The sequence below is a fragment of the Telopea speciosissima genome, chromosome 6 (genome assembly GCF_018873765.1).
Source record: "Telopea speciosissima isolate NSW1024214 ecotype Mountain lineage chromosome 6, Tspe_v1, whole genome shotgun sequence".
NCBI classification, from domain to species: domain Eukaryota; kingdom Viridiplantae; phylum Streptophyta; class Magnoliopsida; order Proteales; family Proteaceae; genus Telopea; species Telopea speciosissima.
Window position 1 is genome coordinate 67109086 of NC_057921.1, and position 70915 is coordinate 67180000.

The following is a 70915-nucleotide window of genomic DNA, read 5'->3' on the forward strand; positions in this document are numbered from 1 at the left end:
GCAAAGGCCATGTGGTACAACGGGGCCCACATGGCGCACATGGCCTCTGCAGCGCGGCACGATGCAATACAGCATCGTGCAATTACAACATAGAATAAAAATTTGAGGATAAGATGATCATTGCACCCTCCGTATTACAGGCACGGGGAAGTGGGCCGGACAAAGATCTACAGGAACTGTCCCTCCAAGTTTAATTACACATAATAAGGAGAGAGAGAGAGAGAGAGACATAATTTGATAAAGATCTTAATTTGATAAAGATAATTAAAATATTTGATATGCTTTCAAAGATACAGTAACCTGGCATCATATAGAGTGGCTGGCTATCAATCACAATTCATAACACCTTTAACTTTTCATACTTCACATTTAATGGCAGAATTGGAGTGGAACAGGAGCAGCAACAGAGAGAGAGAGAGTAAACCCTGATTGCAGAGGTCCATTTTTAATTCCATCCATGTAGCTTCGGTAGTACAAATCCAACTACATGGACTCGAATAACAGAAACTCTGGCGAATGCTCAGACGTCATCTCCGGCCAAAACTCGCCGCCTCCGCTCATCAACTCAGGCAACTCAATCTGACCCCAGAAATCATCTCCATCACTGTTGGGTTTATCGATCTTTTCCTTCTCCGACATTACCGATTTCGCCGCTGCAGCAGCTGCCCTTTGAATGTCCCTAGCGGCTGACGTGGAAGGCCGAGGAAGTAACTCAACCTCTTCAGGGAAATTAAGAAGAGCTTTACATCCTTTTAGGAAATAAGCAGCGACATCATAAGCCCTAGCGGCCATCTCAGGTGTGGGGAAAGAGCCAAGCCATATTCTGGACTTCTTCCTTGGTTCCCTGATTTCTGACACCCATTTTCCCCATCGTCTCTTCCTCACGCCTCTGTACACTAGATGCCTTGTACCTCCATCTCCGGCGTCGGAATTCCGTCTAGTCTCTGGCAATTTCTTCGTCGGAGGATAGGCAGGTGAGGTTTTCTCGTTCTCCATTGGAATGGAAGCGGAGAGGTAACAGTTGTGTTCTGTTCTGTAGTTTTCATTTTGGCGATTTGCGTAAAAAATTTATAGGGGTAAGGGGAATGAGTGAAATTACGATGATATCCTCTTATCGATTATCAAGGAGACAAGGATCTGTCCTTTCTGCTCTATAGCTAATAAATGATGTGGGCTTGGGCCGCTTGGCTGGAAAGTACACTGGACAATGAACTTACATCGACCCTATCCAAACATCCCCCAGTACTCGGAGAATTGAAGTAACTGGACCCCTAGGTATTAAAAAACGCTGAATCGGGATCTGGATCGGTCTCGGCCGATTCTGATTCTGATTTAGAATATGGTTTTAAAAAAGAGTATCGGATTGGATGTAAGGGCCAATTTGTATTTGTATCGACCATTCTCAATACCTACACCTATGCATTCTTGTGTCGACGGAACGAACCAATCTATATCGGCATACTAGTATCAATATTGGCCGAGACTGATACTTAAAACTATGATTAGGAATCGAGATCCTGCCCTAACCTTAGAAATGTAATAGGAATCAATTACTCTTATCAGCCAATCCTTAGGACTCCAAAAAACCTTGTGGTTTCCAGTGATGGGGTGTGGCGGTCAAACACGTAAGGGAAAACTATCTCCTCCAGTTCCTTGCCCAGCCCAGTTCCCCAGTGCTTGTAATAGGGGGGGACCCCACCTAAGCAGAGTGTTCGAACAAGGATAGGGTGGTCATTACGCCCCTTTATTATAGCACTGGGGAACTAGACCGGACAGAAATTGGAGGGGACAAAGATCCACGCATAAGTGGTAACAAGGTTTGTGAGTTGTGACCTTCGGTTATGTGAGGTTAGAAGGGTCACAAGTGGACGTGTTAGCACAGGATTTTGGTGAGATTTTTTAACCCATCTTTATAACTTTTTTGTTGGGATCTTTTCTTCATCAACGATCAATTATGTGGTTCAGCTTAGCCTGACTAGGGTTGGACTGGTTAAGAAATAAGATCCTCTCCTTGTGGCCACGTATACACATACGAATATACGATGGAGATCTCTTCTCTCTCTCTCATGGATTTAAATCATTGTATCGGTAATGATATCTTGATATCGGTCATCAGCCGTACTGTATCGGATCATCCATATTGGTTAGGTATTAGTATCGGTCATCGTTGTTATAATTACATATCGACCGATACGATCAGTCCGGTACCAATTCCTAAAACGATGCTCTCAGGGTTAAACTCCAGAATCGAGATCCAATCAATCTCGCTCAATTCGAATTTCCAACCCACTTAATCGGATCTTTTTTTTTTTTTTTGGGTGGAAAACACCTAATCAGATCTTACCCCATTAATAAAAAAGTTCAGAGAATAGTTTATTTGGGATGGGCTCATTTGATTGAGTTGACGTTTCATATAACCATATCCAACCCAAAAGAGTTTGGGCTTTAGTTGAAGCCTCATGTAACTGGATCCCATAGGCATATATAGACATATAGTACAAGTATTATGGTTATTTTTCTTCTATTTTTTTTTGGGGAAGCAGTTTTCTGTCTGAGAGTGTGGCCTACGTCAGCACTACCATGTGTCTATCTCTCTCCTCCTTAAAATAAGGAGGCAGAACTGTCTTTTCATACGGGGGAGGAGAGAGATAGACTCATGGGAGTACTGGTGTAGGACATATTCTCGAACAGAGTTCTTTCTTTTTCCCTTTTTTTTATGACAGTTAATTTTCTGAAACTAGATCCTCTCCAGCGTAAGGTAATGAGAGGTAATGGGGATCGCCCAGTGAGGCCTCTCTAGCTGACACCTGTGTTGGAGAGGATTCAAAGGCTGCAATAACTCCCTCCCACTTGTTGCCCAGTTATTTCTAACTTTCTATTTTCTATACTTGTTGTCTCCATTATTATTATTATTATTTTTTTGACATAAACGACGTGAGTTACAGATGCGCAAGTGTGCAATAAAATGAATTAAATCAAAGAGTGGGGATTCTTTCCAGTTACTTGGTACTCCAAGGACTATTAAAATTTAAAGATTGCAATGTCAAGAGGAAGAATAAGAAATCAAATTGCTTACTTGCAAAACCAATCTATTGAAGTTTTTGCAACTCGCTAACTCCGAACTGATGAGGCTTACAATTTGGTATTTAAATTACTCAAACACTATAACTACTCTACGATCAAATTGCTCACTTCCTAAAAATGAATTTGTTGAAGCCTTCACAACTCTGTTAGCCACGAACTGTTAAAACTTACAACTTAATGATAATGAATATCTATTAAAGCAAGCCAAAAAATATATTGCTGGATAAAAATCTACTTCACACTACTCCTAAGATAAAAAAAGAAAAAAAAATATTGATTTTTGGGTGCCCATTCTTCATCGTCAGCATTCCTTTTATAGTTGCCGTTGCGGCGTTGCCTGCTGGTAACCTCTTGTAGTTATCAGGAGGTTAAGTAAGTAACTTCCCATGATCTCCCATCTTCCTCATTGGTTGTAACCACCTCTAGGTTAGAGTATGAGCCTAACCAAAGCCGGTCTGTAGTGCCAGGAACTCAGAATTCCGATACCCACGTCCCCAGTTTTACACTATGGTTGCTTATAAGCCATGTCGCCCACCTCCCATCTCTGCGCTCTGCTGCCTTCCCTGTGTTTTTTGAAGAAGATGGTTGCAGGGAAAGTATTGGGAGGGCAAATTGAATAAGATGATGCTGGACAAATTGATAAGGATAAAATAGTCTTTTCCAAATTATAACTAACACAAGACTAACACCGTCAGTCAGAGGAGATCCAAGTGTAACTTCTGAAAATATAGGACGGAAAATTGTAATTAAGGTAAAGTACAGGGGAGGGGGATTAAATTTCCCCTAAATTTAAACTGAGAGCCTTATTAGTGATTCATGGTTGAATTACTTGGGCATTTGTGGGTTAATCTGTAGTGTCTTTTTTCATCAGAGTGGATAGCAGCTTGGGCCAAGTCTTTCCTCTTTCCGATGGTTGGGTAATGGGTTGATTGCCTGATTGATTGGGTTCATTTCATATAACTGCTTCTTTTTGTCTTGAGGGTTCTTAAGGATCCATCCTCAATTTGGGATTCTTCTTTGAAAATGTCTTCATCTTCAAATCTACAACCTGCCAAAGGTGGAAGAGGCAGTCATCAAAAAGCTATCTTGTCTCCGGCAATCTTATCTGAAGGTGGTAAGGGAAATTTGGAGCCTGATGAAAATGAGGACGAAGATGTAGATTTCAATCCTTTTTTGAAAGAAACCCTTTCATCTGAAGCATCTTCCAGTTTGAGTTCTGAAAACGAAGGTTTAGGTGGTGATGTGATTGATAATGTGACAAGCTCTTCTGCTCCCAATACTGCTAATTTCTCTTCAAAATTGACAAATCAGGTTCATGATTTTGCCAGTAGAGATTCCGAATATGATGAGGAAGTTGTCATGCAAACTAGGTTATCTCCTGAAAGATCCTGCGGGGATGAATCAGAAGTTGGCGTTCAAGAAAAACTAAAAAAGAGGAAATTGGCTGTGAGTTTTCAACAAGAAACAGAAGCTGTTACTGGAAAGGAGAATGCCTCAACTAGTGGAACTGATGCTATGAAAGAGGATTTGGCAGATCCAAGAAATCCCAGGACATCTGTTGTGGATTTAGATGAGGAAGATGCAATTTGTAGACGCACTAGGGCTCGCTATTCACTTGCCAATTTTACGCTTGATGAATTGGAAACTTTTCTTCAGGAATCAGATGACGATGCTGACCTTCGATATGCTGATGATGAGGAAGAATACAAGAAATTTCTTGCTGCTGTATTACAGGATGGGGATTGTGAAAGTCAGGCAATACAGGAGAATGAAAATTTTGTTGATGATGAAGAAAATGATGCAGATTTTGAGATAGAAATTGAAGAGGCATTAGAGAGTGACCTTGATGAAAACCAACCAGGTAAAGGCCAAAAGAATAAGCTTGAGGGAGTTGGTCGTCGACCTGAAACCAGGCAAAATAGACGCCAAAAAGCTTCAGTTCATGGGAAAAGGAATATATTGGGACTGGCCAAGAGGCCATTACGTCCTCTATTGCCATTCATGCCGAACTCACAACTGACCCCTTTTCCAGCTCTTGATTTACCAAGGGCAACGCCTGAGACTGGTCCACATTTATCTTCTTCCTCTGCCCAATCTGATTTAATAAATGGGTTTACACGGCATCAGATAGGCCAGTTGTATTGCTTAATACATGAACACATGCAACTTCTTATTCAGGTTTTTTCTCTCTGTGTGCTTGAACCTTCTCGTCAACACATTGCCAGTGAAGTCCAGAGAATGATTTCAGAGATGGTTCACAAACGTGATGAAGTATTAGCGTGGAGAAATGTGTCATATCCTGGTTTTTGTTTTCGTCCTCCATACATTCATTCATCAGTCTCAGATGAATTTCCCCAAATTTATCAGGGAGAGAACACTGTTGATTCATCTTTTGCATCCAATGCACAAAAAGAATGCCCTTCAACAAATAATATGATGCCAGTTCCTCATCGCGGTTCCCATTCCGATGGAAGGAGTTATGAGCAAGCTCAAGTTAACCAAGTGAATCCCCCTCAAACTGCCAAATCTTCTCTCTGGGTGCCTCTGATTATTGGCCCTGTACTTTCTGTTCTTGATGTTGCTCCACTGAAGTTAGTTGGCGGATATGTGGCTGAAGTTTCTACTGGTGAGTTTTGTAGATTAATATAAGCATCTATCCTTGTTTTTCCTAAGAAATGTGCTTGACCTCCATACATCTTAACTTTGGGTTGGAACTTTTTCTTTTTATTGAAACAGCTGTTCAGAAATATCAACAACGTCATGTTGAAGCTGTGTGTGCTAGTCCCTATGAAAAAGAACCTCTTTTCCCACTTCCTAGTTTTCCGCCAATGGCCGAATCTACTAGTGAAGTTCTTAGAGGAGCAACTTCCCAGGGTCCCAATACTTCTTCTTCTCCCGGTCCTCAGCAGCCTAAGAAGACATTGGCTGCCACACTTGTTGAAAGTACCAAGAAGCAATCTGTTGCTCTTGTCCAAAAGGACATTGTTAAGTTAGTGCAAAGATTTTTTCCATTGTTCAATTCAGCATTATTTCCACATAAGCCACCCCCAGTAGCTGTTGTAAATCGAGTGCTTTTTACTGATGCAGAGGATGAGTAAGTTGCATCCTTCTTGGTTTTTGGTTGCTTGGTGCCTTTTCAATTTCATTTGTTAATTTGGTACTTTATTGCTTGTTCCCATTGACACTGGAATATCTATTATTGATTTCGAAAATTTCCAATCTACCTTAGTTCATTCGGATAGGTTTTTGGAAAAGCACTTGTGGGCTGTAGCATTTATTTGATTGCAGTAATGCAGGTCCATATTGAATTCGGTATGTTGATTGATGGGGTTTAATTTTTTATCTAAATTTCGTTGTGACAAAGCACACTAACCTGTAGGACAGATTAATGGACAACAAGCCACAGGAACATAATCACAGTAAAGAAGAGTTATGTAAACAGACAGGCAAATGGAAGATGGAATAACTCATAAATCTACCATGGGATGGGGTTCAGAATATGGTCAAAGGCTGGTCCAAACCTTCTGTACTAGAGACTAGAATATCTTGAGAATCCAACGGTTAGGTGAAGAGTACTATGGGTGGACAGAAAATAGAAACTTTAGGAGACAGCAAAATAGTAAGTAAAAGGAACTTGAATAACTGCAGATCAACAACATAGTTTGGCTTCAAATTCTTATGTATCGAAGCTAATAAAGAAAGGAGTAAACTCGCCAATTTTGAACTCAATCACAGGGTTGAAACCAAAGTTTCAGAGGTGGCAATTTGTAGACAAAACTAAGGAGAAAATAAGAATCGCATGATGCTGCACCTTTGAGACTTCAACAGAAATTATTGATGAAATAGGGGAAGATCCTTTAGTAGCAATGACAGGACTGAGATTTATTTTCTACCTTCAAACAACAGTCTTACAGTCCACACAAGCTATGAGTATGACTGAAAAAATAGGAAGAACAAAAAGAAGAAGGAAAAGAAGGATATGGCTTGGTTTCCACCAAAACCTAGGTAAGGCTTCACCACCCACCACTCCAAGGTTTCTCCATCTTGGTTGCGCTTGATCCACCACAAGGTCATTCTGCATTGAAGAGACAAAATAAGTTGACTGTCCAAAAACGTGGGAGGGGTCTCCCTTCTCTTCTAATTATTAATTTGAGTAGATATTGTCCAAAAAAAAGAAAGTCTTGGCTACCTAGTAGCCTACAATAAAAAATAGAAACTTCCTAGGAGATCTAGTTACTATAACACAAAAGTATAATAATAACACCAAAATAGAAACTACGATGTTGCTAGTGACTTAGCAACTAAACCTGCTACGAAAAATAGGAACTAAATAGTAGCAAATCTAACATAATACTCAAGCAAGCATCTTTTAGAAGAACTCCTCTCCACTCAAGTCACATGGGCCCACACTCTTAATCCAATCTACTATATGCGCAGGCCATATTATGTACAGAATATTGACCTTAAAGTGAACCAGATTATGGGATTAATATGGACTGGTTTTAGCTAAACCGCGGGGGCTAGTTGGGCTGGTTCTTTCTCCTCCTATGATGGTCTGGTACTGCATCACCTTTTTTTTTTTTAATGGCTGTAAGAAATAGATCTTTCTTGCTACAAAACTGTGACTGAAAAATGGAAATCATTTGTAAACAGTGGCAAATGTGCATTTGCTTTTGCAGTAAACAGAAATGACTTTATTTACAAAGTTCTACAATAATTTCTTGGTACATAATCGATGTAATGCTATTGGACTCTAGAAATCATACCAGTTGAAACAATTCTTTTCTCATGAAAATATGTTTTAACCTAGAAAATACAATGAAGGGAGACAGGACAGCCCAAGGATGGGCAAAACCCATGAATATGGTTTTAGCCTAGAAAACACACTGCAGGGGGACAGGATAAGAATGGGAAAAAAACTCAATAGGAAACAAAAAAGGATTCACTCTGTAGCAGTAATCTGGCATAGCCTATTCGTCCATCCCAATATAGATGACCCCTTGTTATACTAAGCTGGCAAGGTGATCTTCAATTGCATGGAAATCTAGGGACCATTAGAATGAGATGCCTATATGAACCTAAACATCACCTACTTTAAAATGTGTGGCAAGCTTCAGCAGTGAGAAGCTTTGCTGCATCTACCCAGTACCCAATGGCTCTGTGGAATCAGCTGCCATGATCTGTCTCTTGAGAGTTGAGACCTAGTGATTGAATAACCTTAATCCTTGGATCAGGCAAACTTCTAACTTCTTATCTCATTTCTTCATTCCTCTTACTTTCCTTTCCCTTTGTGTGGATCTCAGTTTTCCTACTTTGTTTTGAAAGGATCCATGTAGCCGTCACCATTTAGTTGGGATAAGGCTGAGTTGTTGTTGTTGCAACCCCTTCCCACCACCTCATCCTAGTACTAGAACTTAGATGTTCAACACTGTATGTTGTTGGACTTTAGGAGGTTACAGTGATACTGAGTTTTGAACCATTGCCAATTTTGGTTTTTTAATGATGTGCAAGATGATCACTCCTCTTTGACTATGTCATTGTCAATGCTTTAATCTTTGCAACTTTCATTCTAATTTTATTGTTGTCAAGTGTCCTTAATTTTTCCTGATGCTATTTTGTGGTAAAAATAGAACTCTTTGTATTAAATTTATACTTCCTCTTCACTTTTTCTAAGTTCCATGTTGTGGCAGATTCCTGCCATAGATACTTTTAGTCTAGTACTTGGTGGTGAATTATTTGTTAAATGATATGGAGTTATGGACTTGTGTACAGATTACTTGCTTTGGGATTGATGGAATATAACACTGACTGGAAGGCAATTCAGCAACGGTTTCTTCCTTGCAAATCTAAGCATCAGGTTTTTAATGTTCTTGACTCTTTCCTGTTTCTAATTTTGGCATATTTGCTTCTTTTGTTGCATGCTCTAGTTTTGTTTGAGCTAATTGAGTTGTATACTTTTTTTGCTTTTATTCACTGTTTTTTCATGCTAAGTCTAATTCTTTTTTTTTTTCCACAAGTATATACATATATATATATTTTTCACCCAACAACAACAACAACTCAGCCTTATCCCAACTAAATGGGGTTGGCTACATGGACCCTAAAGAAGACAAGATAATAAAGATAAAGGAAAAGACAAGGAACAAAACAACAACCACAACAAATCAGTCTTATACACAGTAACTGGGGTCAGTAATGCGGATGTTATTTTTCACCCATTTATTTTATTAATTCCTTGGTGGTTTCTTAGTTGCTCCATTAGTTATGTTGGTATCTTTATGCCCTTCTGAAGAAAATACCTACTATGTAAATTGACTAAAAAATCAAACATATCCTCTTTTATTTCTGAAAACAGCAACAAGATGATTCTTGTTATCCTTGATTAGAAATCATCCTTTTCTTGTTATCTTGTGCTAATTTGCTGGCCAGTGTGCTTATTGTGTTGTTAATTCTGAGATATCTTGGCAAATGATATAACTTTCTTGCACCATAATGTGACAAGAGAACGAACTTTATTCACAACCCCTGCGTGCTGACCATCTATTGTTTGGTCAAGTAATAGAATGCTGACTTGATAATTAGGTGAGGTACAGTTGTCTCCATTGAGATTATGCCTATTACATATCTGCAATTAGGAAAAGTATATTCATTGATGCAATTCTTTTGGCCATATTCTTATCTCATGGAACTATTAGTGTTAAACATGGTTGTCCATATTCCTGCTTGTTATCTCATAACGATTCTAATGTTGGATTCAGGATTGATAAATTTGACAGGTTCTGATCTTCTTAAGAATTAGCATAATTGATCCATTGTTTTTCATTTGACATGATTGATGTGTTTGACTTTGACAACGAATTACATTTGCAACTAAGTTTAGGGGAAGTTATTTTTGCCCTGTTTTTTCTGGGAGCAGCAGTTATGGGAAGCAATTATGTCCTGGGACTAAAAATATTGTGTTTTGTCTATTGGTGATTGACAGAAAGATTCTAATTTTTCTGTGGTACTTTTTTTAAAGATTTTTGTTAGGCAGAAGAATCGCTGTTCTTCTAAAGCGCCTGAAAACCCAATAAAGGTACATTCAGTCTCTCACGCTTTTGGTTTTACCATTTGGTTCTCATTTCCAGAAGTATTTCCTTGTTTATTGTGTGTGTTGTACATCAAAATAATGTTTTATTTATTATTCCTTATTTTTTTCCCAAAATTGCTCAGAATAGATAGTAATTTGTCAAATTCCATATATATGGACTATCCGGTTGATGGTCCATCTTGTGGAATGTGGTTACTGATTGGATGTACCTAAGCACTCAATCAGATTTTGTACTTCTAAGCAGGCAGTTAGAAAATGGTAAATGTTCCAAAATTTTGATGTTAATTGGTTTCTTACTGGTTTGAGTTGGGAAACATTCAGTCTTTGATTACATCGTCTTTATTGATGAACAGTTACACAAGGTAGTGAATCTGGGTGCTGTTAATTATATCATACAGGCATTGGGTTTATAACATCATTTCTCTTTCTTATAAACCTAGTAAATCTGCTTGGTTCCTTCATGCAGGCAGTTCGGCGTATGAAGACTTCTCCTTTGACTGCTGAAGAGAAGGCACGCATTCATGAGGTGACTTGATTGGTGTATCTTTCTGGTTTCCACCTCCACTCAAATGTAATTCATATGATAGCCACTTAAATGTTCCATTTCGCTGAATAATTCCAGGGACTTAGGGTCTTCAAGCTTGATTGGAAGTCCATATGGAAATTTATTGTTCCATATAGGGATCCATCTTTACTACCCCGGCAATGGCGTGTTGCTCTTGGAACACAGAAGTCATATAAAAGTGATGCAGCTAAAAAAGAGAAGAGGAGATTATATGAATCCATGAGAAGAAATTCTAAAGCTGCAGGAATTGCCTGTTGCCAAATTGCGTCAGAGGAGGTAAGTTCATTTCTTGGTGATGGCTTCAGAGCCTGTAGTGCCCCCTCCAATTCCTCCCAGTTTACTTATATCAACTTGACAGGGTGACAGATATTCTCTTGGTTATGGATTAAATGTGTCAGCCTGTCGGATAGGGTTAAGCTGTATCTGGAGAAATTTGTATGAAGAACCCTTAGAAGGTGTAAATTGTATTAAAAAGATTAAACATTCTTAGAAAGCCCAGGCTTAGATGTATACCCATAGCAACGACACCCACACTTGTATCCTTGCTCAAGGTTTGCTTGTCATTTTAATTACCTTAGTGCTTATCTTAAGTGCAGGATTATCCAGTTGATAATGCTTATGGAGGGAATAACAGTGGAGATGATAATGTGGATGATGATGAAGCTTATGTACACGAGGCTTTCTTAGCTGATTGCAGACCTGGAAACTCTAGTCTCATATATTCTGAACTTCCACAATCAAGCTTTAGCAAAGGAAACAAATCTGGTGTTGGTGATGGGTATGGAGAAACTCAATCCAGCCATGGTCACATGCATGAAGTTTTGCCTTCTTCAATTTACTCTCAACATCTACAGAATACATCTTATTTTAGTAGTTACAGATATAATTCCTCGAACATTATGCTCTCCAATCAGCTGGCGTCCGATCTGGTCTCCAAATCAGCAAAAAAGCAAGTCCATTTGCGACCATACCGAGTTCGTAGAAGTAATTCTCTCCAGTTGGTCAAGTTGGCACCTGACTTACCTACTGTTAATCTTCCTCCATCTGTTCGTGTGATCTCTCAATCAGCTTTCAGAAGTTACTGCTCTGGATCATCTTCTTTTACCAAGACTTATACTGCTGGAGGTGGTGGTGGGAGTGGACATGCTGCTGGAACAGAAGATCAAGTTGCAAGACTTAATATAGCAAGATCGGGTACCACTCATTCAATAAATGCTGGAAAGAACAAATCTTTTCCCATTAATCACAATACTGCGAATCCTTGTTCAAAAGTCTCTGGCCTACCTGTAGATCAACATGTTGCAGGGGAAAAACGTGGTGAGCTGGATCTTCAGATGCATCCATTACTGTTTCAGGCCCCTGAAGATGGCTGTTTTCCATATTACCCTTTGAACTGTGGTGCCACCTCTGGCACTTTGAGTTTGTTACCTGGGAATCAGCTTCAAGCAAATTTTGCTCTCTTCTGTAAGCCTCAATCTGTGGGTCAAATCCCCTCCACCCCTGGTACTATTGAATTCCACCCACTCTTGCAAAAAGCAGATGATGTTAGCACTGATTCTGTTCCTGCATTACCAGCTTGTCACCAATCTGTTGATCTGGAATCACTTCATGGCCACTGTGCTCAACCTCAGCATCCAGACACTTCTGTTCTGACTGAGCCACAGGTCAGTAGTGGTCTATCTGCTTGTTGTACCAGACATGTTTGGCCTGCTAGCCCTTCTGATAAGAATAGTGAATTGGATTTGGAAATTCACCTGAGTTCTACATCAAGGAAGGAGAAAGTTATAGGAAACAGAGCTATCACAGAACATAATTCTAATGATCTAGAAATCAGTGGAGCAGAATGTGGAACTACAATGGGAAATCAAAGGTCTAATGGACCATCTTACCGAGATAGTAGCCCACATTACCATGCTGTTTCTGTTGCTTCCAAATACAGCAATAAAGAAAGCCCTCAAGGTGCTTGTCCCATGGTTCTGGCAAGCAGTAGCCTAAGTGGATGTGCTGAAGATATCACAGGGCAGCGGTCTCCTCAGGAGATTGTGATGGAACAGGAAGAATTAAGTGACTCTGATGAAGAAGTTGGAGAAAATGTAGAGTTTGAATGTGAAGAGATGGCTGACTCTGATGGGGAAGGATCGGACTTTGAACAGTTCGTCAACTTACATAATAAGGTACATCTTTTCCTTCTAATTTTCAAAAAACAAAAATATTTTTCATTAATGTGAATGGACTATTTGCAAAAAATTGACATCCAAATCCACGAAAAGAACTGTAAGCCATACAAAAGTAACCAAAGCGACCCTATGATAACCATATAGTTAGAATCCAAAAGCCAACCAAAAAGGTTCTTAGGAGACAAGCTGTTGGGTCTTAGGATTCAATCAATCTCCAATGCATGTTCCCAAAAGCGGTTCTTTCCACATCAGCAAATTTCAGTAGATGTAAATAGCCAAAGTCCCAACCCCCCCCCCCCCCAAAAAAAAATAATAATAATAATAATAATAATAAAAAATAAATAAATCTGGTGCATGTATGTAGCTTTTTATACTTGATCTGTTTTTGTTTTGTGATTTGTTGGGGTTTGATGCCCGTTCCTGTCAAATGTTATTTAACTGAACTTCCATAATGTGCCCAAGCATCTTCTTGATTTAATATTGTGGTTGACTGGTTTCTTCCTTCATCTTTGGTTATGTGTGACAAAACCTATTTTAGATCAGAACAATCTAATATTTTTCATTAATGTGAATGGACTATTTGCAAAAAATTGACATCCAAATCCACAAAAAGAACTGTAAGCCATACAAAAGTAACCAAAGCAACCCTATGATAACCATATAGTTAGAATCCAAAAGCCAACCAAAAAGGTTCTTAGGAGACAAGCTGTTGGGTCTTAGGATTCAATCAATCTCCAATGCATGTTCCCAAAAGCGGTTCTTTGCACATCAGCAAATTTCAGTAGATGTAAATAGCCAAAGTACCAGCCCCCACCCCCCCCCCCCCCCAAAAAAAAAAATCTCTGATGCATGTACGTAGCTTTTTATACTTGATCTGTTTTTGTTTTGTGATTTGTTGGGGTCTGATGCCCGTTCCTGTCAAATGTTATTTAACTGGACTTCCATAATGTGCCCAAGCATCTTCTTGATTTGATATTGTGGTTGACTGGTTTCTTCCTTCATCTTTGGTTGTGTGTGACAAAACCTATTTGAGGTCAGAACAATCTAATACAACATCAAGGGAACACTACCTGACTTTGAACTGGGTGGTTACTGGGTTCCTTTGAATAAGTATTGGGTTTGAGTTGATTTTGGGTTGGGCCTGGTGGAGTTAGAAAATGCTTAAGCCTGTACAATCTGAGCTCAAAATATTGGATATATTACGAGTGTCCAACCATAAGGTGGTATAGAACCAGGATGGGTTTGGTCAAGTTAGGAAGTCAGATCTGGAAATAACAGATTTTGCAGCTATTTTCAAGTTTGATGACATTCTTATTTTCTTTCAGTGTGTACCTTTTCAGCTATTTGAACTTTCTGTTAAAAAATTTGTATTTTGTTAATTATGTTTTCCACTTTTCAATAGGAGGCCCCTTCTGCTGTGGTGGAGGAAGATGTTTCCAATGCTGATCATGACAGCGAGCAAGGTCTGCAGACAGATGATGCCCATGACACTGAGGGTGATACTCGTTCCTGTAAATCAGGATTATCAAACAAAGAGGGAGATGCCTCCTCGAAGAGTGCATTGCTTTTAAGTCTAGATTCACAGACCCTAGGACAATCCACTTGTTCAAAGCCTAAATCCAGAGGTAGTGGAAAAGGGGATGATCAAATTGGTAGAAGTTATTCTCAGAATGGGCTTCCGCCTCGTCCCAGCAGATCTTGCAAGAGAGTGACACCAAACTCAAGTACAGAACTGCACCATCTGGACATGCCAAAACAGCAAAGTGTAGGCAGTGTTGAAGGTACTGTTGGTTTTACCCCAGGGACGAAACCTAGAAAGCGTGCGTCCAGAAGTAATTATACAAAGGGTAACTCTAATTGCGTTAGTAGTGATAACACAGTTTATCGCCGACCTGATGATGGTTTTCCAAAGGTAGAAGATGATGTGAGGATTTCCACTCCTATGAGTTCCAATGCTTTGCACACTGGAGGCAGTACTGGGGCTCAAGGCCTCAGGGAGGTATTGGAATCCAAGCCTCAATTGTAATTTCTTCTTAGTCCCTACCCACCCCCCTCTTACTTTTCTTCTTCTTTAGATGTAAATATGGGATCTCATCAAAATGGGGGAGATAAGTTCAAATGATCTAAAAATCCTAACTTTGATTTCGCATGTTTCAAAGCGACTCAACAGGGTTAGCTCAGTCTTAAATGCTCCGCTGTACTTTTGGACATTTTAGTGGTTCCATTCTAAGGGTCTGAAAGGAACTGGGCCTGTTCTGTGCTTCTACCCATTACCCATTTATAAAGAAAACCGGCTTTTTGTGTGTCTTTTTTCTTTTCTTTTTTGTGGTTTGGGGTGGTTGGGATGGGGGGAACGTTTTAAGTTTACTCTGATATACTTATGAGTTGGTTTTTTTGTTGGGTGGACTGAGTTTCTCTTCACCCATACCCATTAACCAAGGGGTGGGAGAGGGTGGGAATCCAGCGCCTAGGGAGTGCCCAGGGGATATCCAAGGGTTGGTCTGGGCTGTGCTGCACACATCCCGGTGTGTGCCCAGTCAGCCATCAGGATGTGTGTGTCACTGCCCCACGGTTGGATGCCCCCTGGGCACTCCTTTGGCGCTGGGCTCCCTGGAGGAGCTCAATCTGTATTTTGGAACATACAAAACCCCTAGGAGGGGTTTGTGAACCCTAGGATGGCGGGTGACCCATCCTCTATGGGTAGAGGAAAACTTTGTCCAATATACTTATGAGATATGATGTGGGAATTGGGAAGTGTAGTAGTGAGATCCGGGTGATGTGTATTGGTTTTGTTGTACCTTGCCAATCTTGATACCATGTCAATACCGTATCGGTGATTATGGTACGAACAAGGGGTAAAATGGTCAAAAAACTTATCTTTATAGGAGGATCAGGGGCAAATTTGCCCGATACGGTTGATCCATGTCGATACCAATCCGATATCATATCGGTTTTTGAGTTGACCAATGCCCATTCTGATACCGAGCACTAAAACCATGATTGGGGGGCATTGATTTGAGCCTTTTTAGGTTGCAGTAGGGATGTAGCATGCAGACGGTAAAGCCTAGGATGGTATTGTGAAACTTCACCGCAAACTGAAGGAAAACTCTCTTAAGGAAGGACCAAGTTTTCTTAAGCCACGATGAAGGGTTTCAGAAGCGGATTCAGATCCTCTACTGCCGAGCTGCCCGGAAGGACGGTGCTGTCGAGACATAGCAAGGCAAGGAATGACCGACTTACCCCTGCCCGAGCGCCTTGCCCGAGCAGGGGTAAGGCGGTCATTCACCGCCTCGTTGTGTCTCGGCAGTAGGGTCTTGCCGGGCAGCTCAGCAGTAGAGGATCCAAATTCTTCAGATGCACGCTTAAAGGGGTATGAGGAGGATATTTTAAAGGTAAAAGTGGATTTAGAGGTGATTTGGATTCAGACCCATCCTTCAAGTTGGAGAGAGCGGGGTGTCGTCAATTTTGTTTCCTTGACATATTGCTTTTTTTTTTTTTTTGGTAGAAAGATACTTTATTGAAGAGGACGGACAAAGCTCCTGTCGTCTACCATAGAAGAGGTAGCTAGGCAGGGATCGGAATTTGGCCAAACAGTCCGCTCCGTAACCACTGAGGGTTTTGCAGGGATCATGGTTAACCGGTGTCGGATAGGCTAATTTATATCAGTATTGATGGAGACCGATATCGATTCTTGTCCGCTCCTGTATCAGTTGGTCGTTATAGACAAGGGTAAAAATGTTTTAAAAAAAATCTTTTTTTTTGTTGAAACAAATAGGGGTAAACTTGACTAATCCTTATCGATCCCAATAAGGATATTGATTACTAAAACCTTGGTAGGACTTAGGAGGCGGGGCCAAGGGGTTATGGGAGATCCAATGTGGCAAAAGGGTTAAGGGAATCTAAAAGTTGGAATGGAATCGAACATGTTATCATCTCCTGTTACAGCATGGTGCTGTACTGCATTGTGCAACGTTGTAGAGGCCATGTGGTACAGCGGGCCCCACATGGCGCACATGGCCTCTGCGGCGTTGCACGATGCAGTACAGCACCGTGCTGTTACAACATAGGGTAAAAATTCGAGGTAACTTATAGACCTAGTTTTTGTAAAGATTGTGTACCTCAAGTATAAAAAAAAAACCGAGTTTTCCTTCCTTGAGATGGATGGCCATCATTGCACTTGAATGCTTTTTATATGTGAAAAAATAGATAAAGGGCCGTACACAGTGCACAAGGCTCCCGCATTTCGCAGGGTCTGGGAGAGGTAGATGGTAGGCAACCATTTTAAAGGACCATTATAAAAATAGACAAGACCTGATAAACATCTTGAAATCGATAACAGACCAAACACCTTATCCATGTGGTCTGATATAGGGGTGTCAATTCCAGGCCCGGCCCGGCAGCCCCGACTGAGCCCGCCCGGTTAAAGCCCGACCCGATCCAGGCCGATTACTAAATGTGCCGGGCCTAGGCCCGACATGTTTAGTAATATGGTGGTCTCGATGTGAGGTCCTAGCCCGTTGGGCGCCCGACCAAACCGATCGATTTCAGGCCCGACCTAGACCGACTGGTTACAACCCAACCCAGCCCGACCCTTTAACTTATAAACTTCCCCTCCCCTTCCCTCCAAATTTCCTATTTGTGTTTGTTTCTTTGTTGGTTTTTGACATTTATTGGTTAGATACACTAACGTAGGTGAAATGAGGCTTACTTTTTAGTTTTTAGACCTTACTTTGTTAGATATGCTTCTATTTGGTGTTGTGCTGCAATTTTTTTTCCCCTCTACTTACTTTGTTAGATGTGCCTTCTATTCAGTGTTGTGCTGCTATTTTTTTTCCTTCTACTTACTTTGTTAGATGTGCTTCTATTCAGTTTTGTGCTACTATTTTAGTAGAGATAAGCTTTATTTGACTTTAAGTTGAGGTGTACCGTGACTGCCCAACGGTGTGATGGCTTGAAATTAAAATTCTGGTTGCATATCAATTAGTAAACCCACACCGATTAAAAACCGTTTAGAGTTAAACGGCTCACTAGCCCGTTTTGAGCCCGATTTAGGCCCGTTTAACCCGAATAAGGTTGCCCCGATTAAAGACCGAACACCGACCGACCGAAATAAAATCGTACCATGTCCGCTCAAGACAAGCCCGAATGCCTAAAAGGTCAGACACGGTACAGCCTATAAAATTGGTGAGGCCCGGCTAGGCCCGACCAAGACCGACCGAGCCTGACCGGTTGACACCCCTAGTCTGATATATAAATAGAAATCCATTCACCATGGGGCTTTAAATGCGCATGAAAGGATAAAAAGTGTTTTGGAGAACATAATAAAACTCTACAAGATTTTGTGAATCCTAAGATTATGTGGTGAAGAGAAACTTTCTCCTATAAATAAAACCAAAAAATTATCAAACCTGCCGTTAGAGACTATATTGTTCTCACTTCATTGATAAAAGAAGGAATTTTATTGAAAACCTCTTGACATTCGGGAATAGACAACCAAAAACATTTGGAAGAAAAAAAAAAAAAGGTAACAAAAAAGGAAGGAAAGAAGGGAGATTTAGATGCACATTAATCCGCTGCTGTACTCATCATGCGACACTGTAGATGCCATGTGTGCACAACAGGCTCCACATAACACACATGGCATCTGCAACACCGCATGATGAGTACAACAATGCCACAATTACACTAGCGGACAAAAATCCAGGATTCAGGTAGGCTAGGGCAAGGCATAATTGTGAAGGCCATAGCTCTTCGGGTTGGTGCGCCACCCACTGCCCACCAACATGTATTATTGATCTGCTTCACCTATTTTTGCTGACTTTTAATGTTCGGAGTAGTTCTAATGTCTGACCTCATAAATAGCTTCATTTGGAACATTTCGAACGAGAGACCATTTCGCCCGAGAGACCTAATCACACGTTTAAGAGATAGTGAAATGACACGTGTGTGAATAATCCCACGAAATCGACATGAACTGTTTGAAATTAACTTTTGGATTTTGGACCATTTCACAATGACGACTTTTTCACACGTATTAGAGTTAGTGGGACACGTGTGCGAATAACCCCACTCAAATCCACATGAACTGCCTAACATTTGGACCCCTTCCTTCCTTCCACGTAAGGGTTTCAAAACAAAAATCATTTATTAAACATTAATAAAGGTATCAAAAACAAACAAACTGAAATCGTTTATTAAAACCGACTGTTTAAATTTGTAACCATAAATCATTTATTAAATGGTACGATTTTGATTTAAAAAAATCAAGCTATTTTAAAAATGAAAAATGGTTTAATAATAAGTTTCCACACACCTCATACTACCTCACTCGATTTTACCTTTTTAATCCACGATAAATCGTTTAAACTGATTAAATAAATCAGTGTGTATAAAATAAATATTAAAATATAAAAAATTTGATGAGAGAGAGTTTATACATGTTATAATTTATAAATATAAATTATAAATAAACACAATAAATGTTGAAGTGATATGAATAAAACAATTTAAAATAACTTAAAGCCGTTTAAACTGAAACACTCTAAAATTGGATAACAATTACTGTGTATTATTATACTCTGTATTAAAACCAAACCAGAAACGTCACACGAGTGGAATCTTCCTCATTCCCATATTTGATATCTTCCATTCTTCCCTTCCCTTAGCAGTTAAGTTAAAGAAGAGAGTGGACGGACCCCTTCTTCTAGAAAGAAAGACTCGAAATTTCTTTTTCCCATTCAAATGATTTTTTAGAATTTATTCATATTTAATAGAGGTGTTAAACGGTTGGTTCAGCCCAATCTTCATTTCAATTTTTTTCATATATTATTTAAGGAAGAAAGAACACTATCTGGTTGTGTGCAGAATGCGACCCCTACACCTAGATATTGGATCATACGAAATGACCACCGCATGAATAATTCACAATTGATTCTAATTCAAATCCATTGATTTGACCAATCCGATTCTAATTTTTGAAACATGATTCAGTTGATTCATCCATCCATCCATCGATTATAGTTTCTTTTTTCTTTTTTTTTTTTGGTAAAAATCGATTATAGTTCGTTTCAATTGATCATTATCATCATCAATTCATCATCGTGATCATCATCAACAACTGGTCCTCCACAATCTCGACATGTGTAGAGTCATTTAGCTTTTTGGCCCTTGGGAGATGGATAGATTAGATACAGATTTTCAATAATTCGGCCCATGGGCCCTTGGGCCCATAAACCCAAAGTAAAGAAGGAAGACGAAACAAATACATCGTCGGTTCGTCCTTATCTGTCACACGTCTTCTAGAGAGACGCGGTTATGCCGTCACCGACGTGGGGCCCCTTTACTTACTCCACTTCTTGACTTCTAAAAATTATGAGAAATTAAAATCTAATTTTTCCTTTTCTTTCTCCTCCAACCCCTTTTTTTTAATGGATCTACACGCTATATTACCTCCTTCTTCCTCGAAATTTCCATCTCTCTTCTTCCTCTCCTATAACTGTTGAAGAAAGAATTACTTACTTTAAATCCATTTCTATACTCTCCTCTTTACCTCATCTTTCGATCCATTCCTTCATCTCTGATCAACTACCATAGTTATAGGCTTATAGCTATTTCAGAAATATAGATTAGAGATTACTTACAAGACTCACAAGATGGAGAACAATCAACAGTCGTTTTGGCAGTTCAGTGATCAGCTCCGGCTGCAATCGAATAACTTAGCTAATCTCTCAATCAACGACAGCATATGGGGAAACTCTTTCACGACGAAGAGGCCCGAAGAAAGGAGGAATTTTGATATCAGGGTCGGTGGTGATCGATCAGAGTCTACCAACACCAACGATTTAAAGCCGAGTAATGGGTCGGATTTTAATGGTTATGGCTGGAAGATGGGAAGAGGGTCGGACTTTAATGGGGTCAATGATGGCTGGAAGGTCGGTGGTGGATTTGATGGAGTTTTGAAGAACGTCGGTGTAAATGGCTACTTCGATAAGGGGATTTATCCAAAGCCTGTCATAGACAACAACAACAACAACAACAATAATGGCAGATTCAACATCAATCCTAACAGTAGCAGCGGCAGCAAAGGTAAGGGAATCAATAACAGCATCATCAAGAAAGAAGATGATCACGAGACCAAAAGTGGAAAGAAAAGTAACAACAACAATAATACCAATAGCAGCAGCAAGAACAGTGCAGACAAGAGATTTAAAACGCTTCCACCATCGGAGTCTCTGCCTCGTAACGAGACCATTGGTGGTTATATCTTTGTCTGCAACAACGATACTATGCAGGAAAATCTCAGAAGACTGCTTTTTGGTATGCCCTTTCTCTTTTCCCCTTTACTCTATGAGATTAGATCTAACCAGTTAAACAGAGTTTTATTTCCTTCTAACTGATATTGTTTTTGAATCTAGGTCTTCCTCCTCGATACCGAGATTCAGTGCGAGCTATAACCCCTGGATTGCCCCTCTTCCTGTACAACTACTCCACTCACCAAATGCATGGAATCTTTGAGGTTTGTATTCTTTTTCCCTAAAAAAATTGTTCAGGTTAACGTCTATAGGTTCTTTCTCTAACATCTACCCTTCCTTAATAATTGTTGGTTAGGCTGCGAGCTTTGGAGGAACTAATATCGATCCAACTGCTTGGGAGGACAAGAAGTGTCCTGGAGAATCGCGTTTCCCTGCTCAGGTATGAATTCGTAAACTCACCATGAACTCATGAAGTGTAATAAAAAGGAACTCATTTCTCATAATGTGATTTGACATCAACAGGTACGGGTGTTTACAAGAAAGAACTGTAATCCACTTGAGGAAGATGCATTCAGGCCGATCCTCCATCACTACGACGGCCCCAAGTTCCGCTTAGAACTCAGTGTGCCTGAGGTATACATAACTAATACGTTTTGAATAAAAATTTCCCATTTCCTTTCTCCCCTTCTTTAGATGGAGTATTTGAAATGTTGTTCTTGTTTGTATCAGGCAATTGGGCTCTTGGATATTTTTGCAGAGAACAATCCTTGAATGAGAAGCCGATAGACAGTACAGAGTACAGATACCTATGAAGATACAAGTATATGAAGAAAAGAAGAAACAAAAGAAAGAGATACAGTGTAAGGGGAAGCTTTGAATAATAAAATAATAACTTTGGCTTGCAGAGCACAGATTCTATAGAGAGATGAAAGCAACGAAAGGAAAGGAGAGGAGTCGCCAATCCCTTACATATATATATATAGAGAGAGAGAGGGGGGGGGGGGGAGGAAACATGATATTAGTGTATACTTGTTTGATAGGGAGGCTTTGTAAAGTTTGCCTCTTTGTAATCCTCTGTTTTGTCGTAATTAAGTAAAATATAGTATATGAGACTCATATGAATGGTTTTACTGGGTTTATCAGCTTTATCATAACTTGTTGGATGCATTAAAGTTGGGAAAGAATGGAGTATTAAACGAGGAAAAGATGTTACTATAGACATGAAGGGTAGAGTAGAAAGATCGAGTTCTTGCAGAGTTGCAGAAGTCATTCCATAGAGCATGTAGAGAGGAAGGGAGCACACCCGCATCCTGAATAGATAAGATAGATAATCTCTTCTTTCTCCGACTGACCTGCCGTAATGAGTAAATCGATAAAGAGGGAGCGGAGCTGACTGCTTGCGTGCGATCGTCTTATTCTTATCAACCTAATTCAAAAGGGAATCCAGTAACTAAAGGAGCTGAGCGAATCTGCCCTAAGTTCTAGACTTCCAAGGAAGGAACCAAGAAAGGGCAGACTATTGAATGTACGAGCTTGAGTTATCCTGGTAAGTTCCTTGCTGAAAGCAGGAACTGGGAAAAGGCAGACTACTCTATGAACGGATAACATGCCCCCTATACATAGTGTGCTTTGCTTCAAGTTCAGTTTGTTGTGCCCCAAGTTGGGAGGAAGAGAGAGTGCTAATTGAATTGAGTTGCGGATCTATGGTACTGATCACTGTTTTGGGAATCATTACTCCTGAATAGGCCGATTCTTTTCTTTTTTTTTTTGGTAGAATGAATAGGCCGATTCATAGTATCAATTGTGACTGATATAGATTGACCCGATACATACGAAACTATTATACATAAGAATGTGGTATTCTTTTTATGAAAATTTCTTCTGAAATAGGTACCAACAGCCTGATATGTATCGATATTGCCGTGAAATAAATCGATGTTTTACTGATTGTTTCTCCCTCCCAATCAATCAAGGATTGAGAGCTACTATTATAAAGATAAGGTCACAAATTAATGTGTTTGGTTGTATCAATTTATTTATGTATTTTATAATGTGCGTTTGGTCGGTAGCACAGTATGAGCATAAGAGCATTGCTTCTAGAGGTGAGCATAGCCATAACAGCAAAAAAAAAACAGACCCAACAACTCTCTATTTCTCACACCAAGACCAAAGGAGGAAAAGAAACAATCACTGGTAGGATTTTTGCCACGCACAGATGTGTTGGTTACCCATAGAGAACTAACTACACATCTGTTGCAGTGTCGTTTTCATGGCAGCTGTGAAGGTTGAAGGTGGACATTGAGTAACCAAATCACCTCTCTCATATTCGTTGACTGCATAGATCACTTTTCCATCTACTACAAAAATTTATAAGAGCACGGCCTTACCTCACGAGCCTGTTAGAATTGAGATTTATGTCAAGAAGCTGGCTGGCATATGAGACTACAGTCCATGCTTCTGCCCTTGAATCGGAGGAAGCTCTAAGCTCAGTTGCCAAGTTCCACAATTCCGTACTGTAGAGACCTTGAAGTGACGATGGTTTCATGCAGTTCCCTGAGGTCTAAGAATTTAGAATCATTGGTATCATCCACAGCCACACTCCAACAAGAAAAACATATTTCACGACATAAAATTGGTGATCATTTTAAGTTAAAGAAACTCCAGTACCCTCCAGAGAATGGAAAGTCAGGAAAATATTTTTAATATACATTAGAACTAAAATACCCAACAATCAATTGCCATGGAAATAAATTAATACCATTCTTTCCAGAAGAACAAAAATTAATAACAATGTGAAATTATTAACTCAGCAGCAGATGAAGATAAATTGAGTGTTGACTGTCCAACAAAAATTACTATTAACAAAATCATACAAAACTGAGGCAGGCAATGAAAAATATCCTAGACTTTTCTAACCTCTCATTGAACATACGGTGGATCACTGAAGGCCCATTCAATGACTTGCTCATACTGAGTGGCGGCTTTGTCCCAGGTGTAGTCCTTCTTCATGCCTCTCTTCATCAATCCCTCCCAAGGAGACTTGTGTTCTCTGTATGTCCCAACGGCAAGCTTCAGGGCCTGTCAATCACCATGTGCATATGTCAGTAAGTCTTGTTTTAAACCTCAGTAAGAAACGTTTACATGGGATAGTCAGAAAAGTTAACAGCATGCAATGAGTAATGTAATTATGGAGTTTCTTCTAAGAGGGAACTTCTTACTGAATGGACCCAATAATTACACTACCACCTCTCACTCTAAAACCATTTCAATGGGGTTAAATGTTAAAGATCTTTTAGTTGACCCATCAGAATAAGGGACAATTAAAATGCAAAACTAGTCCTTGTTTCTACAATAACAAACTAATCAACAATTCTTCAGATGTATATTGTCGACATGACACAGAAATCACTAGTTGAAACGCTAAGATGGAAGTGATGTATCATACAGTAAAAAAGAGAGTGATATTTCATTCCCTTCTACCTCACTTGTTCCCTCCCCCCCAACCCCACGAAAAAAAAAAAATACTGGGGCATCCTTCGTTCTAGCCATAAAGACTAGGAGTCCCCAATTTTCATCATGCTTCCAATCCATGCTGTAGTATGATTGTATCCAGCTTAGGATTAATATCATGTATTGAATCTATATTTCTGAGGCATGCCTAGACAGAGATGTTTTATTGTAAACATCAACTCAGCCTTACCCCAACTTAATGGAGTCGGCTACATGGATCCTAGTAGAAACAAATTATAAAAAAGTAAAGGAAGGAGAACTCAACAATGACACAAACTCTAGGGCATCGACCCAACTTAGCAACGATCCGCATCTTAACTCTTAAACATTCTGCTCTTGACCTCGAGAAAGGCATGTATTACAACACAGCGTCCCAACATCATAGCCCAACTAAATGGGATCGGTCACGTGGATCTTCGCTCTCCAATAAGCTCTATTTGAAGTCATAGAGGGAACAAGGCCTAAGCTAAGCATGTCTTTCTTCACCACTTCTCCTATGGTTATCTTAGGCCTGCCTCTAGCTCTTTTGATTCCCTCAATCTGGATCAGGTCGCTACTTAGAACTGGGGCATCCTTCGCCTTTGAACATGGCCATGCCACATCAAACGACTCTCTCTAAGTTTATCATGATTCGGAGCTACTCCCAGCCCAGCTCTAATATGGTCATTCCTTACGCTGTTTTATTTTAAAATAATTTTTTTTTTCAGGATTACTTTTTCAATGGATTTAAAACTTATTGAAAGTTCCCCCCTCCTCTTTCTTTGTAAAACAGCTCTTCATCCGGTCATTGTCGAAGACCTGTTACAAGGAGTCAAAGTAGTTCATTGGAAGAAGTGCAGTGAAATAGAATGTCAACCCCTTTCAAAATTTTGCGATCCTTACAGGATCCTGTTGTTATTCAATGGTCATTCCAATTCTATTTGTACTTGGTTTGTTGCTTTCATAGTAAGAAGTTAAAACACTTGAAGCATCTTTAAAGGGATCTTTTAGTAGTTGAGTAAGATTAAACCCCTGTTTTGGAAAGAAAAATAAGACTTGAACTTACCGCCAACATACTCTCCTTTGACAATGGAGAAAAGGCCCACCTGTCAAAGCATTCAAGACAATCGTTATGAATAGGGCGATATCTCGAGTGCTCCAACTAAGAATTTTCACAGAAGAGAAAATTTTACCAAATATATAAAACCTACTTAAACATATAGGTCTAGCATCAGGGAAAATACCCATGAAAAATTCTGACACAGACTACATAATAAAATAAAGAAAAAGTGGAAAAAACAAGCAAGGAGAAAATTAAGGGGGGGGGGAATAAAGTTTCCAGTCATTGGATATTACTTTTGGACAGCAATAAAACTTGATATGTAATTTTCTTTTATCAAATGTAAGATGGTTTGGACATTCCATCCAGTGCAAGTTCTGCTGTCTGTTGCCAGGGGCTGAGCAATCCAGATCAACAAACAAGTGGAGCATGATTTAAGTCACAATTTTGATGGCCTATGCATCCAATTGAGAATTACTTTCCCCAAAAGACACTGTCTACAATTTTAACGCTTCTATGGTGTCTAACTATTAACTTCAGATGTTTTTTGAGGGTATTCCAAACTTTTTCCAAAGAGAAAGTTGTGTTTCCTTCTCGATTATAACCCCATGGTTGCTTGTCTATATGTAATAAGGAAAGAAGAAACTGCCAGCCATTTCCAGAGCCTTGAGACAATGCATAGGAAACAAACTTCAAAAAATGGAAGCAAGAGGTAACTACCTAGTCTGATTTCCTTTATCGGAATCTCACCCTTAGGATCCTTCGAAGTAATTGAAGAAGTTACATCTTAAGTTTTTATGCCATTCTAAGTTTAACATAGTCAAAAAGTTGTATAAGTATCTAAAGATATCATAATTCTGAATTGGTAACTAGCAGTTTATGGTAGAGAATATGTCAAAACCAAGTGTTTTAGAACAGACTACATACCCGGTACCCTGACCACTGCCTTCTTCAGCATATGGGTTAAAATTCTCCACCGTATCCTGTAATAAGAAAGAGAAAAAGCAAAGAGATTTCTCATATGTATGACCTGTACAAATGATTCGGGCATTATGGTTCCTTGAAAGTTGACTCACTTTAAGCCCTCCAGTGCAATGCACGACAGGAACAGTTCCATATCTCATAGCATATAGCTGATTCAGTCCACACGGCTCAAATCTGGATGGCATCAATAATATGTCGCAGCTGTGCATTTTCAAGAGTCGAGACATTGTTGTTATCAGTAAGTTAAGAAGTCACTTATCATAAAAGTTACAAAAAACATTTCAGATATTAAATTCCATACCCTGCAGTTATTCTATGCGATACGGGGATACTAAATCCAACCCAGCCCCGGAACTTGTCTTTATAAGAAGATTCCAGTGCTCTCATCCAATTCTCAAACAGTAGGTCCCCTGACCCAAGCATAATCTGAAATGGATAAGATAGCTCACATTAGTTATCTCCTAGTTAAGGGTTAAAAAAAAACACTGGTTGAGTATTCTGGAGATAGCTAGAAAGTAGAAACCCAAATCTTTCTGGCAGATGGCTATTTAATTTATATAATAAATTCTTTAGGCGTAGGGATTTACATGTTTGTTAACCATTAAAGCAGAAGATTATAGTTCATAAGGGCATATTCTCAAAATAAGTTGGATTTGTGGTGACATGACCAGAGTATCTTAAGAACATTAAACAAGACAACAAGAGGATAAAAGAAGACTGACTTACAAATTGGATGTCATCTTGCATAAGCTCTGGAATTGCTGAGAGAATAAGGTCAATGCCTTTTTGGAAGTCCAGTCTCCCAATGAACCCAATCTAAGAAATCCACCCCAAGTTCAATTATAAAATAAGAAGAGGGGGGGAGGAGGGTATCCAAATTTTACCAATGCACAATTAAGGATTCACATCTCACCACTGGACAATCAGGTCGTACAGCAAGGCCTAACTCCTCCTGCAAAGCAGTCTTACATTGAACCTGCATTTTGAATCCACTTAGTTCACAACCAACACGTTTAGACTGATGCTAACATGACTAAAAGACAAATGGCTAGTAGAGTTTGAGCCACCTTTCCAGAGAGGTCATCAATAGAGTAATGGAAAGGAATATGTTCATCTGAAGCTGGGTTCCACTCAGCAACATCAATACCATTAACAATTCCTGGTTGTAATGAAAATTCAATTAAAAAAATAAAATAAAGACTGAAGATCCCAAGCTTTTTCACTTTTTTGGTGTCAAAATTCTGAAACAAAAGCATTACAGGATCTAAAGCACATGTAAGATAGTCATGGGCACCTCATAAACTTTCATGCATGGATCAACCACAGAAAACCCAAGATTCACATTACTCTAAAAGATGCTTAAATTATTAGCTAGCCCATATAGTACTGATATTATTTATCTATCCGAGTACTCATGTATGCATGGCCAAATCTATACAATTTATAGAATAAGGGTCCATTTTAGATTCTTATAAAATTTAAGTGGTTATTCGTAATTAACACAGGGTATATGCTTTTAATTTAGTTACACTGAGATGTCGTCATCATATGTGCACTATACAAGACAAGGGGGTAATAATGAGTTGACATCATCATACGGTAGAGTATACCATCTACACCCCCTACAGGACAGACAAAGCGGACCGTCCCCCATTGGACGAAGGAGTGCAAAAGCGTCATGGTCACAGTCTCAGAGTAACCAATAATGGTTACAGCAAGACCCTTTTATGAATTAATAACAGTAAGTCAAAAGAGTGGCACAACAGATCTTATGCCTCTCTTAAAGATGATGCTACTGTTTCAGTTGTTACTAGGTTAGCTAAGCATGCTAGGGATAGTAAAATTACTTACTCTACTGTACAGGGTGTAACTGCGTTTAACTTTGGTTAATCTTACTTTTTCTCTTTCTATTAAAAAAAAAAAACAGATCTTATGCCAGTACTGGCACAATGTCCCCGTGCTCCAGCTGTCAATTCAGCATTGTCTAAATCCCACTGCTTAATCTATTTATACAAGGTAACCTGAAAAATGGCTCGAAGGAAACAGCCAGTTATTTGGTATTAGAGTAAGATCTAGTATTATCCAACAGATAGTCCCCATGTGGATCAGCAGCCTAGAACAGAAGCTCATTTGTGAATCTCACTACCCAAAAGACTTCTCGTCTACAAACACTTGAATGTATTTCCTTCCGAAACTCCATTTCCCATTCTCCAGATTCTTGGGACCAACTTTATCAAAGTAGCCAGATTCTTGCAGATACCACAACTGTCAGAAATATAGAATGATTTTCAATGGCAATTTGACTCAAATTAGTAGAGGATAAGTACTCCATACTCCAAAGAATTTCTAGCTATGGTGAAACCTGAATGAAGAAAGAATTCAGAACCCCAAATGATTGGTGAAGATGGCTTATGGAAAAATCAGGTTGAACCACATTATCCCAATCTGAAACCCAATTTTACCATGGCCAGGTCCAAATTGCATTACAAGTTCTTACTTGTCAGATTTTCTCAAAAAACTTTCCAGTACCCATGGGTTAAAAGATGGATTACTGGGCCACTCCAAAGATCTACCCTTCTGTCAACAGTCAAATAATTCAAGGATGTAATGCAGAGGGTTTTCTATTTCACTGATGGCAGGAGCTTCAGATAACTAAAAATAATGAGTTTGAAGGCCAACTTCCATGAGGAGTGCTTCTACAATCATGATGCAGGAAAAGTGTAGGTGCCAGAACTTTATGAAGGAATCGGGGGCTCTGTATAAGGAGTTGTAGACGAAGGGTACCATTCAAGTATTGCACAAGTTTTTTTCTTGGTAAAGACATCAAAAGACGAGTGTTTCCTTGTAATTTGTTGATCCACAAACAAGCTGTCAATGGCTGTTGGACTCAAACTTTTTTTTTTTTGGGGTAAAAGACAAACAGCTTAACTTCTTTCCTTTAATTTTAGGAGTTGGTTTCAGGCTACATTGTTTAAAAAAATGAGTGATTGATATTTGAAGGGCCCCAAAACACATTTTAAAGGCAATGGAGTGGTGCTATCACCTTTTCTAATAACAATTATGGATATTATAATTTTTTTCTAAGATCAAGAGCACTAGGTTGGTAGATCTCAAGGTTTTGCATCAACACTTTAATTTACTAAAACAGGACCATTCTGCATACAGTTCAAAACTATACCATTCAAGATGCTCTTTCGACTGCTTAGGAGTTCATTTAGACCATGTCCACCTTCAGCAGTAGTAATTTCCCAAGAGTAACCCTGCATAGAAAGCAGAAGTTAACAAACTGACAGAAATAAGAAATGGTCCTTGTCGCAGATATATGGCCGGTCCACTGAAAACATAGAATCATGTGGCACAATTGCCTCTATCTGTAAACCATTTCCAGTTTAACTGTTCCTCCCCGGAAGACTACTGCCCCAAAACTTTTTATTCTGGATGATAATGATGTCTATCTTTGTAATTTGAGTATCAACTAAGCTCAAAGAAGACTTATCTCAGCTATTGGGCTTGGCTTATTATGAGTTTCCAGGATTCACGTTCAAATGGTTTGGCTAAAGGTCTTATTCCGCAAGTCAACCTAATACCTCCCAACCTCCTTCCTCACCCAACACACCCACCCTAAAACAAATGATAGACCTAGTGAGAAGAATCAAAAACTCCTTTTTCTCTGGAGATCTCCCATGCTTAGCCATCAAATTGTGGGCAGAACCTTGCATGTCCCACAAGTGCTGATACTTCAGTAGTAGATTATCCTTACAGTTGATCATATATCTGATATTGGATCCAAGGGAAGAATGAAGTTTGAAGATGTATAATAAAGGGCTTATAACCTGGCTAACTGTCAGTATTCGATCAGCTGTAACAACTGCCCCCTTCAAAACATTCACCGCTTCCCCTGTGTCAAGAGCATGTGTCCTTGCCCATGTGGGAAATACCCACTCCAGTGCTCCGTACCATTCAGTTGGCAACCCGAAATTCTTGTAAGTTGCTGCAGGCTCCACCCCCTTGTATAAATAGGAACAATTATAAGTAAATTTTCAAATGAATCTGACATGAGAGTAATCTCTGATACAAAAACATGAAAGTTCCATGTCTGAATATAATGAGACAGAAGTATGATAATGTCAGGTATAGCAAACATATGAGGATGGAGCTTTCAATAAGCTCAACCAGGAATATACATGACAATCCAGTCATTGTTATCATGTGGTTCGTCGCACTCTGCTGGAAAAATGGAATGAAGAAAAAGGCAATAGCAGGAATGCATGGGTCAAACAGATCCAATCAGTGATCTAGATAGTAACAAAATAGGGATCTCTTAAGCAGGTTTCATGGAATGATGGATCCCTCCAAAATACAATAGAAATCTAGTTCAATGATTGCGTTAATTAATGTAAAATTGTAAATTATTTTCCTCTTAGGTAATAAAAACACTTTTTGGTGTGGAACTCAGGCAGCAAAGATATTTTAGCTGTGGGGTCATCATCTTGACTGTTTTAACATGCCAGATGATACTTACAATTTTCTTTGAAGTGAGTCTAATCTTTTCATCTAGTGTGATGGGTAGGTGAAAACATAGATTAGTTAATAAATTGATTTTGAGTTGTGTTCCGGGAGGAAGTGATCAGGTGTGACACCCTAGGGGATCCTAGATGATCTTCTTTAATCACTTATAATTCGTCTTATTGTTCTTACTCATTGCTGATTTTGTTTTCTTCTACCTTATAAAATCTGATTCCTTTTTCTTCTCTAAGCACTCAATCCAACGTTAGTTGAAACCACGGCATACTAGATGAAATGATTATACCACTTGAGCCACCAATATTTCCAAAGCTATATTAAGAACTAACCCTCAAAATCACTAACTTGCTCAAAATTATTGACTAGGTCAAACATTGTCAAAACTGCGATTGCGCCATCATACTAGATGATTGGACTAACTATGAAATCATATCTCTCATATTGTGGAATAAAGGTTAAGATCTTAAAACCAATTAATCAAGGAAGTTTAACAGATTTCAAACTCACAAGCTGACATATGGACAAGGTACCTATGTACCCTCACAGCCTACTTTGCAGTCAGACTACTTGAACCAAATGGTTAAGCAATCAAACCATTCAGGACAGTCTGACCAACATTTCAATTTTACATACACTGCTCAGAACCTAGTCATCGATCCATCTTAGACTTACAGTCAATTATCACAGTGCAGCACTCAAAACAGGGGCAACAATGCCAAAACTATATACCTGATGTGCTAGGTTATGTAAGACAAGTATACTGCGGGCATCCTTGTAAACTCCATGTGGGCGATACTTGGCTGCCAAAAGGCTGAACTACAAACAGTATTCAAGAAGATCAGTACTTCTTCAATGTTACGAACATTCAAGAATATTCTGATTAAAAATGAAGAGCTTCTACACATAAAAACCCCTTCATTTGAATGAACTTAAAAATGCTTTCTGACTTGTGATAACCTAGAGGAAATAAGAGTAAAATAGCAGACTATGCTTACACCCTCTAAGAAAGAAAGAGAGAAAACATCTTGAAGACCAGATAAAATGCCCTATAACTAAAACAACCTTCACATTATATAGCACTGACATCCTTGAGTTTTGACAGAGCACCAGCCTCTTTAAGGAGCATACTTTATGCATTTACAGAGGAAGAGAAACATGAAAAGAAAGAGGAATGAAGATATCCCCAAGGCCAAATGAAAGCAGATCACATACACTGGAACAAGGCTTGCATGCCAATCATTAGCAAGGAACAAACACTTCTCACCATAGGTGGACCCTCTCAATGGAATTACTAAAGGAGCTTCACATGCTGCATGGCAAAGCAATGTGAACCGAAACTGTAAAAATGAAAATGCCAAGTCTTGTTAATAACAAAAGAGAGGAGAGCTAAATAGGGCATCAACCTAAAATCACCACCAGAAAACTATAACATTACCTGATTATCACCAAAAGCACCATGACTATCACCATATGGATTTCCAGGTCTGTGATAAGAAGGATGGTCTACAAATACCTGAAGAGGAAAAGAGTTCAGTCCCTATTTTTGGGCCACAGTGACAACAAAAAATATAAAAGAGGTCTCCATCCAGTGTGATGTGCTGATTAATGAAACATAAACAACAACTCAGCCTTATCCCAACTAAATGGGGTCAGCTACATGGATCCTTGCAAAGACAGAATAAAAAAAAAATAGTAAAAAGAAAAGGGCACAACAACATCGACAGCAACTTAGCAATATCCTACCTAAATGGGGTCGGCTACATGGGTCCTTGTCCTCCAATCAGCTCTATTCGATGTCATATTTTAGACAAAGCCTAAACTATGCCTTTCGTTCATTAATTAAAAGTAAAAAAGAAACAAATAGAACAGGCCCCTTCACAACAAATAATCATGGCAGAGAAGTTCTCATTTCTTGTAAAACAGTATTTGTTAAATTTGTAATAAAATATTGGGAAATTTTCTATAAACCCCTTCATTATTTGAGATCTGTCAGACCCATACTACATATATTAAAAAAGGAACCAATGTCTTGCTCTCACAAAAATTTTGGGCTTTTCATTTAAAAAAATATATATAACAGATTTTTGTATGGAAAATTCCCCTTGGTTACTTTTTTGTTTTTTTAGTATTTATATTTGAAAAGTCCTTTCGCCTTTTTCAGGAAATTTTTTGATAAGTATCTTGCCCTTGTTCCATGGTAACTTATTATTTAAATTTTGTTCGAGTAAAAATAAATAAAAGATGGAGAAAAGTTCTCTGTGGGTGACACGGGGGCAAAATGAGTACTCCGCCCCCGTGATGCCAGCACATGCATGGCCCCAGCGCTCCCCCATAAATGATTTGTGAGAGCACTTGAAACCATAATTGGACTCTGCTTTTCTTGAACACCAGCCTTGGTTGGTTATCCATAGGCGTCTAACACATCAGGATGACATAAATTAAAACCTAAACCCTAATTTCTATGCAAATAAAAATAAATTTTTTGGTTCTCACAGTTCCTTGTTCCCAACCAGAATATTCCCCTTCATTAAAATTCAAATAAGCGAAACTGATTTTCTGAAGTTAATTTTCATCTATATTTTTTTAGGCTTTAAAAAGGAGAAAAAATGTACAAGGCCCAACAAATTATTAGGGGGAAAAAAACAGATGGTGAACATGAGGAGGTATCATTTGCTTACCCAATCAACGCCTGCTCTGTACTCGTGGAAGAATGCAACTTCATGCAATCCATCAAAACATGGGATCTTAATGCGGCAATCAACATCAAATGCACCTCCAAAAACCTTATCCTTGGGATCACCCCGCAGATATCTTGGTGAAACTACCATGACAGATTGCCCACGGGCAGCAAGCGCAACAGGTAGAGAACCACAAACATCTCCTAAGCCTCCCGTCTTCGAATACGGCGCCGCTTCAGAAGTGACAAAAACAATGTTATGGGTAACTCCGGTTGGAGGTTTCTCCTCGTCATCGATACTCTTGGTTTCTTCTGCTTTACCTCTAACTATATCGAAATCGGAGTCAACAACTTCCTTTTCACCTACATTCAAGTTGTCATACAAAAGATCAAGGTCCAAGGATAATAAATCTTCTGAAGATTTTGTTCCCATTAGTAGCTTCCTTCGTTAATTATAGCTTCAACAAACATTGAAATTATAAACCATAAAATCAATAGATTAAGCAGCAAGTATGAAAGAAAACCCTAGGGGAGTGGGAGTGGGAGTGGGGAAGGGAAGAAAGGTTGCAAAATTGGGGGAAGTGAGCTCACCATACTCAGGAAATAGCTGAAGTCCAATTAGAGAACCATCCCCGTCCTTCCTCCTAGTGACCTCCACATTCGATACTTCTTCAAGAGGGAGCTTTTCTCGTAAACTACCATACTCACCCTTATTTTTATCTGCGATCGATCTTCTAAGCAACAGAGAAGCACCAACTCTCCGACTCCTCCAGGGAGCAAAACATTGTTGCCCAACCACACCCGAATTTAGTGGTTTCTCCGACAAGTTTAAAGGCAATTTGCAGATGACAATACGACTGATCCGCAGAGCCTCCATGTGAGACCCAAAATGTGACAAAAGGGATCAAAAGCTTCACTATTTTTTTTATTTTTTTTTGGTAGACAAAAAGCTTCACTATTGAAGAGAAGAGAGCATCAGAGCAAGAATCAGAGTATTTTCTCCCAGCAAAGGGGAAGTAGATTCTCAAATTGATAAGGACACTTGGCGCTGAAGCCGCAGCAATACACATGGCACTTGGATATGATGACACGTGTAGTTGAGGAAAGCAGTTTTAATGGAGGCTTCACTTTCAGACATCACACTTGGACACGTCACATTGAATGTGCACCATTCACGCCTTCACGGGCTATATAGGTAGCGGTGCAGGGCCTGGGAGATGTCAACTCTAAGCCTAGCCTAGCCCAGCCCAGCCCAGCCCATCCAGGTTCGGGCTTATCACAGCCCAATCTGGGCTATATATTTTTTGTTATGTCGATATTATTTATCGGTTAGAAACTGGTTTCACACTTTCAGTCCAGCTTTCACTGAGTTCGGTTCCTCTGGACGTACCAACAGGTGAACGCACATGTGAGAGCCAACCATCTATTTTTGTCATTTACAAGGGAGGAGGGGTATTTATGGAAACAAAAATTAAAATGTGATTGACTCTCACGTGTACGTTCACCTGTTGGTATGTGTAGATGATCCATTCTCGCTTTCACCTGGGCATGCAGCCCGAGTTCCTCCAGCCATCGGATGCGCGTTGAAGGGGCTGACACACTGGATAGGATCTTTTAGCGGAATCCTTATGCCATATTTGTCTATCATAATAAATAGGAGGCCCCAAACTGGGCTTGGATTGGCCTGGTCCAAGCTGCCCCCTTGGCTTTGGGCTTGGGATCATGAAAGTAACGATTGGTCATGAGTAATCCCCAAGGGGCAGCGTAGTTGGCAAGGGACGAGAGGAAACTCCCTGGTTAGTGTGTGTTGTGAGGTTGTACACGAGTCCTTGGGGATTAGTCGGCCAAAGACCGGATACCTCTTGTTCCAAAAAAGGAAAAAAAACGATTGGTCATGACTCGGATAACAACTTGTCAAATTGACATGTGTGGATCGGAAAGATTGAATATCCAAATCACAAGCTAGCTAGTTCACGGATTGGTAAAAGAATCAGATAACCACACGTTTGAAAGACCACCACTCACAATCACAATCACATCCAACTGCAAAATTAGTAAACCGTGGGCGTGGGGTATGGCAGACTTTGTGGCAACAATCGATAATAAGGTTATCTAAATGCAATGGATAAGTAGACTTAAGGTTATGTTAATATATTCTATGTCAACAATGTATTTTGAGATGATAAAAACAATTAATAGCAAGTTTGAGACAACCATCATTAACAGGGAGCAAGTGATCATTCTTTTCTATTGATGAGACTGTCATGACAAGTTTGGTGAGAGTGTGGGATACAACAAGAGAAATCATTTGGGTTGGAGATTTATATAATCAACAAAAGATTGGTTGCTCAAGTGTTGAGATGTTGGGATCGAATTATAGAAGTATAGTGGCACATCATTATCTGAGACTTTGGATATGTCTTATAAATATAGTGTCTTAAGGTTTTGGGTTAAACCCGTCCAACATGATATCAAAGATCATGATTCCTTAAATCTGTCTCCGTTATTCTTTTCATGTCTATGGCCAACATCTCATTCCACCTACAGTTGAGGAAGGGTGTATCCATCGCCCTTAAAGATGAAATTAATGCTAGAGAAAAAACGAAGAATATTCACAATCCAAGAATCTTCCCACACACAAACGAGAGAATATCTTCTCCTTATACGTGGACAATAGTTGTCTTGCTGCCATGTGTGCTACCAGTGACATAGGACTTACATAAGTCGTCACTTCTTAACCACTAGAATATATTCCACCCCCATCTTATTCGTAAGATTTGTATCCAAACAAATACTAGAATTATCCTATTTTATGGCTAGAGATCGGTGTTTGGTCGGGTAGCCCTTGCATTAGCATGTGGGCAAATGAAAGTGTGCAGGGTATCAATATGGATGGATTTTCTGATTTCACATAAGACAGGATGTTAAATTGGTGTGCTCCTATGTCTTGACGCAAGAACCACACAATTCTTTTCCCCATTATTTAATATAATTTTTGCCTTAATCGATTCGAGCAATAGCCATCTATTTACTTATTATCCTTGAACTTGTTTGGATCGAGTTTTCCTTAAGCAACAAGGAAGGAGGAGGCATCACTAATAGGTGTATAGGTGCTGAAGGTGATAAGAATGTCCAAAATTGAAGGCCTACTAAAGCAGCACATGGCATATATTTAAGGTTACGTATATAAAAACAAATCCATAAAATATAATTATGAAAAAAGAGACAATAAAATATGAACACCCACAAACGCATATAGTACATTTTATAATGTGAAATCTAGAGGGCATATAATGTCTCAAAATAAAGAGAAAATAAAACGTAATAAATATGAATATTTACTGATTATAGTCCAATCACAATTTAAAACAATTTAGACAGAAATCCAGTTCTAAGACTTTATGATTAAGAAATTCAAAGATTAAGGGCCCATCCATAGAGAGCCCAGTCCACGGCCAACATATTTCACTAAGCCCACCTGCAAACTCAAGATTTCAAGAGTGGTGGAAGAAGAAGATAAAGAGTATCACACATAGATGCAAATGGTTATTTATAAACTAAAAGACTCAAAATGATCCCAAGTCATACCCACGGCCAAAAGGCAGTGCACGGTCATCGCCGGCACTTGAATTAGGGCCATAAACACCACGTCTTCGCGTTAGACTAGGAAGCCCATTAGCTTTCGGGCTTGGGCTTCTTGGAGCCTGATAGGTTACTACCGTCCCACCACCCGAACTTGACGAATCACAACCCGATGTTGCCGTAGAACCACCCTTAGTTGATGGGTTCCACTGGGGTCCAGAAGGAACCCGCTGCTTGACTGGGCCCTGGCTGCGTAACTTGGCTTCTGCAGATTTGGTGGTGGCCATATAGCTAGGGATAGTGTCTGACCCTGTCTGGCGCTGCTGCCGGGACCGATACTGGGCCGAATCAAATGGGCTTCCATATCGGCCCATGTTGGATGGATCTAAACGAGAAGGGGTGACCATATCCATGTCAACCGTCTTTTCGGACATGTCATCTGTATTGGCGTGGGGTATGGGGACGTAGGACCCATCCTGTGCTGACAAATGGCGAGCATGCCATGGTTGTGATACCATCCAACGTTCTAGCCAGTTCCATCCCCATTGTGGCTTCTCAGGTTCCTCGGAGTAAGACTTGGTGTTGCCAACATTCTGATGCTGTTGCTGTCAAGGATGTATACAAACAATGCCTGTAAGCTTATATATGATTCCTGAATATGATTCATGGTTTAAAAAAATGGTATCGGATCCGTTGTATCAGTATATGCCCCGATCCTGTATCTGCGGAACAGTTCTAAGCAAATGTTTCAATTGGTTCGGCTTGGTTTTTCAGTTGAGTTCAAAATATAATTTGTAAAAACTAAAACCGAATAGTTCTCATAACCTCAAAGCCAAAAATCAAACTGATTTGGTTTAGTTCTATTCCGTTTCATCTGGCTCGTACATGAAACAAATAAAGTTGGGAAGGAAATTAAAACCTCATGAAAATCCCATAATGACAAATCCAGTACTTTTCAACCTATTTTACACAGCTCAACAAAGAAACCCATAAGAGATAATTTCACACAACTCGACAATGACAAGTGATTGTATAGTGTTTAATATGATTTAGGTTCGGTTCGATTTTATTTGATTTATGCGGGTTACACTTTATTCGATTCTGTTTGATTAAAAAACTACGATTTTGTCCAATATCAAAACCAAACCGGACCAAATGAAATGCCACTTTCCCTAATCAAAACCAAATCGAATAATTTTCTGTTTGCTTTTAAATGGCCGGTTTTGATTTTTTTTTTTTGGTTCCGGTTCTAAAGTGACACCCTTAGTTCTAAGTGGGGTTAAATCTATCCAAAAAATGACTTTTAAAAAAAAATTAAAATAGATAGCAAAACCATCTGATACGGCCAATCCATATCGATACAGATCTTAATACCATTTTTGAAAACCATGATGCGATTTGATCATATGTGATATCAAATCATCAAACGGTAACTTGAAACTGGGCCGAGTTTCATTTTTTAGTTTAGAGACTATCATGGACCAAATCTAACCAAGCCCAAGTCAGTACCCATGGGGTTTGGACCACTTGGTAGACCCATAAACTCTAAAAGTAAAGGAAGAGATGGATGACCTGATAAGAGAAGGCATAAGCAAGGGCTCTTTCTCTCCTAAACGAGGCATCACTTTTACGCTGAGAGTTCTCCTTGACGGTCTCCAAGCTCTGGTTCCTACCATCCCAGCTGCTGCTTTCCATCCCAGACTTCGTTGCATATAGATATGGGCTCTGGTTCTTCAATCTTCGTCGTCGGTCCTGCTCGTCGCCTTCTTCATCGTTGTAGTCGTAATTGCCATAAGCTCCTCTCCTTTGTCGTTGTCTTTCTTCTTCTTCATCATTTTGATCCTCCCTTCTCTGAAATTTCTCATGGGTCAATTGAAGTCTCCTAGCTCTTACTCTTGCTTGCACACGTACCAGGGCTTGCATGCACCTCATGGTCATCTGGGCTTGTTTCCTCACGTTATGACCCCGCACTAGGGCCTGTAACCTCACCAGTCCCTTTAATGCCCTCAAAGCACGTCGGGCCTACAATTCATACAACACCAGCCACACTCAAACTTAATTTGCAATTTGCATTTTAACAAAAAAAAACAGTTTTACTACTTACTAGGTAGCCTCGGTAAAAGGATTGGATGAGAATGGCAGCCCTTTCTTCTTTGGAGAGACGACCATAACCTGCCAACCGGACAACTTTAGCTGCAGCTTGGGCAGCTACAACTGCAGCTTCCGCAGCTGCAGCAGTGGCAACAGCTACAGCTATTGCATGATTTCTATCTTCGGTGGTCAATATAGATTGTTCTGATGGGCTTTCATAATTTGTAGCATCAGGTGAAGTTTCAACTGGAAAATTCTCAAATGATACTGTATCCGGTGTCTCTGTAGGCTCCCATTTCTCCACTACATTCGGTTTCTGCAAATCAAAATTATAACCCACAATTAATTAGATTTGAGCAAAATTAAACACCCATTTCATAATCTCCAATTCATATATAAGCGATGATAGAGAAGTATCATAAAGAGGCACATGATGATGGCGACGAAGAAGCAAGATGCATGGGTTGTGTGTGTAATGGACGCACCCGTCGACTGTATTGTCCCTATCGCTACAGGTGTACAAAAGGGACCAATCCGTGAAATAATTGATGCAAATATTTGGAACAGATCAATCCAGAATGGCTTTGGGATAGCCTTGTAAGTACATGGTTTTAGGTATCGGTATTGATATCGAATATTGGTCATATCAGTCGATTCGTATCAATATATCTGATCAATACAGATTGGTCGATATAGTATTCAAGTATTGATACCATGAACTAAATCCTTGCTACTCTTGCGTCCAAATTAATCCAATCAATTGAGTGTATGACTATCAAAATTTAAGAAATTTATCTTCTCAAGTGTGATCGCACCACACTTATGAATTCAACCATCCACCTAGCACTTAAGAAGAAAAAAAGACGCCATTTACCATGTTTTTAGGATTGAATTCTTAAATGTGGTGCACTGGACCGTATTTGAGAGAATAAAATCAAAATATGATGGTTGAGAACCTAACAACCGGTTGTTCATAAAGCAAATTCTTAATTTTGAAATTAATTATGACAATAAAGTCTTCCGTTCCTTATTTGGTATTCTTGCTCTTTAATTTCCAAGTTTTAATTAGCTGATAATGTCATCTTAAAGTCTTACGGAATTCTTAACTCATGGATTCAAATTGATTAATTGGCATTTACCTTTTCCTTTAATTACATTTAAAAGAACAGTTGGAGTATTTGGACTTTGGACTATGATCAAATTTATAATAAACCATTAAATGAGTTCTTCAATGGACTCTTAAAATATTAAATCATGTCTATTCTCAATCACAATTACCATTGCGCATCAAAAGGTTACCCTTCTCTCTTTCTCTCATCCATCATTAATAATTTTCATTTGATTTTGTAGCTAATAAGCTTAAAGGAGAATGGTTCCTGTCCAGCGTTACCAAAAAAAGAATGGTAGCCCCCTCTGTCTCTTTCTCTCTCCTTCCCCTATGAAATGATTTCTCTACCCACTATTGATTGAACTGATAAGGAGCCCTCATTGGCTCTCGAGTCTTGCAGTCTTGCCTGCCCATGTAGCCTCAATATCGGGCAGGAAACACCTTCCCTATCACTAATCATTAATTGTCAAATGTTATAAAGAAATTAATTCCTAATCCATTACTCAAATGTAATTCCTAATTCACTAAAATTTGTCATTTTGCCTATGCGGATGCCTTAATTTATAGGAAAATTTTCTTCTAACAAAAAAAAAATATTATAGGAAAAATTTACTCACAACGTAAAATTATTATTTTTATCTCATGAAAATTTTTATTATTTTTTTATCTCATACAATGACCATGTGAACTCTGGTAGATGATTTCATTATCCACACTGCCATTGGTGTGACATGCAGATTCCTCCACACAATGGGGTTGTGGGGAACATTCCCCCCATTTTCTTAATTAAACACAATTACATGTTTGTGTTTTGGATTTAATAAGCTCATAGACATACACAATTAATGTAATAGTACAACTGTACAAGTAGGAGTCATCCCATTGTAATCCCTTGTAGAGTTTCATCTCCAAGAAATTATAGTGTTTCTTGAAGCTAACAATTCTTGACCCAATTTTTTAGGTTAATTTTTTTTACAAAATCCTGGCCGGCAGGGTTAAGGGCGGGTCTTTTGGCTAACTTGGTTCAACCTTCCTCAAATAAAGTTGTAAATAAGGCATTAATAGTTGGTGGGAACTTGCTTTGCTTTTAAAATTAGGCCAAAAAAGGTAGCAGCAGCTGCTCTATCATGATTCATGAACAAATTGAACAAACGAATTGTTTAATTTGTAAGTAAAGGAGTGTCCATATCCATTAATGAATCAATGAAAGATAACCCCTTTGAAAATCATTCTATCTTTATGCATTCAAACGATCCCTCTCTAAGTGGGATCCGATATGCATCAGCCTAAAAACTGCAAGATCTCATCTTTTGATTGTATTGTGTAAAATACACAGAAACTGTTCTCAGCTTTTTCCTTATCAATTCAAATGATGATGAAGATGAAACTTATATTAATGTGAAGAGAATCAAGAGATGCAACTAGAAATTTAGAAAACAGATAAAAACAAAGGAAGAAGAAGAAGAAGATTTGAGGAGATTTAAAGTGCAGAGTACTGAGATGAATACCTTCTTATCTAAATCTTTAGAAGACGGCTTGAATACTTTCTTCACCGTTGTGAACCAGCTTCCCTTCTTTCCCATTCCGCTGGAACAAATAGACACACCGGATCGGTCACGATTCTTAAGATTTATAAAATTGAATTTGAACAAACAAATTGAACAGATAATCCTAAAGCGTGTTACAGATTTCAAAATAATCTAAAGCACAGAAAAGGAAAGAAGCATAGCTAGGAATCCAAAAAAACGAACCAGCTTGGAAGAGGGAAATCAGTGCGTTCTGCTACTTCTCTACATCTTCATTCCTGAGCTCTCCATTACATTTTTCTTCTGACATGTAAAAGCTTAAAACCACAAACCATATGACAGAGAGAATTATATTTGGTAGGTCGGAGATTTAGGGTAATGGCGGAAGTCGCGGGAGTTGTCAAAGTCGAGTGGTGAGGGGTTAGAGAGGACAGAGGTTAGAGAGGGCAAAGAGTGACGGTGAAGAGAAAAGGGAAAGAGTGAGTGAAGTGGGGCAGCTGTAGCTGTAGCTCGCAGGTAGTAACTGCAAGCCCGAGCGGTCGCCGCTCGTATTTATGGTTTTCACGAGCGGATTTTTCTCTACTCTACGGAGTACGCACTACGGTCTACCTCATCATGAATCGTTATCCTCTCCTGTTACAGCACGGTGCTGTAACGCATCGTGCGGCGCTGCAAAGGCCATGTGGCACAGCGGGCCCCACATGGCCTCTGCAGCTACCGCACGATGTGTTACAGCACCGTGCTGTAACAGGAGAGGATAAAAATTCACCTCATCATGGCCAGATTGTCTTACGAGTTACAACTCATAGAGTCATACTGTCATGGATTTAGATCCTCTACGGCGTGCTACCTGTAGCGGCCTGAGTGGCACAGACTGAGCCGCACGCGCAAAGATCGTCTTACCCCTGCCTTAACGCCTTGCTCGAGTGGGGGGAAGGCGGTCATTGCACGCGTGGCCCAGTCTATACCACATAGGCCGCTACGGGCAACTGCGCCAATCTGAATTGTACTGTCATACCCTCATACTCAATAGTATGAGTTATTAGGTGACGGTTGGCTTTCATCCTGTGGGCCATGAAACCTCTCACATCCAAGGTTCTAAGAATCGAATTGAATCGGTCAGTTCTGGCCGATTATCGGCAAGGGTTGATCCCAATTCTCTCCGATCCGGTTTGGGCCAATCTTATACAGAAAAACTCTAGACGCTTGGATTATGTGATTCTAAAGCCAATTTTCGATCCAGATCTCAATTCCAAATATTTAAACCTTGCTTTGATCCAACCTTAGTTCCTTGTCGATTTTGATTCGAATTCGTTTCATATTAGTGCGGAGACTTGGAATGGGGTCAAGAATCATCAGGAATTGGCAAATTATTCTTGAACCCTAGAAACCTCGTGCGGATCGGTCACTTCAGAATATCTGAATCGCGATTGGACTCAGAACTAACTCCGATATTAATAAGCCAATTCGCTTTATCCAATTTTGATTTTTAAAACAGTGTTTTGCATTGCTAATTGCATTTAATAACATTTTGCAGAGTTTAAAAATATATATGAGAAATGGTATTTAGTAGTACTAATCTATTTTTTTACTCCCATGAAGTGAGTGAACTAGGCCTTCATATTATAATGGAGAAGCATTTTAAAATTTTGTTCTCAATCTCATCATTCTCTGCTCAACTAACTCTCAAATTTTTTTCATTCTCATCATTCTTAGGTCAACTCACACACACTCTCTCTCTCTTTCTCTTAAACTTGCAAATGTGCTCCTAGCGCAAGAACACTCCCACAAAACAGAAATGTTGCCAAATGAGGCCTTGGCTTCTATTATTTACAAGAGCAAGCAGGTTTTAGATCACCATAGAAATTTTAAGATACAATTTATTTAGGGTCAATTCATTGTTAGACTCCTATCGTCATTAATTCTCTTTCCTTATGAAATATCAAAAATACCCCTACTCTCATCATGATCTTCATTCTACCTCCATTAATGCCTACAGTGAAAGAATGCCTCTCCTTTCCGGAGGGTGAAAAGAAACTGCCTCCATGAATTTACGTAGACAAAGAAATGAAAAAAGAAAAATGAAAAAGAAAAAGAAGTCCAAAAGAAGATAAGCTAGATATATATATATATATATATATATATATATATATATGGAAATCAATTGCTAAGAGCCCTCCATTGAAGCCAATAGGGAAGCACCACACAAGGACTCCAGCTCAGGTTCTCATATGAGAACCATCTCGTACGCCTCTTAGGCGCACAGAGGAATCTACTTCAAAGCTGAATTCCATCTGTGCGTCTAAGAGGTGTACGAAAACCTGAGCCAACCTCTCACATAAGTACCTTTCGTGCTTTCTAAGCAGCCCATTGTACCATGCTTTTTTCTTTCTTTGTTTAATTCGCTACTGAATTTTACCCTTTTAAGATCCAATATTGGAGATAATTACTCGATGTTGGTTTGTGAAGGAGAGTTGGGAATTAAATTTTAAAGAATTAATCTGTTGTTTGGTGGGTTAATGGGCTAGGCTTTACTTATAATCGAAGAGAGAGAGAGATGGGGGGGGGTTGAGAAGCACCTTTCGTTGTATAAAGTGATCTCATTCTCTGCTTGCTTAAAGCAGAAGAGTATAACTAATTCTAATTGGGACCAATTTGCATATATCGGAAATCACGTGAGCAATATTAAAGAAGAAAGATGAAGATGATTTACATTATAGAGAACTCCCAAGCCAACTTGTTGGTGAAATTATAGACCCAAACAAACAAGGAAATAGCATCAAAAGCGATTTTAAGGTAATGCATTTAATTACAATGAAATGACATAATTGTATTCTTCTAATTTTAAACAACCTAAAACGCATTCTTTTACCACTTTGATAAGATGATAACGATGGAGAGATGATAGAGGGAAATTATTTTCCTTGATTATTCAAGAGACAATTGTATGGTTATATACAATTATTTACAAATCAGTTGAGAGATTCTCTCCCAAGATAAAATAACTTCCTATAATGGGGAAGGGATAAGAGGAAAGAATAATTATAGGATTACAGTATTACAATTAAAGGTTGTGTTTGGTATGTATTATTGGAATAAATTCTGAGTCTCTAACGTATTCTAAAATCATAGTCTTATCTATTTTCTCATTTCAGAATGTGTTATAGATCCAAAGACATCTCAAGCACAACCTAAGTTTTCCACCACTCTCCAAACAAAAAAAAAAAGGTTTCCCATCACTCGTGGAGAATAGAAAATCTCCACTAGGGATGAGACTGTGTAATAAGATCTTTTGTCATCATTAACTCTCATCTTTTTTAACAAAAAAATTTAACTCTCACCCATATTGTACATAGTCGAAAATACTATTTCTTATAATAGTCAAGGGTCAAATCACCATGGTGAAGAGATTTTTCTCTTCACCAATAGGTCTTTTAACCTATGAGAAAGATGTAAAGTCATTTAAGGTGACTATATTTTCCATGGGAAAGGACTCTCCACACCGACAGTGTTCATTGAATCTCTCATGCCACCTTAATCAAGGAGTAGAGGAAAATGGCTTCCCTAACAAGGAGCTCATGACATGGTCAAGGAGAAGAGAGAATGCCATTACAAAATTCACACAATTAGGATATGAGATAACATGGAAAAGCATCAGAACACCATAGGGGTGAGAATCTTTTTTTTCCCCCAATTTTCATTTTGGGGAAAGAACACGGATTTTAAACTCAGAATTTGGTGAATCAATCCTTGTCAATCGGATTGGAATCGATCTAAAATTCCTTAGAATCGACCCCTCATATCCAAAAACTGAACAATCTAGATTCAAAAACTCTAGAATCAATTGCTATAACTGCCACAACAAGAATTGATGACACAGATTCCAAACAAATCGATCGATTCAACTGATTCAAGTGTGAACTTTCATCAACCAAACAACAACAACAAAAAAGGTTAGGAAGAAAGTGTGGATTTTAAGTAGCAACATTCATCTTCTAAATATTAATAGGGAGAATGTTCTCTGTGCCGCAGCGCAGGCTACGTCCAAGCACATGGGCAGCCTGTGCAGGGGACCAGGGTGATCATTGCGTTCACCCTAATGTGCCTGAGCGCAGCCTACACTGTGGCACAGACAACAGCGCCCCATACTAATAATAGTAAAACAAGGGGGGTATGACTCATGGTGTGTTCCATGATTCCATCATCTTAACTTCTTTAACCAGGAGATCTCAACTACTATATAATTATGACATATGACATCCTTTGACACTACACCACTCTATCCTATGTTTACCTAATGTAATTATAACCTCAATCAATTATGATTTTAACATGCTTTTCTTTATCATATTAAATTAAGCTTATCTTAGAGCATGATTTCAAAACTCTGAGCACAATCACCCAAATTAGCCAAGTCGATTTGGAATTGATTTGAAATCATTTCGATTAAACCCAATTTTGCCAATCGATCAGTTTTGGTCCAGTTTTGGTCAGGCTGAACTGGTCTTCGGTCTCAAGTCTCAACTGGCCAAATTGAAACTTGCCCTCTTATGAAGATCGGTTTTGATTTTATCGGGTTCGTTTTTCTATCATTTTCGAGTTGGTAAACAAGGCAAAAAAAAAAAAAAAAAAAAAAACTAATCTATGTCCTCACATTAAGTATCTCCTATATACAATTAAGGATCTTTTATGTATGTTCTATATTATAAAATATAAAATAAATTATCAATAGAAAAGCTAAATTCATTTGTCAAAAAGATGAAGTTCATGATCATAGAAAATTAAACAAGTGAGATTAACTTATTAACCAACGGAAGTTAATATAATAAAATAAGGGAACTGAAGCTCTAATCTAGAAACTTAAATTTACCAGCCAACCAACGGAATGCGAACTATAAACCAAGGACGAGTAATATGGAGAACCGTGACCAACCAGGGAGTCACGAGTCACCACCTACCTACAAATGAAAACGTTTCGATTTGGATTATATATCTAGCTGGGAACTGCCAGTACACTTTTAATTACTCGAATCTAATAAAGGTTATCGGTGTCCGTACGTATTGGTCTCCCTCGACATAGAAATTATTACGATATGGATCAGATCGTATCATGCCGGTATCAGATGTGAATTCAATAATATTTGATTGACATCGTATCAGTATCAGCTGCGATATATTAATACTATATTGATATTACAACCATAGATTTGATAGACTGATACTGATACGATATGGATCAGGCGATTTATAAATGGACCATTTTTTAACTGATACAACCGATTTGTATCGTATTTCATCCTCTTGTGGAAGTGGAGCCTTAACATGCTACATACGAGCTCCCCCATGCACGTAGTTGGCTGGCATTGTCTGCTGGTTGGATGAGTATTGACCAACCATGACAGTGTAGACAAAACGGTCTTTGTCCCTTAGCCCCTCTGCCTCCTTATCTTAAATGGCACAGTAGTTCCATGACTTGAACAGGGCCCAAACCCAAATAGTTCAGTGAAAAGTGAGAACTATCTATACCATCCACGAACACTGTGCAGTTATGAACCACCTCACCAAGTACATCAGTTTTATATCTGTCACGTGATAAATTATGTGAGATTTTATGGTGTTGGGCAATTAGATCGTGGGTTGTCATTGTTGGCAACTTGTGTGACAATCTTTAGTGTCCTTTTGGAGGTGTATGGATGATGCACATGTGTTGTGGTAGCTTTGACAATAACACACAGTGAGTTTGCATTACAGATAGGATAATTTTGGTGCAAACAGGGTCCGACAGTGTTATAGAGGTTTTTAGGCAGAGTTGATAGCGTTTGGAAGATTTGGCGGGAATGTTATTTGTTTATACAGTATTGGAGTGTAATGATGATGATAGGATGAGTATGCACTTTCTGGTAGACCTGATCGACCACTTTGTAGTGTCGTGGTGAAAGTGTTAGTGGTTGGGTGACATTTAACCGTCTCCAATTTCTGCCAGTTCACCCATAACCCATCATAACAGGTTCCAAATCATGGAACCTAACCCACCAATTTCGACCCGATTTGATCCATTTAATTAAAAATTCTATATCACCGTATGATCTAACATATCATCTAAAATTAATCCATTTTAGTGTCAGAATAAATGAGTTTATCTATTTATCCCATCTTTATATATGACTTCTTATATTTTCAATTAGAATCCCATCACAACTCTGTCCTATTAGTGTTGTGTTCCACTCTTGTGTACAACTGTTTTTGTTGGATTCCAAGTCCTCTTAGAAAATAGGATTAGGCCCAATAACTTGGCAGAGTTTGAGCCCAGGACCATAGAGTATATGCCGTTTAATTGGGCTTCCTTCAGATGGGCTAACCATAGAGGAAAGTTACTTCATGCTTCTATCTAGAAGTTCTCTTATTCCAATCTTTCTCTTTAGGATTCTTCATTTGAATAATACAAGATTAAAGCAATATTACTTCTAAGGGATTCATTTCCAAAATTTATCAATGGTACAATTACAGCACATGTATTGGATCAGATGGGACCATTTTGCCCCTCAAAGTATCGATACGAGGATTTTTTGAGCCATTTTGCTTCCACTGTTCCGGTACCACCGATGTGGTATCGGTCATGTATTGGTAGCCGATTCGATCCCAATACCTAAAACCATGAGAGGAATGTCACCTCTTCGAACAAGTTAGGAATCCAAGTATCTAACCATGTTGTCATTTAATAATTGATTACTTTGGATCCTGAACAAGGAAAGAGAAAAGCTAGGCTTGCTCTTTTTTTTTTCCCCCCTCTTGTTAGGAGAAAAGGCTTGCTTTGATGTTGTGAAGTACATGATCCATGATTTGATGGGATCAGGATCGTCTCGAGGGAGCCCAACGCCCAGGGTGCTGTCAGGGGACATACAGCTGAGTTGTGCCACACACATCTCAGCACACGCCTAGGGATGTATGCAGCATAGCCCAATGGCTGGCAGCATCCTGGGCATGCTAGGCTCCCTGGAGACGAGCTAAATTTGATGATCAACACTACAACAATAAATTTTTATGAAAGGTCCCCTTTCCCATTGGGGTGGTTTTCTCACAATGGTAGAAATCCATTTGGAACCTTTGATCATTTTGATTTGCAAACTAATAAAGAGTTATGCTTAAGAAAAACCCAGTCCATACATTTAACTAAGGCAGTGTTTGGTATGCATTATTGAAATGACTTTCACATTTTTGGATGATAAAAATGGTTAATTTTATTGCTCGAGAATGTGAAATCAACCTAAAATGCATTCCAAGAATGCATGTCAAACACAAACTAATGTTTTGATAATCACACCAGAAACTAAATAACTAGATGCCTTGGAAGGATGGGATCCATCTCAAAGAAATATGGTTCAATAACTATAGACTAAATGACTTTTTGAATCCCCAAGGAAATCTGTACATCCCCTATCTAATACCTTTTTATTTTGAGCTAGCAGAAGTAACTTCAAACTTCTCAACTATAAATTTCGTGCACCAAATCAACCAATGGTTTAAGTCTCTACGAGCCTTAGCTCTCTTTTCTCTCACAAATAGAAGTACTATGCATTCCTTCTTGTATGATGTAGAAACTTTCCTTTCTCTTTAATATATATCTTTTCATTTTGAGTAAATTACTCCCCCTCCCCTCCATTATGCTCTAATGACAAACCCATCCCCTGAGTATTGAGTAACGACTCTCCCCTCCCCTGTCTTAACAAGATTCTATCAACCATACCCATTCCGTTAAAAAGAACTGTTAAGTATTAGAAAAAGACTATAATACCGCTTCTTCTTCTTCTTCATCTTCATCTTCATCTTCATCTTCATCTTCTTCCTCTCCTCCTCCTCCTCCTGCAACTCCACCCCAACCCTACTGCCAATGCAACCCATCTCACCGCCCCCACTCATGTTCTCTCCTCACTCTTCCCTTCTCGGAATCTACGTTACTTCGACTAAGATTCCTTCCCCGAGATAGCTTGTCTCTATGAGGTCTAGAAAGGACGGAGTCTTCCTGAGTGTTAACTCAAACATTTTGGGCTTCAACTTGCAGAAATGAAGGAATTAACAAGGAACAACACAAACTAATTATGAAGGCATTAAAAGATGAAGATACTGTTTCTTCTCCCCTTTTTGAAGAACTATCAAACTCCGATTTAATAGAGGTAGAAAATCCAAGCTCAGATGCACAGAACCCACGAAGAATCATTGGATATCTTCAATCTCTGCTTACCTTTTGATGGGAATCCATTAATTTTATACACTTAAAATTAGCATATAAATCCCTTCGTTGCCGTTGACAGAAATAGAAATAGAAATTGAATTTGTATTTCACAACTGAAATGAGATACCTTGGGAATAGAGGAGTCAAGAATGGCAAGGAGATCTTCAATGAGGTCTTTGAATGAGGCCTTCTCAGGTTCATGGGGCTGCTGGGAGAGGCCGTAGCCTCTGAAATCGGGTGCTAGTGCCCTGAATCCGGCGTTGGCAACGACGATCATCTCTGGTGCCGCCACGAATACCAGACCTCCGGGAACCCAAAATAAGTGTGCCCTTATTTTTTTTGGGAGGGAGATTGGGGTTGGATTTGGAATTTGGATCAAGAAAAACGAAATGAAATGCATTGAATCCCAACCGGTTCCTATCTCGGCGACATGAAGCTTCACCCCTCTTACATCAATGTACTTGTGCTCTAACTGATCCATTTAGGGTCTTGGACTAATTTCGAGCAAGCAAACTAGCGAGAGAGAGGGACAGAGAGAGAGAGAGAGACATAGATGGCACAAAGAGAAGCTCCTCCTCCACCTGGTTGAAGTGGTTTAAGTCTTAACTGAAATTCCCGATACCAAAAGAAAAGTAAAAAAACCACGGACCTACCAAAAGCGAATCTTTGAATCATGGTGTTCTTTTCTTTTTCTCAAGCTCCTCTATCTTTTATATGTTTTTGTTAATCAGATCGAAATGGGTCTGTTTACTAGTTTGATTTCAGATGCCAAAACAGAGGGGATTGGATAAGAAAAAAATTATCAAAACAAGGGACACGAATACAAAAACAGACCAGCATAAGAGCCGAAAATAAAAGAGAAGGCGAGAGAGGGAGAAGAGAAGGCTTTCTTGCTCTAGCGGTGGAGGCTACGGAGGTGGTTATGGACGTCGTGAGGGTGGCGGTGGTGACCGTGGCTACGGAAGTGGTGGTGGCGGTGGTGATGGTGACCGTTAACGAAACTGGAGAAACGAGGTTTTTAGGGTTTTGATATGATTAGGGGTATAATTGGAATATCACAAATATAAGGGTATTTTGGGGTTTAAATGAATATTTTTAGGATGATATCATCACTTAACAATCTTTTTTAACGGAATGGGTATGATTGATAGAATCTTGTTAATACAGGGGAGGGGAGAGTCATTACTCAATACCCAAGGAAGGGATTTATCATTAAAGCATAATTGAGGGGAGGGAGGAGTAATTTACTCTTTCTTTTTTATCAAAAAACGAAAAACTAGATGCCTTCTAGCCGCGTTTAATTAATGTCAAATTGGTCTAAGTATTATTCACCATTCACTTTTTTATGCTTTCCAAAGGTGTAATTGCTTTACCAAAAAGAGGTGTAATTGCTTTACAAAAAAAAAAAGGTGTAATTGTAGAAAAAAACAGGAGTGTCATCTATAAATTATGAACCTTCCCGGTGCCCCCATTGGTCTACACCAAACCTTTAAACTTTGGAATCTTTCTGTATAATGGTCCTAACAGTGGTCCTGTGACTTCAAAGAGATTCCCTACCCTACCTTGAAGTTGCTGATAGATATGAAAAATTAAAGTAATCCAATGGCTCATTATTTCATTGTCACTGGTCTCTGAAATGGGAAACTGCTCTAACAAAGGAGGGATGGAAGGAAGTGGCGATCTCGATTCACGATGGATTTTGGTGGGATAATGGAGTAGGGGAATAAAAGGAAAAGGAAGGGAAGGGAGGTGAAATTTTCATATTTCAAAAATGAATTTTTGTAATCATTATCCCATGTGACAATATCATTAAGTCCAAATCATTCCAAATTTGGTTCTACAAAAAAATAATTTCGTTCCATATTTGGTTATTATATTTCACTTTATTTTGCAACTAATTCCCTTTGGTTTAAAATGTAAAATAAATATTACATGTAAAGTATATCATTACTAAATATGGTAAGAACTTTAAATATTTTACACAATCACATGAGGTAATAATTACAAAAATCTATTTTTAAGATTTGAAAATTTTCCCTTCACTTCTCTTTAATTCCCTTTACAACCAAACGGAACTTGAAGTTCTACCATCACCAGGGAAGGGTGTCAATTTAGAGAATGAAATTGGTGATGGATACAAAGCAACTGGAGGAGATCTTGTCTAGCAGGTGAACACAAGAGGCTTTGGTTGAGAATATGAGGTGTGCTACTCTTAGTACTAGCTCAGCCAATGCCACATCAAAGTGAAGCAAGGGCCCTTGGACTTGGGGTTGGTATTGAGGTAATCCCACATTGGCTGTGGGTATTCCAACTATCAAGTATAAAAGTCACAAAAGGCCACCTCACTTAGAATCAATTGGTTTTAAGATGATAGCTTAAAAGGGATCAATCCTTTCTAATGTGTGTAAGTTACCACTGGAAGATCACAAGTAGCATACCTTAGCATGGGTGTCGTGGAACGGAGCCCCCCGTGAAATGACCAAACCCCCTATTTTTTGTTGGGCTGGATCCTTTACCTCCCTCCAGGGTTGGAGGAAAGCCAAGTACATAAAATTGGGCATTCAGGAACAAGGATCACCTGATACTTGCACTTTCATGAACTTTACAAAGTTTCAAAGTTGATTAACCTTCATATGTATATTTTTTTAAATAGAACCTTAAAATCATTCACTTTTGATAAACCTTGATGAACATTTTCAGAGCCATTTATTGTTTCCCCTTTCTTCTGGATTTTTTTATTTGAAAGATTAACCAATCCCATGGATAAAGGCCTTTCTTGGTGGGTCATGTAGAAACCAGTTCTAAAACAAATTTGTCTGACCTTCAGATTTTCCATTTTAGTTATCTCTCAATCAAAGCCTAGTGCCAATACCCCTCAAACACTCCAGTTGATGGGTTTACAAGAGTATACGACAATAAGAAAATTTTATACCTAATAGCATAAAATATTTCGATTGTAGCACAAATATACCTGCTGCCCAAAATCGGCCGATGGAATCCAATACCTCAAACCATGGGTGTCGATCAATCTCTTTTTGGACATGTTGCGTGTGAAAACCTCCGGTGCTTGGTTCGCCCGTGGATGAACCTGCAAAAACCAAGCAATGAGCGCGAGAGGGCCGGTGTGGCTCCGGCCTAGGACTCTCCGATGCTCAAGTCAGGTCTTCAACGCGACAGCGTAACTGCGTAGTAAAAGCAAGATGTGGAATAGAGCTCCATACCTGGGTATTTATAGAATAAGGAGGAGATGAGACGGTTGGGAGAGTCCTAGTATGGTAGGAGTCCTTGTTTCGGAAGGTTCTTCCGCGTAGAGCGGAGTGGAGAGTTATTTTTGGTCGGACTCTTATTAAGGTAAGAGTCCATGTAGAGTGTGATTACGTGTTGTCTTTGGGATCGTGGTTCGGCCCTCCTCCCGTGATTCTCGGGATGTGCGACGTGGCCGGAGATCCCCGGGGGGTGTTATGGGAGCCTCGATGGAGGAGGGCTCGGCCTACGAGGTCGGCCAGTGGGGTCGGCCATGGAGATCGGCCCATGGGGTCGGCCATGGAGGTCGGCCCGAGAGGAGGTTGGTCTCGGCCATGAGGTCGGCTAGGAATCCGTGGCTGACCCGTATAATCTCGGCCTCGGCCACCGGCCAGCTCGCTCAAAACAGGCCAGGTCGGGTAACTTCTCAGATATTGGGTCGGCCCACCTTCCTTCTCGGCCAAACTCGGTTCTCGGATTGAGGTCGGGTCGACCACGTGGCGACCTCGACGGTGGGGTGTTTTATGCCTCATCACAGCCCCCACTCATCGGTGTCGGGTGGCGCCGATGAGTGAAATTTCTGGTGCTTGTCGGGAAGATTATTGCGGTTGGGCCGAGATTATTTATTGCCGCGGATTTCACGCTGCACGATCTGACGGTTGGGCGTCAGTGTCACGTCAGCAGTCATTATGGCGGGCTCGGGAATTCGAAACGTCCTTTGATCTGGGCCGTTGGATCATGTTTAGCTCTGGTCGACCGTTGGATCAGTAGGACCCAACGATTATAAATAGGTGACTCCTAACTATTCATTCTTCAACGCTTTAAGTTATTGACTTCTCGGCAAGTTTGAATCCTTCACCTCGGTTGATCTCGTCGCTTTCGCTCGGACTTCTCGGCAAGTTTGGGTCCGTCAACTCGGTAGATCTCGTTAGGCTTCTCGGCAAGTTTTCCGCGATCGTCTCGGCCGAAGCTTCGTTCGTGATCAACTCGGTGTCGTTTCATTCCCGCTCGCTCTTCCTCAACCAGTAAGTCTTCTCCGCCCAGCATGTCGGTTTGTAGTAGTCCTATGGGCAAACGCGCGTGGCGGCAGAGGGCATGAGTCCGAGCCGAGAACTCCCCATTCACTCTCCCACCATAGACTGTTGGGCTCCACATCGATGAGCCCGACGTAGTGGAGCTCGTCGGCCGAGGTGGCCGAGCCCCGTTACCCATGGAGTCGATCACGCGGCCCAATCCACGGCTGATCCGGCCGAGAACTCCGGTCGTCCTCATCCGATGAAGAGTCAAGTGAGGAAGATTCGTCCGAGGTGGGGGCTGGCTCGGTCGGCTCGTCTACCGACGCCCCCGAGCCCGAGGAGGGTAGTGTCGGATTGTTCGAGCACGATGACGGAGGCCGACCTCGACTATCCGAGGACGACCTACGGCATCCCCGAGGACATTCAACTCCGAGTTCCTAACCCCGGGAGATGGCCTGCTTCATCGGCCCGGCGAGGTGGCTGCATGCGAGACGCCCTTCAAGTACGGGTTTCGGCTCCCCGTTCTCGGCACTGGTGGACCAGATCTTGGACCACTTCCACCTATCTCCTGGTCACCGTGCCGAACTCCTGGCTGGCCGTCTACGGCTTCTACGCCCTGTCGCGAGATGGGCCGAGGTGCTAGCGTGGCGCTTTTCTCTCGGCTCTTCTTCCTGAAGAAGTCTCCCGAGAAGGGGTGGTATTACTTCTGCCGCCGATCAGGGAAGAGCGCGGCTCTAGGCGGTCACAAATTTCTGGTCGGCACGCCAACATTCAACAAATACTGGAAGCCCCGTTTCTTCTTTGCTTCCATTCCCAACAGTCCTCTCCGAACCGAGTGGAAGGAGATGAATCTTAATTATGTCAATAGAGTATTACCCCTGACCGAGAACGAGATGACCTCGCTCGACCTTATCACCAGCGTCCGCCCTTCGATGTTCTCACCAGACGAGGGGTTTCTCCGAGTTGGCATATGACCCCGGGTAGGAGCCTTTGCCGAGCCTGTCTTTGTGGTCCGAGCCGACCCCTTCACTTAACTTGGTTTTCTTTCCTTTTCTGACTCGTTTCCTATGTTTTCGGTTTCTCTTGCAGTGGTCGGCCACATTCCACCAATGGACACAGCTCGGCTACGGGCCGAGATCATCGCAGACAGGAAGAAAAAGAATTCCGAAAAGAAACCCCGGGGCGAGTCTTCCAAGGCCTCCAAGGGAAAGGGGGTGATGCCGGGACCCTCGGATGCGGTGGTCGGCCTGGAGGCCGAGAAGAACACGGGTCAGGCCGTGTCTCCGAGAAAGGGGAAAGGCCGAAAAGGCGAGAGGAGCCCGCCGAGAGACATTAAACGCCAGAAGCTCTCGGTTAACCTGACAAGTGGCGGCCTTCCGCCCGTGGCCTCCCCCACCAACATCTCCCGATACGTGCTGGGGAGGGCTTCGGCCAACAACATCCCGGTGAGGCCGACCTGGCGCCTCTTCCCGGGGGACTCGGCCCTGACGTCGGCCGCTCACGCCAAGGAGTGGCTGGATGCCAGTCGGCTCCCTGCCGACAAGGAGAAGCTGGAGGCGCTGTCCGACCCCGAGCTCCTCTCAACCCTATTTCAAGACTTCAATATGGTAAGTTTCCTTGTCGGCTCTTGCCTATGATCTGATATGTGTAGCTTATCCTGATCCTTTGTTCTCATGCTTTTTTGTAGGGGTTCGCCAAAGCAGTAGAGACCATGCTCCGCTTCGAGCGGCTTCTGACCGAGAACTATTCCTTGGACGTCCAGTGCAAGAAGGCTTATCAGGACGCCCAGGATGCCGTTCAGAGGCGTCGGGAGACCCAAGAGAAGCTCACCTGGCTGAGGCCGAGGTGGAGAGCTCCCAGGCAGAGGTGGCCAGGCAGAGAGAGAGAGAGTCCGGGCCCTGCAGGCTCGGCTCGCCGAGGTGAAGGAGAAGGCCAAGGAAAATCTGGCCACGGCTCGGAGCGCGGCGATTAGCGACTATCTCCACTCGGAGGAGTACGCCAATATCTGCCACGAGATCAGGAAGCCTCCCTTCGCCGAAGGTTTTGAAGCAGGCCGAGCTGAGCTCTTGGCCGAGATCAAGGCCGCGTATCCTGATCTCAATCTCTCCCGCTTTGACGACGATGCGACTACCTTTGCAGGGGAGGTGGGAGATGAGGAGGGGGCCGAGGTCACCCAAGCTCAACCCCTGGGGGCACCTGCTTCGGCCGATGTCGTCCCTCTGGTAGCTGGACCTCAAGACCCTGCCGCCGAGCCCAACACCGCGGACGCTTCCGAGGCTGCCTCCAAGTCCCACGCCGAGGAGGCGGAGATGTAAAAATTTTTGTTTTTGTTTTTTTTTTTTTTTTTTTTTTTGTGGGGCCGAGCTGCCTCTTTTGTAACCGTGCCGATCCGTCGGCTTTCAATGAATAAACAATTTATCTTTGTCGAAATTTGTCTAAGTATTTGAACTCGGCGCCCTCAATATATATATATATATATATATACGAGTTGTTTCCCTAGCCGAGCTTAGGAACTCGTCTCTTTTTTATCCATGTTCCCCGTTGTCGGCGGTATCGACCATGCCACGCCGAGATCACTGTGATCCTCACCTTAGTTGCTTTAATTCGCCCCATACGCGGACGCATGGCCAAATATCCTTCCTGGCCGAGCCCAATGCCTTGGCTTAGTTTTTGTACTTTGTTAGGCTCGGCCAAATAAGAATGGCGGCCCTTGAGATGTCGGCCATGCCTATTTGTACAGATCTTACGACCCGACTGACAACCTGTGATGGTCGGTCCTTGATGTCGGCCTGGTCTATGGGGACCGGTCTTATGATTTGGCTGCCGACCTGTGAGGGTCGGTCTATGGTGTCGAAATATGAGGACCGGTCTTGTGACCTGGCTGCCGACCTATGAGGGTCGGTCTTTGATGTCGGCCTGGTCTATGAGGACCGGTCTTATGACTTGGCTGCCGACCTATGAGGGTCGGTCTATGATGTCGGCCTGGTCTATGAGGACCGGTCTTATGACTTGGCTGCCGACATATGAGGGTCGGTCTTTGATGTCGGCCTGGTCTATGAGGACCGGTCTTATGACTCGGCTGCCGACATATGAGGGTCGGTCTTTGATGTCGGCCTGGTCTATGAGGACCGGTCTTATGACTCGGCTGCCGACCTATGAGGGTCGGTCTTTGATGTCGGCCTGGTCTATGAGGACCGGACTTATGACTTCGACTTAGGAGCTTGACAATACGTTGTTTGCTGGAGAAAAGGCTTTATTGAATCAAATGTCGGAACTGAAACCGAATACAATCATGTTGAATTATTGAAAAAACTTCTTCAAATTTTCCGAGTTCCAAGGTCTCGGTACCTTCTTGCCCCCCGGAGTCTGCAAGCGATATGCGCGCCGGGCGAATTTGCTTGGAGACTATGTACGGGCCTTCCCAGTTTGGTGCTAATTTTCCTTGTTGCTTGGTGAGATGCACTCGAGTTTTTCGAGAACAAGGTCCCCTTGGCGGAAATGCCGCTCCTTAACTCTTGAGTCATAATAGCTTGCCGTCTTCTGTTGGTACGCCGCGTTTCGGAGTAGGGCATTTTCTCGGACTTCATCGAGGAAGTCCAAATTGGCTCGCAGCCCATCTTCATAGGTCTTCTCATCGAAGTTGAGCACTCGGTATGATGAAGCCATAACTTCAACCGGTGCGAGGGCTTCGGTCCCATAAGCGAGGCGAAATGGACTCTCCCCGGTTGGAGTTCTCACAGTCGTCCGATATGCCCATAGGACGCTTGGGAGTTCTTCCACCCATCTCCCCTTGGCCTCATCCAACCTCCTCTTAATGCCGGCGAGTAATGTTCGGTTGGACACTTCTACTTGTCCATTTGCTTGTGGGTGAGCGACCGAGATGGGTCGGAAGTCAATGTGGAAGTGTTCGCGAAATTCTCGGAAGGCGGGTTATTGAATTGCGCGCCATTATCGGTGATGAGAACCTTCGTAGCCCGAACCGGTAGATGACCTTATCTCGAAAAAAATTTTCCATGTTCTTCGGTGATGGTGGCAAGGGGCTCGGCCTCGACCCACTTGGTGAAGTAATCGATGGCCACTACTACGTATTTTCTATTTCCCGATGCTGGGGTGAAATCCCCGAGAATGTCCATTCCCCACATAGCGAATGGGATTGGGCTCAGCATTGAGGTTAATTTTGTTGCTGGTCGGCTTGGGATTGGCGCGAACAGTTGGCACTTTTCACAGGTCTTCACGTATTTCATGGCCTCTTCCTGCATTCTCGGCCAATAGAATCCTTGCCGAAGTATCTTGTATGCAAGAGCTCGGCCGCCCATGTGACTCCCGCATATTCCCTCATGCACCTCGGCTAGTGCATACTCGGCCCCCTTCGGTCCCAGACATCGGAGAAGAGGGGCCGAGATTGCCCTTTTGTAGAGTACTCCATCAATCATCGAGTACTTGGAAGATCGGATCTTGACCTTTCTTGCTTCGTCTCGATTCCCCGGGAGCAGGTGTTAAATCCGTGCCCAAAACCCGGTTTGAAACGCGATCTGACCACCGGTCTGGTTTAAACCTTTTGTGTAGAACCAAGAGTGGAGTACGCTCGTGAACTGTGGGTCATAATACTCAAGCCATCACACGAGATTGTCGACCGCGAAACAGGGGAAGTCCTCGAGGAAAGTTCCACCGTCAGAGAAAGGGGGAAAATCGTCCACGAAAGCATATTCTTGGAATTCCCTTATGATAGGGATCCGTGGGGTCCGCACCTGAATCGCCCTTATCCACTTAGCGATGATTGGGAGTAAGTCACTATCCGAATAATTCATGCCTATGCATGACCATTAATAAGCATAAGAACTAGAATGGGCTTGGGCTTAGGAGCTTAGTCTCTTTCTAATTGTAACTAGAACTTAGGACATGGGCCATGGGCCATGGGCCCAAGTGGATCCAATGGCCCAATGACTTAAACTAGACCTTGGGCTTATACCTAACCAAACAAGCTCCTAAACAAATGGACCTAAGGACTTGAGACTAACCAAACAAGACCAAATGCCTAGATGGGTTATTAAAGACCCAAAACTACTATTCACCTCACATTTCAATCCTAAATCGTGGAGAGGAGAGGAGAAAAAGAAAGAAGAAGAAAGAGAAGAAGAAAGAAGAAGAAGAAAGAAGAAGAAAGAAGAAGAGGAAGAAGGAAGGAGAAGGGAGAAGTATGGTGGAGCACAAGCTATCATCATCAACCCTTGGTGAGTCTCTTTCTCTCTCTCTCTCTCTCTCTCTCTCTCTCCATCTCTCTTTCCCTAATTCTATTACCTAGGGTTTGAATTGGTTGAGCACACCTTGAGTGCTCCATCTACTCAATTAGAAGAGCCATTAATGGCAAATCCTTGATGTTTAACTATGAAGCACCTAACCCTACCTTAAACCCATTCACCCTTCTCCATTTATGAACCCTAAGTTGGGGATTTACCTCCATTTGTGGGTTTTACCAACCCTCATGGAAGACCGTAGATGTGTGGGTTTGAGGGGTGTTAAATAACATTGATTAAAGACCCTTTCAAAACCCCAATACCCAAACCCATGAGTTTTCTTTCCATATGTATTTTAATGGAGGAAAACCTAATCGATCATGGGGTTTACAAACCCATGATGGGTGTGTGCTATGGCACCTTGGTTGGAGTTGTTCTCATGGCCAAAGAGACCCCTAAAAAACCCCAAAGAATACCCCATTTTAGCCCAAGACTTTGGGGCTGCAAAACCATTCTCGGAATGGCATGAACAAGAAGACGCACGTGGACAGGCACATGCAAGTGCAGCCCCGAGAAACTAGATCGCCGGTGGGAAGTCCGAGAGGGACAGGCACATGGACAGGCACATGCAAGTGCAGTCCCGAGAAAGATCTGCGGTGGGAGGTCCGAGAGGGACAGCACATGGACAGCACATGCAAGTGCCTCCCGAGAACCTAGATCTCGCGGTGGAAAGTCCGAGAGGGACAGGCACATGGACAGCACATGGACAGCACATGATATAGCCTTCTTGTATGTGCCGGTCCCCTATTTTAGCCTTGTTTGATAACTTATGGGGCCCAACTCTTCTAGCCCTAAGGCACTAATCTCTCCCCACGTTGTACACTCTCTTTAGGTTGACTGACCCGGCTTGGGGGCGTATTAGTACGTGGGATAGTGTACTTGGCATCGAACGCCGATTTGAAGAGCTCCGTACTGACGATTGACTGAGAATCAAGGTGAGTGAGTTAAGCAAACGTCTTAATTTATGGAATGTTTGTGTGTCGTGTCTTGCGAATGTCATTCATGCATGTGTGCTATAATATATAATTATTAGTAAGATATAGGACGATATAAATGTTTAGATGTTGATAGGACTTTACATTCTTGTCTTGCGATATTATTTATTTTATTGCACTATGGTGCGAATGGTATTGGATTTAGTTATGGGACTCGGGTGCCGGTTGGTGCTGGACCGGGATTCCATAATATGGACTCACTCATGGCATGTAGATCTAGGGCTTTGAGCGGGATCCAAGTGCCGGTGGGTCTTGGGCTTGAGATTACCGTACTTGAAATTGCATTAGAGTTGTCCATTGCATTAGGTGGAAACGGGATGGTGACCGATCGACTACCTTGGTATTCACATCTCGTACTTGTATACGCGTATGGGCTAGAGGGGCGAGAGGATAGCCGGCCGACCGTATTTCGGTATCTATGGACTCGGCCTCTGGCCTATGCACATGCGTACCTCACTCATACAATAGGTGAATGCTGGCTAGGATAAATGTTTACCCAGTACTATGACCCTTACCGACGGGGGTTAGGTGTCGGTCAAATCCGTGGGTTCCGACCGTTATTCGGGTATACCCACCCGGGAAGTTCGGCGCCAACCGTATTTTGGGCCGAACGCCGGACGGGATTTGACTTGGGGTTTGCGTATATCTCTTGGTGGAGACCGTGCACAGGCTTCGCGACTCGGGTTTGTCATCGTCGGTATACCATCCGTTTATGGTACCGATGTCGGGATGCTACCTAAGGTGTTGCTATAGTACTATACCTGACTTAGTTGTGTGTTAGGTGGATAACAATAAAACTATACATCATCATTCATTCTTGTAGCATGATTGTAAATTGTATGTGATGTACGGTCTACCTTGGTGGTATGGGACACCTTGGTATCCGTCCATCATGTATGGTTTGCAGTCAACCCCATTCATTATTATTGTTGTGTATGCTTGTGTGGCTTAGCCACTCATTGGGCTCGATTGGAGCTCACTCCTCGAGGAAACATATTTTTAGTTGATGCAGTACATTCGAGCAGAGTGGCACGAGTACGAGACTCCCGAGGTGGTTAAGTTGATTGGTGGGCTCCGGAGATCGTGGAGCATGGACCGAGTGTTTTGCGATGTGTGTTCCTTGGCGGGACGTGACTTATGGCGGTGGCCATCTTTTGATGCACTTGATTATTCATTTTGAATTATAGGTGTATTCTTTTGATTCCTTTCATGATAGATGTATTATTTATATAGTAGGTAATACATAAGTCCTGATTAGAACGAATTGTACTTGAAGGGGTAAACTTGAATAGATAATATTTTATATGCTATCACCTAGCTTCTGCTAACTCTGATGTTATTAATATTAATCCTTTCCTTTTTACCTATTATCTGTCGTTGTGAATGAGTTAGTCTTGGGTACTGCATCAGTGATTCTGGTGGTTGGAGAGCGTAGTTGTATGCTCCGGTTGCATTTCCCGTCGTTCAGGGATGGGGGTGTGACAGCTTGGTATCAGAGCGTGATGCTCTACCTCATAGACTAACTCAGTGTTCACACGACCCGATTTACTCTAAATTAGGGTTAAATATTAAAAGCCTTAACCATAAACAAGAATCAGTACAACAAGGGAGAATATATAAATTTTGCTGATAGAACAATGCTTTGATAATACAAATAAAGGTAGGAGACTTCTATAAAACATAAACCAGTTTAGAAATGAAGAAAAGATGAGAAACTACATACTAAACCCTAGGAGTTACAAAAAAAAAAAAAAAAAAGAAAAAAAGAAAAAGAAAAAGGATATATACTAAGGTTTATGAGGGTAAAGTCATGGACAATGATGTAAAATATAATGATAACTGGGATTAGCCTAATCATAAAGAGCTATTGTATATATTAGGAAAATTTATACATTATAGGATTGCTGTTGCATAAGCCCAACGACTTCAAGATACACCAATACCAATAAAAAAATTGGGGCCCTTGGTCTATAAAAATAAATAAATAAATAAATAAATAAATAAAAAATAAAAAAAGAAGAAAAATTGTGGTTAGGAACATTACGAATAACATTTTGAATAGTGAATCATACCATAAGCAGGTATAGGAACGGGAAGAAGCTTACACATTGAGATGGATTAGCAAATAGCTAATTTATACAAAAGAAAAGCTCACCTGAGCCTTTTCACAAACACCTCAAACTCATCACCTGGGCATTCGTTGCTACGACTGCAACAAGCGGGGGCATATGTCCAAGACTTGCTCGTACAGTAAGCCCGTGTATGTGCCAAACCTGCAGGCCATCGGTCCCATGCAACCCCAGGGGAGTGTATTCAACATGCCTGCAGATGAGGCAGAGTCATCATCAGGCGCAGTGACAGGTACCTTATGTCTATACCTATCACCTATGCACGCATTATTGATTTTAGAGTTTACGACTCAATTTAGTCACCCACGGTCGTTAGTTGTAATTCCAACTTGCGTAAGCTAGCTGTCGGTGAGAGACTTTCCGCAGGACTTGTTACGTAGGCTAATGATTAGGGGGAAATTATCTTTCATTTTTCTCGTGGCCTTAGTGACTGGCCCGGGCTTTCTTTGGGAACCACCTAAAAATTTTGAGTATTGGTCCTAAGTACCCTTAGGTAAGCCTATGGCCCCACATGTCTCTTAGGAGAGCCATTTTTAGGACTTGGTGGTAAATCTACGGAATGCTGGGATTGGCTTGGTGTATGGGCCTGATACGTTCGGGACCTTGTCCAAGAGGGAAACCCAAGATTTGTGTCTAGATTCGAAGGGACGGTGAAAAATATATATATATATAGGCACGTAGTTGAATCTCGATATGTCTATACACCCACGAACCGATGGATATCTAGAAAGGATAATTTAGGACGGATGCTAGGAGGTATGGATTATATCATGTAGTTGGAAGAGAATGATAGATCTAGCAATTTAAGTTGATGAACAATATTATATCGGGTGTTAGTGTAGCCAAGTGCAGTCAAGAACTAAAAGGAACTGGAACTGAAGGATTCGACAAAACTTTGCTCAACAATAGATATGAGTGGAGTAATGGGTCCCTGAATGTCCCCTCCGTTATTGGGAGTGAATAGTAGGGATTCCATCAATATTCCAATTCATTCTAAAGCTGAGTTAGGTAGTCGAGGATCGGAAGTGAAAGTCCTCATAGGAACAGCCAGGTAAGCAAAGTAGTACAGCCTTGTGTCATTCAACCCAAAATTTTTGGAGTACAGATACTGGACGAAGTATATGGAAATAGTTGCATCTCTCTATGTCTAAAAGTATAAGCTCAGAGTTTGATTTTCACTGGGTCCTTATATACACTGGACTTTATATTAACTAAATCGGAATTGATTTACACCATTGTGTAAGGTGGATACTATTAGAGGACAAATCAATACAACTTAGTTTAAGCTAAATAACTAAGCAGTCTTGGCGCGGAAGTTGAGCACAGTTTTAACCCCTCTATCCGGCACTATCCAATACCATTTAAGCAAAGCCAGTGTGGTGGCAGATGCACTTAGTAGGAAATCACAAACCCTTCCTTGCCAGCTTTAACAGTCAATGAGCAGCTTATAGAGGAAGCCAGAAGAATGGGGTTGGAAGTGTTAATTGATGATGCTACTATGTTATTTGTCGCCCTGACAGTACAACCCTCATTGGCAGAGAAGATTAAGGAAGTCCAACCTACCGATGCGGAGTAATCTCATTGATTAAAGGGGCATCTTGTTAATGAGAAGGCGAAGTGCGGTCGAAGTATCCTCACCTATGCAGATACCTAGGTACGTCTCAATTTCGAGGACGAAATTCTTATAAGGTGGGGAGGATGTTAAATCCGTGCCCAAAACCCGGTTTGAAACGCGATCTGACCACCGGTCCTGGTTTAAACCTTTTGTGTAGAACCAAGAGTGGAGTACGCTCGTGAACTGTGGGTCATAATACTCAAGCCATCACACGAGATTGTCGACCGCGAAACAGGGGAAGTCCTCGAGGAAAGTTCCACCGTCAGAGAAAGGGGGAAAATCGTCCACGAAAGCATATTCTTGGAATTCCCTTATGATAGGGATCCGTGGGGTCCGCACCTGAATCGCCCTTATCCACTTAGCGATGATTGGGAGTAAGTCACTATCCGAATAATTCATGCCTATGCATGACCATTAATAAGCATAAGAACTAGAATGGGCTTGGGCTTAGGAGCTTAGTCTCTTTCTAATTGTAACTAGAACTTAGGACATGGGCCATGGGCCATGGGCCCAAGTGGATCCAATGGCCCAATGACTTAAACTAGACCTTGGGCTTATACCTAACCAAACAAGCTCCTAAACAAATGGACCTAAGGACTTGAGACTAACCAAACAAGACCAAATGCCTAGATGGGTTATTAAAGACCCAAAACTACTATTCACCTCACATTTCAATCCTAAATCGTGGAGAGGAGAGGAGAAAAAGAAAGAAGAAGAAAGAGAAGAAGAAAGAAGAAGAAGAAAGAAGAAGAAAGAAGAAGAGGAAGAAGGAAGGAGAAGGGAGAAGTATGGTGGAGCACAAGCTATCATCATCAACCCTTGGTGAGTCTCTTTCTCTCTCTCTCTCTCTCTCTCTCTCTCTCCATCTCTCTTTCCCTAATTCTATTACCTAGGGTTTGAATTGGTTGAGCACACCTTGAGTGCTCCATCTACTCAATTAGAAGAGCCATTAATGGCAAATCCTTGATGTTTAACTATGAAGCACCTAACCCTACCTTAAACCCATTCACCCTTCTCCATTTATGAACCCTAAGTTGGGGATTTACCTCCATTTGTGGGTTTTACCAACCCTCATGGAAGACCGTAGATGTGTGGGTTTGAGGGGTGTTAAATAACATTGATTAAAGACCCTTTCAAAACCACAATACCCAAACCCATGAGTTTTCTTTCCATATGTATTTTAATGGAGGAAAACCTAATCGATCATGGGGTTTACAAACCCATGATGGGTGTGTGCTATGGCACCTTGGTTGGAGTTGTTCTCATGGCCAAAGAGACCCCTAAAAAACCCCAAAGAATACCCCATTTTAGCCCAAGACTTTGGGGCTGCAAAACCATTCTCGAATGGCATGAACAAAGAAGATCGCACGTGGACAGGCACATGCAAGTGCAGTCCCCGAGAAACTAGATCTGCCGGTGGGAAGTCCGAGAGGGACAGGCACATGGACAGGCACATGCAAGTGCCAGTCCCTGAGAAAGATCTGCTGGTGGGAGGTCCGAGAGGGACAGGCACATGGACAGGCACATGCAAGTGCCAGTCCCTGAGAACCTAGATCTGCCGGTGGGAAAGTCCGAGAGGGACAGGCACATGGACAGGCACATGGACAGGCACATGATATAGCCTTGCTGTATGTGCCGGTCCCCTATTTTAGCCTTGTTTGATAACTTATGGGGCCCAACTCTTCTAGCCCTAAGGCACTAATCTCTCCCCACGTTGTACACTCTCTTTAGGTTGACTGACCCGGCTTGGGGGCGTATTAGTACGTGGGATAGTGTACTTGGCATCGAACGCCGATTTGAAGAGCTCCGTACTGACGATTGACTGAGAATCAAGGTGAGTGAGTTAAGCAAACGTCTTAATTTATGGAATGTTTGTGTGTCGTGTCTTGCGAATGTCATTCATGCATGTGTGCTATAATATATAATTATTAGTAAGATATAGGACGATATAAATGTTTAGATGTTGATAGGACTTTACATTCTTGTCTTGCGATATTATTTATTTTATTGCACTATGGTGCGAATGGTATTGGATTTAGTTATGGGACTCGGGTGCCTGGTTGGTCCTGGACCTGGGGATTCCATAATATGGACTCACTCATGGCATGTAGATCTAGGGCTTCGGAAGCGGGATCCAAGTGCCGGTGGGTGCTGGGCTTGAGATTACCGTACTTGAAATTGCATTAGAGTTGTCCATTGCATTAGGTGGAAACGGGATGGTGACCGATCGACTACCTTCGGTATTCACATCTCGTACTTGTATACGCGTATGGGCTAGAGGGGCGAGAGGATAGCCGGCCGACCGTATTTCGGTATCTATGGACTCGGCCTCTGGCCTATGCACATGCGTACCTCACTCATACAATAGGTGAATGCTGGCTAGGATAAATGTTTACCCAGTACTATGACCCTTACCGACAGGGGGTTAGGTGTCGGTCAAATCCGTGGGTTCCGACCGTTATTCGGGTATACCCACCCGGGAAGTTCGGGCGCCAACCGTATTTTGGGCCGAACGCCAGGACGGGATTTGACTTGGGGGTTTGCGTATATCTCTTGGTGGAGACCGTGCAGCAGGCTTCGGAGCGACTCGGGTTTGTCATCGTCGGTATACCATCCGTTTATGGTACCGATGTCGGGGATGCTACCTAAGGTGTTGCTATAGTACTATACCTGACTTAGTTGTGTGTTAGGTGGATAACAATAAAACTATACATCATCATTCATTCTTGTAGCATGATTGTAAATTGTATGTGATGTACGGTCTACCTTGGTGGTATGGGACACCTTGGTATCCGTCCATCATGTATGGTTTGCAGTCAACCCCATTCATTATTATTGTTGTGTATGCTTGTGTGGCTTAGCCACTCATTGGGCTCAGTTGGAGCTCACTCCTCGAGGAAACATATTTTTAGTTGATGCAGGTACATTCGAGCAGAGTGGCACAGAGTACGAGACTCCTGAGGCTGATTAAGTTGATTGGTGGGCTCCGGAGATCGGGAGCATGGACCGAGTGTTCTTTGCGATGTGTGTTCCTTGGCGGGACAGTGACTTATGGCGGTGGCCATCTTTTGATGCACTTGATTATTCATTTTGAATTATAGGTGTATTCTTTTGATTCCTTTCATGATAGATGTATTATTTATATAGTAGGTAATACATAAGTCCTGATTAGAACGAATTGTACTTGAAGGGGTAAACTTGAATAGATAATATTTTATATGCTATCACCTAGCTTCTGCTAACTCTGATGTTATTAATATTAATCCTTTCCTTTTTACCTATTATCTGTCGTTGTGAATGAGTTAGTCTTGGGTACTGCATCAGTGATTCTGGTGGTTGGAGAGCGTAGTTGTATGCTCCGGTTGCATTTCCCGTCGTTCAGGGATGGGGGTGTGACAGCAGGTCGTTTTCCAAGTAGTTGACAATGGGGTCCAACCAGGTCGGCCCATCTTCTTCAATGTGCTTTATGCTTTCGTCTTGTAAGGATGGCTTCTCCAATATTTCTATGTATACTGATCGGCTCAGATATTGGAGGTCGGCCTCGGCCAACCTAGATAAGGAGTCCGCCGCGGCATTCTCTTCTCTCGGTATTCGAGTCATCTCGAAGTGTTCGAGCTCGGAGATCAGATCTCGGACTCGACCTAAGTATGCTATCATCCTTTCGTCTTTTGCCTCGTAGTCTCCGTTGACCTGGTTGACCACGAGTTGGGAGTCTCCTCGCACCTTCACCGCTTTATGCCCATAGCTTTGCCGACTCGAAGTCCAGCTAGAAGGGCTTCATACTCGGCCTCATTGTTTGAGGCGGAAACTTGAACCTTAGGGCATATTGGACAAGAAAGCCTTCGGGGCTTACAAGAATTAGGCCGGCCCCGCTTCCTCCGGAATTGCTCGAGCCGTCAACATTCATTATCCAAATTGGGTCGGCCGTAGCCCCGACCTCTTGGACTGTCTTTTCTTCTCTATCCTCATGTTCGGGCCCCGTGCATTCTGCAATGAAGTCGGCCAGGGCTTGTCCTTTTATCGCCGTCCTCGGTCGATAGCTTATATCGTATTCACTTAGCTCCACTGCCCAGGAAATCAGCCGTCCCGAAACGTCGGGTTTGTGTAATATCTTTTTCAGTGGCTGGTCGGTCAGTACCACAATCGGATGGGCTTGGAAGTACGGCCTTAGTTTCCTTGCAGCCGTGATTAGGGCGAATGCAACTTTCTCGAACCCGAATACCTTGTCTCGGCATCAACAAGAACATGGTGATATAGTATATCGGCCTTTGAGTTCGACTCTCTTCCCCGATCAACACCGCACGACCGCTACGGGAGTGGCGGCTAAGTATACTTGAAGTTCCTCTTTTGGTTCAGGTCGGCGAGAAGAGGCGGGTTCTCCAAATATTTCTTGACTCTTCAAAAGCTTCTTGACATTCGGATGACCAGATAAAATCTTTTGGGTTCGGATGTTCTTTAGGGCCTTAAAGAATGGTAAGCACTGTCGCCCGATCTCGACATGAATCGCGCCAACGCCGCCACGCGTCCGTTTAGCCTTTGTACTTCTCGGATCGTCCTTGGAGGACTCATCTCTTGGATGGCTCTGATTTTTGCCGGATTGGCCTCGATGCCTCTGACAGAGACCATGAAGCCGAGGAACTTTCCCGAGGTTACGCCGAATGCACACTTGGCGGGATTCAGCTTCATCTGGTTCTTCCTCAATACGCTGAAGGTTTCCTCCAGGTCGGCCAAGTGGTGCTCGGCCTTCAAGCTTTTCACCAACATGTCGTCTACGTAGACTTCCATGTTCTTTCCGATCTGCTCGCGGAATATATAGTTCACGAGGCGCTGGTATGTCGCTCCGGCATTCTTCAATCCGAACGGCATGACCTTGTAGCAGAAATTCTCTTGGTCGATTCGGAAGGCCGTGTACGACTCGTCCTCCTCATGCATCATGATTTGGTTGTAGCCGATACGCATCCATGAAGCTCGGCATCTCGTGACTGCCGTGGCGTCGATCAAGAGGTCGATCCGAGGTAGTGGGTACTCATCTTTTGGGCAGGCCTTGTTGAGGTCGGTGTAGTCGACACACATTCTCCACTTCCCGTTCGGTTTAGGGACCATGACGACGTTAGCCAACCAGGTCGGGAATTTTTCTCTTCTCGGATGAATCCCGATCGGCGAAGCTTCTCCACCTCTTCTTTGATTGCCGTCCCCGATCAAGTGCGTAGTTCCTTCTCTTCTCGCCGGATTGGTTTTCGACCGGGTCCACATGGAGTTGGTGTTCAGCTATATGTCGGGGTATGCCCGACATGTCCGCAGCCGACAGGCGAAGACATCGGCGTTCGCTTTTAAGAAAACTCCGTCTTGCCTCCTTTGATCTTTATTCAGTAGTGATCCGAGGACCACTTTGGTGGGTCATCTTCGCCGAGATGAAGTGGGGTCGGTCTTCTACGGTCGCCCTCTTCTCTCTATAAGCTCATCCCGCTGATCTTCGGGGAGATGGTCGACGCACATGGCCATTCCTCGAACATTACCCTTGTTTTGCTTAACGAAGGTAGCGTAGCACTCTCGTGCTTTCTTTTGGTCGCCTCGGACCTCGCCGACACCGTTCTCGGTGGGGAACTTCATCTTCAAGTGAGTCGGGGAGATGATGGCTTGGAGGGCGGTCAATGACGGGCGGCCGAGTATGGCGTTGAAAGCCACCACCGAACGTACCACCATGAATTTGACGGGGATAATCGCCTGGCAGGGAGCTTGCCCAATTGTGACAAGTAGATCGATCGAGCCCTTGATAGTCGCGGCAGCTCCCGAGAACCCGTGAAGCGAGGTTCCTTCGGGCTTGAGCGCTTCGTCACCGAAGCCAAATTGTCGTGACGCTTCCAATGACATAAGGTCCACGGATGTGCAGATCGATCAATACGCGGTGTACGGGTGCATTCGCGATTTCTACCGCACTACTAAAGCATCGTCATGAGGTAAACTTATACCTTCGAGGTCGGCTTCGTGAAGGAAATCTCTCGCCGGCTTGAGTTTCTTGGCGGGCATCTCGGCTACTCCGACGAAACGAGCGTTTGCCTTAGCCTTTCGAGTACCTTCTTGCCCGGGCCCCCCGAGGATAGTGTATATAGGGGCTCCCTTGTCATTGCTCGGTCCGGATCCGTCCTCCTTCTTCTCGGCTCGGACCTTGTCATCGTCTCTTTCA

The 70915-nt window shown here is 41.5% G+C and overlaps 5 protein-coding genes across 8 annotated transcripts; 2 read left to right on the plus strand and 3 right to left on the minus strand.

Annotated features, from left to right (window-relative positions):
- Positions 1–215: 215 nt before the first annotated feature.
- LOC122664547 (B2 protein-like) lies at positions 216–22000 on the plus strand. 2 transcript variants are annotated; one of them, XM_043860405.1, is made up of 7 exons: positions 9246–9251; positions 14343–14346; positions 20566–21232; positions 21331–21431; positions 21524–21607; positions 21691–21801; positions 21898–22000. In XM_043860405.1, exons 3-7 carry the CDS (start codon positions 20569–20571, stop codon positions 21937–21939), a joined length of 1002 nt encoding a protein of 333 aa, XP_043716340.1. In that variant the 5' UTR covers positions 9246–9251; positions 14343–14346; positions 20566–20568; the 3' UTR covers positions 21940–22000. The 2 variants fall into 2 exon arrangements, with proteins under 2 accessions (XP_043716339.1, XP_043716340.1); XM_043860404.1 differs by lacking the exons at positions 9246–9251; positions 14343–14346 and adding an exon at positions 216–225 and having other exon boundaries at positions 20542–21232.
- LOC122666085 (ethylene-responsive transcription factor ERF023-like) lies at positions 412–996 on the minus strand. Its single transcript, XM_043862193.1, has one exon. The coding sequence runs from the start codon at positions 994–996 to the stop codon at positions 484–486; it is 513 nt and encodes a 170-aa protein (XP_043718128.1). The 3' UTR covers positions 412–483.
- LOC122664544 lies at positions 4061–15065 on the plus strand. Of its 2 annotated transcripts, XM_043860400.1 has the most exons (9): positions 4061–5710; positions 5821–6178; positions 8857–8941; positions 10103–10159; positions 10641–10700; positions 10797–11016; positions 11334–12629; positions 12747–12913; positions 14319–15065. In XM_043860400.1, the coding sequence occupies exons 1-9, from the start codon at positions 4108–4110 to the stop codon at positions 14940–14942; spliced, it is 4470 nt and encodes a 1489-aa protein (XP_043716335.1). In that variant the 5' UTR covers positions 4061–4107; the 3' UTR covers positions 14943–15065. The 2 variants fall into 2 exon arrangements, with proteins under 2 accessions (XP_043716335.1, XP_043716334.1); XM_043860399.1 differs by having other exon boundaries at positions 10797–11015; positions 11336–12913.
- Positions 22001–23896: 1896 nt separating the features above from the next.
- LOC122664545 (soluble starch synthase 1, chloroplastic/amyloplastic-like) lies at positions 23897–34811 on the minus strand. Its single transcript, XM_043860401.1, has 15 exons — positions 34494–34811; positions 33904–34265; positions 32661–32738; positions 32438–32562; positions 31955–32036; positions 30535–30708; positions 29880–29961; positions 27769–27860; positions 27615–27677; positions 27428–27517; positions 27003–27127; positions 26794–26902; positions 26645–26700; positions 25724–25763; positions 23897–24246 (listed from the first exon to the last, which is right to left on the minus strand). Exons 1-15 carry the CDS (start codon positions 34777–34779, stop codon positions 24088–24090), a joined length of 1923 nt encoding a protein of 640 aa, XP_043716336.1. The 5' UTR covers positions 34780–34811; the 3' UTR covers positions 23897–24087.
- A 2439-nt stretch (positions 34812–37250) lies between these two features.
- LOC122664546 (protein IQ-DOMAIN 21-like) lies at positions 37251–42478 on the minus strand. Of its 2 annotated transcripts, none has more exons than XM_043860402.1 (5): positions 42435–42478; positions 42192–42270; positions 39589–39891; positions 39057–39506; positions 37251–38089 (listed from the first exon to the last, which is right to left on the minus strand). In XM_043860402.1, exons 2-5 carry the CDS (start codon positions 42264–42266, stop codon positions 37469–37471), a joined length of 1449 nt encoding a protein of 482 aa, XP_043716337.1. In that variant the 5' UTR covers positions 42267–42270; positions 42435–42478; the 3' UTR covers positions 37251–37468. The 2 variants fall into 2 exon arrangements, with proteins under 2 accessions (XP_043716337.1, XP_043716338.1); XM_043860403.1 differs by lacking the exon at positions 42435–42478 and having other exon boundaries at positions 37251–38083; positions 39057–39221; positions 39288–39506; positions 42192–42300.
- Between the last annotated feature and the right edge of the window lie 28437 nt (positions 42479–70915).

Coding starts and splice junctions, on each gene's coding strand:
- LOC122666085 (XM_043862193.1), bottom strand. CDS start 996: ATGGAGAACGAGAAAACCTCACCTGCCTATCCTCCGACGAAGAAATTG.
- LOC122664544 (XM_043860399.1), top strand. CDS start 4,108: ATGTCTTCATCTTCAAATCTACAACCTGCCAAAGGTGGAAGAGGCAGT. Junction 10,160..10,640: donor CGCCTGAAAACCCAATAAAG/GTACATTCAGTC, acceptor TCCTTCATGCAG/GCAGTTCGGCGTATGAAGAC. Junction 11,016..11,335: donor GCCAAATTGCGTCAGAGGAG/GTAAGTTCATTT, acceptor TCTTAAGTGCAG/GATTATCCAGTTGATAATGC.
- LOC122664547 (XM_043860404.1), top strand. CDS start 20,569: ATGGAGAACAATCAACAGTCGTTTTGGCAGTTCAGTGATCAGCTCCGG. Junction 21,233..21,330: donor TCTCAGAAGACTGCTTTTTG/GTATGCCCTTTC, acceptor TTTTGAATCTAG/GTCTTCCTCCTCGATACCGA. Junction 21,432..21,523: donor AAATGCATGGAATCTTTGAG/GTTTGTATTCTT, acceptor ATTGTTGGTTAG/GCTGCGAGCTTTGGAGGAAC.
- LOC122664545 (XM_043860401.1), bottom strand. CDS start 34,779: ATGGAGGCTCTGCGGATCAGTCGTATTGTCATCTGCAAATTGCCTTTA. Junction 32,563..32,660: donor GTGCTTTTGGTGATAATCAG/GTAATGTTATAG, acceptor TCATTTTTACAG/TTTCGGTTCACATTGCTTTG. Junction 32,037..32,437: donor CATGCAAGCCTTGTTCCAGT/GTATGTGATCTG, acceptor TTTGTAGTTCAG/CCTTTTGGCAGCCAAGTATC.
- LOC122664546 (XM_043860402.1), bottom strand. CDS start 42,266: ATGGGAAAGAAGGGAAGCTGGTTCACAACGGTGAAGAAAGTATTCAAG. Junction 39,892..42,191: donor CTAAAGATTTAGATAAGAAG/GTATTCATCTCA, acceptor TTTGATTTGCAG/AAACCGAATGTAGTGGAGAA. Junction 38,090..39,056: donor CTTATGCCTTCTCTTATCAG/GTCATCCATCTC, acceptor CATCCTTGACAG/CAACAGCATCAGAATGTTGG.